Below are 71425 nucleotides of genomic sequence, written 5' to 3'. Positions count from 1 at the left end.
CTCTTAATTTTTCAAGAAGGTTTTTTTTAAAAGCCTAGCTTGGGCTACTTCTTATTTCATTATTTCTCTCTTATTTTCTCGTTAATTCCTCTGAAACATCACGCCCAGAATAATCTATATTCTGCTCGACGTCAGTTGGTATCAGAGTTCATTAAGATCCAATAGAGGGTCATCGTGGATGTGGTCGTAGTCGCAATAGGCAGGTTCCGAATGAGGAAGCTCATCACCGTAATCATAATATCCAAGATGTAATGATGATTGAGGATTTGCATAAGCAAGTTACGGAATTAACCCAACGTCTGGCATCACGAGATTTTGAAGATCGTGAGATTTCTGATTATAACTCTGAGTCTACTTTTGAGAATTCATATCACCATCGTACTACGTACCGAGAATACCGTAGTCGAGAGGAACGATATGGGGACTTTGGTTTCCAAGTTGATCTTCTTGATTTTTTTGGCACATTACAAGCGGAAGGCTTCATTGATTGGCTCAACAAAGTAGAGAGGATTTTCGAGTACAATGAAGTACCTGATCACGTAAAAGTAAAATTGGTCACTATCAAGTTCAAAGGTCGAGCCTCAGCATGATGGGAGTAGCTTCGACGATCATGAGAGAGATACAGTAAATTTAAAATCATCGATTGGGAAAAATTGAAAAAACTTATAAGAACCCACTTTCTTCCCTTTGGCTATGTGCAAACGTTGTTTCAACAACTTCATACATTGAGACAAGGGGCTAAAACCGTCGATGACTATACAAAGGAATTCTATCAGCTTATTGCTAGGAATAATCTATCTAAAATCTAGGAGCAAACAACAACACAATATTTAGGGGGATTACGACAACCCTTACAAGATTCTTTGAGTCTCCACTCACTCTGGATTGTTTCAGAGGCTTATCAGCGAGCTTTGACTGTTGAAAAATAGTTAAACCATAGACCAACAAATAAAAGCAATCAAAACAATCAAGTTGTTCGCCCTCGGGAGTTGCACCCTTCCCAGCAACCACCACAAGGTAGACCCGACCCCGGGCCGGGTCTAGCCCGGACCCGACCCGGGCCCGTAACCGGGTCAACGGGTCGGTTGCCCGTTGACCCGATTCGTCGGGTCGAACCGGAACCGGCCCGGCAAGTTGCCAGGCCGGTTCCGGTTCATTTGCTGTAAACCGGCGAACCGCTGATTAACCGGCGGGTTGAACCGGCGGTTCAGTTGCAAAAAAAATTTTTTTTTAACGGCTTGAACCGCCGGTTAACCGGCGTTCATAGCCGTTGGAACCGCCGGTTAACCGGTGGTTCGTAGCCGTTGGGAGGGTTTTTTAGGTATTTTTTTTTCAACGGTTAGGATCATTTGACCGTTTTTTGATCAATGTCTATGATTTAGTGTCCGTTACTATCAAAACTCTATAAATAGAGAGCTCATTTCATCATTTTTCACACACATTTTCTCTACTCTTAATCTCATTTTCGTATTCTCTAATCTCTACACGCTTTCATTTCCAATTTTCAATTACAATGGAAGGAGGCCGCGGAGGTGCATCATCTCGAGCTCGGAAGGGAAAGCAAATAATGAATCCGCGGGAGGAGGACCCCAACATTCAATCCACCGATGATGAGATCGAGCATCTTCCGAATCCGACACCCGACACACAAGGAAGTACCGATGCAATTACTTCTAAGGTTCGGGAACTTCCTCCTCTAAAGTCTTCTATTTTCACTAAACATTTTAAGAATGTCACTCTTCCGTCGGGAGAAATGCGTGCAAAATGTAAGCACTGCAATGCTTCCTAAAAATTCCAAGCCGGCGGCGGCTATGGGTCGTTGAAACGACATGTAGAAACAAAGCACCCGATGGAATATGGACTCGACCGTTCTCAAACACAATTATCAAAATTTTCTTCAACTAGCGGTAGTACCGATTCCGGTTTATTTTTATATTCGGATAATAAATTAAGAGAATCATTAGCTAAATTTGTTTCCGTAGAACATCTTTCTTTTAGTTTTGGATCTAAATGTACATTTGAAGATTTTTGTAAAGAATCTCTTAATTCATGTGCTAAACGTGTTCCTACGACTACACTTACTCGTACAATTAAAAAATTAGTAAAACAAGAAAAAAAAAGAATTTAATTGATGAATTTAGTAAATTAGATAATAAAGTTTCTTTATGTTCCGATATTTGGAGTGATCATTGGCAAACACATTCGTATATGGGTGTGACTTGCCATTGGATCGATAACTCTTGGAACCTCCAAAAAAGATTATTAGCTTATAGAGTTTTTGATGAATCACATAATGCTCATAATATCACACAATTATTATGTTTAATTTTAGAAGAATATGCTTTAACTCATAAAATATTTTCAATATCATTAGATAATGCTAGTTCCAATATCGCTTGTATAGATGATCTAAAATTTGTTTGTCAACTTATTATTGGAGGTTTATTTTTTCATATTCGTTGTGTATGTCATGTTTTAAATTTATGTGTTCAAGATGGTTTAAAAATTTTAGAAAGTTATATTAAACTAATTAGAATTGCAATTTCTTATTTATGGTATCATCCATTTATAATGAAACAATGGGGTAGGTTTTGTAAAATTAATGGAATGAGACCTAAAAAATTTCCACGGATGTACCAACACGTTGGAATTCAACATATCAATTATTACAAGATTCATTTCAATATAAAGAATTATTATGTTTATTTTTTGCACAAAACACTAATACTAATATATATTTATTTTCACAACAATGGAATATTTGTAGTAGTATTTGTGAAATTTTAAAAGTATTTAATGATGCAACCGAACAACTTTTCGGTGTTTATTATCCCACTGCTCAATTAGTTTTAGAAAATTTTTCTAATATAGTATTAGTTTTAAATGAACATATTAATAATGAATCTTTATCTCCTTGTATCTTAGCTATGAAAACTAAATGGGAAAAATATTTTTATTTAATTCCTGAAATTTATTTAATTGCATTTGCTTTAGATCCTAGATTTAAATTAGAAGTTTTACAAGAAATGTTAACTTTATATTATGACGTTTTAATTCCAATTAAAGATTCTTCTTCCCCTGATCCAGTTAATATTATATATAATATTAGAATTTATTTATATGATATTTATAATCAATATTATGTAAAATATGGAACACAAATTAATATTTCTGAAATACAACAAACTACTAGTAGTAATTCAAAACTTACAAAAGTACAACTCTTATTAAAAGAACGGATAAAACGTCCACGAGGATCCTCAAGTTTCACACAGGAACTTGAGAATTATTTTATGACTTCTTTTGATTTTAATGAAGCAGATAGCGAAAACTTCGATATCTTAAAGTGGTGGTCACAGAAGGCTCAAAGCTTTTCCGTTCTCTCCGTGATCGCAAAATTTTTTTTATCTTATCCAGTGTCAACTGTTGCTGTGGAGCAGACGTTCAGTGCCGGCGGCAACATATTAGATGAACGACAATCAACTTTGTCTCCCGACTCATTGGAAGCCCAAGCATTATTGGACGATTGGACCAGAGCGGAGAAAAGAATCCAAGTAATGCAACTTTCAGATGACGAAGTTGAAGATTTTGATACTGAATGAACAAATACGACAGGAACAGGAAATAGAAGTGAGTGAAAAATGTAAAAGAACTACGTGGGCTTTGATTCCCCTAAAGGGATACGTAGGCAACTTAAATAAGTGCAAGCCCTTTTTTCCAATAAATTTTAATTTCTAATTTTTAATGTTTAATTTTTAAGTTTTTTAACATAATAATTTTGAACCGTGACAAATCGTGAACCGAACCGTGAACCGGTGGTTCCGAACCGTGAACCGTAACCGTCTTAGGCGGTTAAGGTTAAGGGTCGACCTGCTTGGAACCGTCGAACAGTCGGTTTCGAACCATGGTCAGGTCTACCACAAGGTAATTCTAAGACCTCTATCAAGTGTTTTCGATGTGGTGAACAGGGGCATCGAGCTTTAGATTGTAAAAGATCCCTAAATAAAAAAAACAAAACTCTACTGGTTGAGGAAGACATGGGGGATGAATTCGAACAAATTGATGAGTCGATTTACGACGATGATATCGATGACGAGATTATTTATGGAGATGGTCATGAGATTTTTGTCATACGCAAGAGCCTACTGGTCCCAAGGAAGAATTGGAAGAGGATTGGCTGAGAACTAGCATCTTTCACACAACTTGCACAGTTGCAGACAAAGTTTGCAAGATGATTATTGATAGTGGAAGCTATGAAAATATTGTATCTGAAGAAGCTAAGCAAAAGCTGCAGTTGAAGACGGATCATCATCCAAAACACTACAAGTTGTCATAGCTGAGCAAAGGGAGTGAGGTAATAGTAAATAGAAGTGTCTTTTAAAATTTTCTATTGGCAGCAAATATTACGATCAAGCATGGTGTGATGTTGTGTTAATGGGCGCATGTCATGTGTTGTTGGGATGGCTTGGCAATATGATCGTAGCGTCATCCATGATGAATGGAAGAACACCTATACCCTCAGCATCAAAGGGAGGAACATCGTAGTAGCTCCTCGACGAGAAGGAACCCCTTCAAATTTGGTAACCAATAACTCTACACTACTTTTTATGTCCAAATTTTGAACGAGATGAAGCACGAAGACATAGTTTATTCTTTTCTTCCTTACAAAAAAGATGAAATAGACCTAGACCCGGATCTACCAGCTGAGGTGCAACAACTCCTATCCGACTTTGCTGATTTAATGGCTGAAGACCTTCCTCCGGGACTTCCCCCTATGAGAGACATTCAACCCCCTATGAGAGACATTCAACACTAGATTGACCTCGTTCCGGGGTCAAGCTTACCTAACCGGTAGGCATGCCGTCTTAGCCCTAAGGATGCCGAAGAACTACAACGACAAGTTGTGGAGCTATCGAGATGAGGCTATATTCATGAGAGTATGAGCTCTTGTGCAGTCCTTGCCCTACTCGTTCCAAAGAAAGACGGTTTGTGGTGCATGTGTATTGATAGCAGAATCATCAACAAAATCACGGTGAAATATAGATTTTCGATTCCTCGCTTAGATGACATGTTGAATCAACTTTCCGGTTCAAAGATCTTCTCCAAGATTGATCTTAGGAGTGGATACCACCAGATTCGAATTAAGCACGGAGATGAATGGAAGACTACCTTCAAGACACAACATGGGTTATACGAGTGGATGGTCATGTCTTTCGGACTATCCAATGCACCCAACACATTTATGAGATTCATGCATCAGGTCTTGCGACCTTTTATGGGAAGATTTGTGGTTGTATACTTTGACGACATCCTCATTTATAGCCCAACACGAGCTTTGCACCTTAATCACCTATGCACTGTTTTTGAGAAGCTAAAAGCGGAACACTTGTTCATCAACAACAAGAAGTGTTCTTTCTACACGACCTCAGTTTCGTTTCTTGGATTTATAGTATCTATCGATGGTGTTAGTGTGTATCCATTAAAGATAAATGAAATCTTAGAGTGACCGCAACCAAAAATCATTCACGACGTTCGAAGTTTTCATGGATTAGCCTCTTTTTACCGTAGATTCATTCCGAATTTCAGCTCCTGAATTGCTCCTATCACCGACTATCTCAAGGGGCACGAGTTTAAGTGGACTGAAGCGGCTACGACTAGTTTTCAACTGATGAAGCAAAAGATGACAGAAGCACTCGTTCTAGCACTTCCAGATTTTGACAAACTATTCAAAGTAAACTGTAACACATCTAGCATTTGCATTGGTGTTGTTCTAAGTCAATCAGGATGCCCTATTGCTTTCTTCAACGAGAAACTATCTGGTGCTAAGAAAAAATACTCTACCTATGACTTGAAATTCTACGCTATTGTGCAATCTTTGAAGCATTGGCATTATTATCTTGTGTAGAAGGAATTTATCTTGTTCACTGATCATGAGGCTTTGAAGTACATTAATGGGACACACAAGCTGAGTAGTCGACACACCAAGTGGGTAACTACTTGCAGGAGTTCACCTTCACGCTGAAGCATCAATCTGGGAGTTTCAACCGTGTTGCAGATGCTCTAAGCCGTCATTCTTCCCTGCTTACTACCATGAGCATTAGGGTTACCAGCTTTAGATCTTTTTCAGATATGTATATTGATGATCCTTCTTTTGGCAAGATATTTCAGAAGATAAATAATGGTCTTCTCAATGACTTTATTTTGCACAATGGTTATCCATTTCGTGGACTACGATTATGTATTCCGGACTGTTCCTTAAGGAAGCACATTATTAGTGAATTGCATAACCAAGGACACTTTGGCCGAGATAAGACATTAGCCCTCATCTCTTCTGACTTCTATTGGCCTAAGCTAACCAATGATGTAGCTCATTTCGTGGACCGTTGTTTTGCCTGTCAGCAATCTAAGGGAACTCTTACCAATGCTAGTTTGTATACTCCCTTACCAATTCTCAAAGCCCCTTGGTGCGAGGTTAGCATGAATTTCGTATTGGGTTTACCTCGCACAAAACGGAGTGCAGATTCTATTCTAGTTGTGATGGACCGATTCTCCAAGATGGCTCACTTTGTGGCGTGCAGAAAAACCATGGATGTTGGTCGAATTGCCACCCTCTTCTTCAAAGAGATTGTATATTTACACGATATTCCATAAACTATTACTTCATATCATGATGCTAAATTTCTCAGTCAATTTTGGAAGACTTTATGGAGAAATCTAGGGACGAAACTAAACTTCAACAGCGTCTATCACCCTTAGACGGAGGGTCAGACAGAGATAGTGAATCGGAGCTTAGGAAATCTTCTGAGATGTCTCATAGGAACCAAACTGAAGCAATGGGATCTGGTTTTACCTTAAGTAGAATTCGCATACAATAGATTAAAGAACATGACCACTGGTTTGAGTCCTTTTGAAGTTGTTTATGGACGAAACTCATCTGAGGTACTAGATTTAGTCCCTATTTAGCGTCCAAGACAAGCTAACCCCAAGGCTGAGGAGATGGCCGAGCATCTGCGAGTTATTCATGAGTAGGTTAAGCAGATTATTCAAGAAAGCAACACTGAATACAAGATCAGGGCAGATCAGCATGGACGTCAGGTTCTTTTTTATGTTGGTGATATGGTTTGGGCTATATTAGCTCATGACTATTTCCCTATTGGTGAATACAAAAAGCTCAAAGATCGAAAGATTGGACCTTAAGAGATATTAGAAAATATTAATAACAATGCCTAAGGTTGTGTCTTCATAGTCATTTAAAAACTTCTGATGTTTTTAATATAAAACACTCAAGTCATTATGCTTTGGAGCTGGATACACCCACCCTAAACTAGAGGATGAGTTCTCTTCAACTCCAGGTAATTGATGCAGGAGGAGATCCAAATTGTTTTTTTTAAGTAGTTATTCGTTAATTTTTATTTTTTTAATTATATTTAATTTTGTCCTAAATCTTAAGAACCAAGTTCTGTTAGTTAATTTATCCTAAATCTTAGGAAATAAGTCTAGATGGTTATTTTTTTGTTTAGATTTTTTTGAGAATTTTGAGAGCTTTATAAACCTATGCTTAGATGATGTTGAGGAGAAGTTATTTTGATATTGAATCAACTCTTTTATTCTTCTATTCCCACTCTTGTTTTTTCAAGAAGGTTTTTTTTTTAAACCTATAGCTTGGGCTACTTCTTATTTCATTATATCTCTCTTATTTTCTTGTTATTTCCTCTAAAACATCACGCCCCAGAATAATTTATATTTTGCTCGGCGTCAAAACTTCCGTGCAGCTAGACTGGTTGCCCCTGGTTCGATGTTATTTAATTTAATTAATCAATTTTTTTTGCGTAATCCTAAGGATCGGTCATGGTGGCAAAAGGCGCTTTGGCCTCCGCCAGTCCATTTTTAAGCTAACACGGAAGAGGTAAATCATGGGGGGTTGCTAGCCTTGGGTAATTGAAAAGCGCATGGAAAGGGCAGGCACCTGACTACTAGTGTAAATTTAACCCATATACCTCATGGTGGCAACACCACCATACACTAGCCAACTATCCATCTCGATGGGACAAAGGATCAATCATAACATCAACAATGGTAAAGGGATCGAAACCTCATTAATCCTATGACAGTATCTCTTCCTACTTTATATTCTTTCTCTTTCAAATTCCATTGTAAGTAGTTATTTACGGTTGACTATAAGTTGATCTCGTAATTTACTCCCTTTACATAACCCGGGGGCGGTCTGTAAAAGATGTCTGGAATGAGTGTAATCACATTTTGCTATAATTTCTCTTTCAAATTCCATCACTAATAGGGATACAATTAATCGGATTTCATATCTTCCATCTTCATCCCTATTTATTATATTTGTCTTCATCTTCATCCCCACAAGATATTCAATTTTCATCCTTATATTTATGAAAGGATCGAATATTTATATCATACCTAAATTATTACCATCTAAATTGTATTTTTTTAAAAAAAATAAATTATTTCGATAAATATGGATATTTACTAAATTTTTAAGAAAATAATAAAAAAATATTAAAGATAAAAAAAATAACAAACTAAATAGAAATAATCAAAATATTAAAAATAATTCATCCCAATACTATGATCTTATAAAAAAATTTAATCAAGTATTCATCGGATATGGATAGTCAAACCAAAAAATCTTTATATTTGATTATCCGATAAATTTGTATCAAGTTGAGAGGAAATTGTTATCTTTATATTTTGGACATCCTTGATCCACGCAAATTCATCTACATTAGTGGAAATAGTTTTGACACTGGAAAACAACAAGGGAAATTCTAAAGGCATCATCTTCTATTCCAAGTACTCAGCATTAATTTACAACTGATTGTGGTTCTCTTCTATAAGTTTGCTACCTCTCCTTTGCTGATGCAAGTAGATGACGCAACAGGAGCTCCCTTTCTCTTTTCTCTATTTGAGCACTGTTTTTCTTCCCTCCATGAAGCAACTCATCACTGAATTGTAGAGTTTCATCTTTTATTACTTTAAAGAATATAGAAAGCACCAATTTTTTCCATCTTTCTACATTGGAACAAGCCAAAAATTTGTAGATATTCTTCACCTTCGATTAAAGGCATCAATGTTTTTCCTTTTTCTTATCAAGAACAATTAACCCAAATGTGACTGACTTCTGTGAAGGTCATTGAGTAGGCAAAGCCTCCTCCATATGCATGCATCAATATTGGGCCACATACATCCATATCTATCAAATCTAATATATATCTTTCGTTTGCTCACTCAGTATATCGAAGTAAACAAAATTCATAAACCTCATAAAATTCCCAATCAAATGAGTCCAAGTATACTCCTCTATATAGTTCGGATATGTGAAACATTCTCATTTCGATGACCTAGACGCTAAAGATAGGCTTTATTTAGATCACTTAAGTTGTTACCCAACTTCTACTATAGGAGCATACTACAACATCCTCTTTGCTCCTTTGTTTGTGAATTAGCCTTCTTAACTCTATTAGTAGGATCATTCAAAGATTTGGAACACTCTTATGGTCTCGCTATGCATTGGCACTTCAAAAGAATTGAACTTGGAATTCTGTTGACTCGTCTCCCGGTAAATAAATTGTTGGATGCAAATAGATCATCAACATGATCAAAACTTTGCTTTGATGAAAATGTTGGTCTTTACAATGCTCTAAGTTGTTCAGAATTCCTAGCAGCAGTCTTTACAATGCTATTCAGTATCTAAGTAAGTGACATCAAAGTGCACCACTAACAGCCCACAGTTTGGCACAAAGCAATCAAAGACCCTAATTGATCACAGTATATATACCCTACTTTCATTTAATTAGATGAAGACCCTAATTCCTGTGTAAAAGGCTTCCTGTATAAGCAAGAGTGAACTTTGTATCCTATTAATATTATGCTAATTCTGCAGGGAGACTCCTCTTTTTTCAAAAGACAAGAAAGGGAAGGCCATGCTTATCTTTAACTTTAAGGTTGCAGCAGAATCAAATGGCAGTGAAAGACGAGGCTGGAGGAGGATGACGAAGGTGCGTGCAAAACTTTGCCACGTTGCCTTTTGCTTTATCTCCTTTATGTCCACCAAAAGCTTGCATATCACTCGAACGTGGGGGAATCACCCTAAATGGCACAGGAATGATCACTGTTTTTTTTACAGCTTAATCATGTATCATTTGAATACTAAAACTTTTAGTTACACTTCCCTCCCTTCTTAAGAATCAACACCTTTTTCTTTTGAATAAGAGAGATTGAATTATTAAGCCAATCTACTTTTTCTTTTCTTTTTTTTTTTTCTTTCTCTTTCTCTGTTACGCCTTTTTCTCTGTTTCTGATACAAGGCATGGTGGAATCCTCCACCTTTCTTTAGTTCCGTCACTGAAAGAGATGCAGGAGAATCCAAATTCCATGGCCAATCTGAGAGTGAGTGAGCTTGGAACAGAGGAGGTGGGGAGTAGGCAGTGGCCAAGCTGTTGCCAAGTGGTTTATCTTTTATATATATATATATATATATATATATATATATATATATATATATATATATATATATGGCCAATCTGAGAGTGAGTGAGCTTGGAACAGAGGAGGTGGGGAGTAGGCAGTGGCCAAGCTGTTGCCAAGTGGTTTATATATATATATATATATATATATATATATATATATATATATATATATAATAGATGCGTCAGTTCTATTGCAATAAGCAAGTTCACTATCTCGTTGCTCAAGGCGAAACTTTCTTTAGCTCCTTCTAAAGGGTTGCAAAATTTCTTTCACTTGTTAGGAATACTCAAAAATTAATTTTTCTTTCTTCTCGTACAACCGGGGATCTTATTTAGTTAGATAAAAAATGACATCCCAAATTAAAAGAAATATGAGTATCTCTTTGGAAAATGGTATAATGTGTAAAAGTTATCTTACAATATTATCCAAATATATAAAAAAAAATTGATATGACGCTGATAGGGAAAAAAAACCTATACAAAGACTTCACAAAGTTGGCATGACTTTGAATGGTTATGACCATTAATTTGAATGTGGAGCAAGATGACAAAAGTAGAGGATAGTACATTTGCTTGTTGAACATGATTATGATGTATTTGGTGCATCATTATTCATGCAATGATCTACAAATCAAGGTAATATCTTCAATGATGACACATTGACCCAACTAATGAAATTTCATAAGATCTCCTCAAACTTGACCCTAATCGAGATTTTAATCAAACAATAATACATCACCTCTCCCTAACAAACAAAATGAAAGAACAAGGGAGAAGCAAAATTACCAAGAACTTGAGATGTTGAAGCCTTCGAGCTTGATCCAAGCTTTGGAATCTTTTGGGCACTTGATTAGTATGAGAATAAGAATTTTGAGTGTGTTTTTTTTTTCAATGAGTGTTGAGTGCCTAAAAGCTCTCCAAGATATTACAAGTCCAACAGTCGAGTGTTCAACTTCCTCCAATTATTTGGAATTTCACCACAGTAGTCTGCTGGACAACTCCAATCCAAATGTTCAACTCCAATAGTTATTTCTCCAATCAAATGAAATCCTTATCTAGTCGACTATCAAGTCAACTAAACACCTTTCTAGTTGATCGGGTCTTAAATAGAATTCTTTTGTTCACTCGGACTCTGCATCCAATCAACTACCAAAATCTTAGCCAATATATAGCCCCCTTCTTACTTATCGACCATCATATGTGATGTCGAGTTATCAAGGTATTTTCTTAGTGACACATGGCCAACAAAATTAATAATCTAACTAGGGAGGTGTTAGAGTGTATACTGAAAGCCTAAGCTTTTGTAAACATTTATTTTGAATAAAGAATCACATTTGGTCAAATTGTCTACATTTAGTTGTAGTTGTTCAATTAATTTATATTGTAGATAGCATAGTATGTGGTGCCACATACAGAAGATGATGTTATCAATACCTTATAAATTATAAACAGTAGCTCACGACCAAAATGGAAAGGAACAAACCATTGGAAGGTCGTAGTGTAATTAGGAATTAGTTTATCTTGACTATATAATTACACTAGTACACTTAGAGTATATTGAGTAGGACCATTAGAGGTCGTTTCTTTTATACTGACTTTATAAAGGAGCAAAGACCTCAGTTATTATGGAAGTGTGTGCTCTTAATCCTAATATAATAACAAGCACATATATTTGATATTTATTTCTTTAATTTATCAATGGGTGAGATTTAGTTCGATAAATCAATAAGCCCGATAAGTTGGGAAATGATATCACTTATAGTGTGTGTTGTTGATTATAGAAGGAAACTGTGTCCTAGAATCTAGGTTGATAATGTCCCCAAGATGAGCTCATAAGGATTGTCATGTTAAACCCTGCAGGTGGACTCAGTCCGACATGACGATAAGGTTGAGTGGTACTATTCTTGGATTAAGATATTAATTAAATGAGTTGTCAGTAACTCACTTAATTAGTGGACATTCGACATCTTAAACACAGGGAGACTAACACACTCATAATAAGAAGGAGCCCAAAAATGTAATTTGGGATTGGTGCGGTAGTTCAATAATAGTTCTCTAGTGGAATGAATTATTATTGGTAAAATTAAGTTGTGTGTTCGGGGCGAACACGGGATGCTTAATTTTATCGGGAGACCAAAACCAATTGCTCCTCTCGGTCGCTATCGTAACCTCTTATTTATAGAGTACTATACCCACCTATACCTACCTTCGTACCCATGATGTAGGGGCCGGCCAAGCTAGCTTGTGGTTCAAGCTAGGGCCGGCCAAGCCTTGGTTCATGGGTGGCCGACCCCCATTAAATTAAAAAGAATTTTAATTTTAAAATTTTCTTATGTGAAAGATATAATTTATTGGAGAGGTTTAAAATTAAAATATCTCATTTAAAAGGATCTACAAAAGATTAAAGAAAGAGATTAGATCTCTTTCCTTATTTGTAGATTGGAAAGATATTTTATTTTTTCTTCTTTATAAATTATTCACATGTAGAAAAATTAAAATTATAGAAATTCCTTTTTATCTACCATGAAGGGATTGTAAAGAGAAATTTTATTTTTTAAAATTTTTGAAGACAAATAAGGAATTTTTAATTGCTGATTGAAAATTATCTTATTTGCTCTCCACGAGGTGGCCGGCCATATACAATTGATTAGGAAATTTTATTTAATTTTTATTAATTAATTGTTATCAAGGAAAGTTAAGGAAATTTTATTGTAATTAAATTCCCTTATTTACCAAAGCTAAGGAATATAAAAGAGGGGGTTGGGGTGCCTTCATGAGACACACCTCTATTATTCTCTCCCTCTTTTCCTTGGTGTTGTGGCCGGCCATCCTCTCTCCCTCTCTTCCTCTTTGTGGTGGCCAAAACCTTATTTTGCTTGGAGCTCTTGTGGTGGCCGGATACTACTTGGAGAAGAAGAAGAAGAAGGAGAGAAAGCTTGCATCCCTTGGAGCTTAGTTGGTGGAAAAAGTTCTTCATCATTGGATTTTGGTGCTTGGCCGAAACTTGAAGGAAGAAGAAGAAGGTGCTAGGTGGTCCTCATCTTGGAAGATCGTTGCCCACACAACGTCCGAGGTTAGAAGAGGAATACAGTAGAAGATCAAGAGATCTTTCTAAAAGGTATAACTAGTATTTTTCTTTTCCGCATCATACTAGTTGTTTTTGGAAATAATATCAAATACAATAGGCATGCGATTCTAGTATTTTGAATTTATTTTCGATGTTGTGTTCTTTTGTTTTTTCTTTTCCTTGTGATTTGATTGTTCTTTTCGGTTGACCTAAAGTTATTTAAGGAAATTAAATATTAACTTTCCTTAAAAGGCATTGTCTAGTCGGTGGTGGTTGTTCCCATATCCAAGAAGGTCATGTGCCTCGCCATGTCAGTACTGGGAGCCAATTTTGGAAACTAATATTTAATGAAATTAATAACCTAGGTGATTTGGATCGAACGTGTTAAGTTCCGCAGGAGATCCGAGTCTAAACCTAAAAGAACAAATAGATTAAACTTTGGATCAAACGTGTTAAGTTCCGCAGGCGATCCAAGTTTAATTTAAAAGAACACATGGTAGTTAGGAAAAGGTTCAGACCTTTGTACAAAATTTTTGTACAGTGGAACCATTAGGTTTTCCGAGTAGCAACCAACAGGAGGTATACGAGGTCAAGAAAGGATGACTCCCAACTCTCGACTCTAGGTTATCCTTGGATATTGATTAGCGATTGTCGACTTCCGACTCCGGATTATCCTTGGATATCGATTATAGATTCCTGACTCCGGGTTATCCTTGGATATCGATTACTAACTCCTAACTCCAGATTACCCTCGGATATCGATTACCGTCGGATATAGATTACCGACTGTTAACTCTGGACTCATGTTTCAGGTTTCCTTAAATTAAATTAAAACGGTCTCAGTTATCAAGAACTAGAGCAATGAAGCTTTACACTATTCCTCGAAGATAATGAATCATGCAACCATTATCAAGAGAATGATAGAAAACACAACCATTAACTCCAACATAAATTGGTGCAATGGGCATTTATTTCGGAAAAAACATTGCCACAATAGCGAGAAATGAGGGGCGGGGGGAGAACATGCTGGAAAGGTTCGGTCCTATAAAAGGTAGTCAACTCTCATGAGAAAAGGTACGTATGAATATACTTTCAAAACTTTAATTTCCAGTAACCACTCTCTTCTTCATAAAGAACTCACCTGATGTGCCAGGAACTTCCCTGATTGTCATTCTAACTCATTTTCTAGGACTTCTTCGCAAAATGAGAGTCATCTCACTTTCCTAATCAGTAGTAATAGTAGCATATTGTCGGTGAGTAAAATGTCTCTATTTCTCAGGCAGGATCAAATTGGCATCATCTGTGAAAACTCTAAGTTAAGAACTGGATTGAAACATAAGATAGATGACACCGGATGATCCAGCATGGAAGTTAATGAAAGGTCAAATGTTATCATTATGATAACATAAGAATTCAACAAGTTTGTAGCAATTGCCATACAAGTGGTGTTATAGGGGCAACCCCGACCTTCAATATCCCCGGGGATTATCCTCCTGAATGAGCAGTCATCCCAACCCACAAAGGTGGCACCGACATTACAACCGAGGTTGAACCAACCAGTAGAAACCCCCAAAGAGATATGTCCGTCCCTTGTTAGTATTTCTGGTATGAGGGAGGAATCTATGGGGTCTTCAGGGAAAATTCTCCATCAAAGTCCCCCGAAAGAAAAGGTGTATGTAGCTAATAAAACCCCTGATTCTAAAGGCTCCCCTTTTTCATCAAGAGTTCTCAAAGATGAATTACCAAGGTATTTCTGAGCCTCACAAATTAGAGAATATAATGATGCAACAAATCCTAAAGATCACCTCTGCAAATTCAAAAATACTACCTTATTACATTAATGCACAGATGGGGTCAAGTGTCAAGTTTTTATAACGACGCTATCAATCTCGGCGCAGAGATAGTTCAATCGCCTTCCAATATCTTCCATACGATCCTTTGAGGACTTTAAGATAGTGTTCATGAGGTGTTTTGCTACCAGCCAGAGGTATCAAAACACTCCTCATGACCTATTTGCCCTCATGCAAAAGCCCAAGGAATCCTTAAAAGATTATTTATAGAGGTTAAATTGGTGGTTAAGATGCACCCTTAGTTACTTCAGAAGTGAAAGTCAGTGCATTTTCTCAGAGACTGATTGATGGGGATTTCTTTAGATCCCTGGTGAAAAAAACTCCGACTGACTTTGATGGGTTACAAGCTTGGGCTATCAAATATGTTCAAGTAGAAGAGGCACAATCTGTTGAGAGAAAAGAAATGTCGACCCAAATCTCTACACCCACTCTAGCAGATCGGAAGGTGCCTCTTCCTTCTTCGCAAAGTCGAGATTTCATGAATTGCATAGGAGAAAAAGTTGTGTAAATAATAGAAAATAACCCGATCATAGAATCATATCGAGAGCTTATGGCGGAACCTTACTATGATTTTCATATGTTGAATACTCATTCCACTAGAGAATGCCAACAATATGTCTGAGAGCTACGATTGGTTGCCAATCAAAGAAGAGCAAGGTATAATCCACTAGCCAAGAAACTTGCTAGACCTTATTATCGTCATTAGAATGGGGGGCAAAAGATGGATGGGGGTGAAACTCACAACAACGGTCTCATTCTTCTGAGCATCATTTTGACAGTACCCGACCATAGTGACTCTCAGAGGACCAAGATAAAAATAATGACAAGGGCAAAGGTAAGGTCGACCCTCTGGTGATGATTAATATGATTTATGGAGGATCGATAGATGGTGATTCCACACGAGCCAGGGAGGCCCACAGATGTCGATTGGAAAATTATGTGGTCAGCTCGAGTCGGGGTACCAGTCTCGGTCTCATGATCAACTTTGATCCTAATGATCTGGAGAGAGTAAATATCTCTCATGAAGATGCTCTTGTGATTCAGACCCTTATTGCCAATTACATAGTCAAACGGGGATTTATCGACATAGAAAGTTCTGTTAATATTCTTTACAAAGACATCTTTGATCAATTGTAGTTAGACGGAGAAGAGATGCACTCCGTGAACACTTCTTTATTCAGATTTACAAGGCACCAAGTACAGCCTGTGGGGAAGATCGAGTTGTCCCTTTCTCTAGGCAAAGAACTAAGAAGAAAGACTAGATACACACTCTTCCTGGTGGTGACTACCGGGTCATTTTATAATACTATATTAGGAAGACCAACGCTAAATGCTTTCCAAGTTGTGGTCTTCACCTTCCATCAAAAAGTCAAATTTCCAGTGAAAGACCAAGTCGGAGAGGTAAAAGAGAGCCAATTATCAAAAAGTCAAATTTCCAATGGAAGACCAAGTTGGAGAGGTAAAAGAGAGACAGTTGGCGGCAAGGAAATATTATATGAATGTAATCCGCATGGACTCTTGAAAGGCTCGTCACACTCACAACAGCTTTTTTTAGGTTACCAAGAAGTCGTCAGTAACCCAACCCGAGGAGGGTCATTAGGAGATGCAGATTCACTCGACCCAACCTAAGGGGGTCGTCCAAGTGGCCAACGACCTCGCATCATGTCTCAAAGGTGAGTTGATTGCTTGTCTCTGTCGTAATCATGATGTTTTCACATGATCACCTAAAGAGGTGGTAGGGGTCTCTCCTTCGGTGATGGTTCATCGGTTGAACACACTATCAAGAGCTCGGCCTGTGTGGCAAAGGAACTAAAAATTCTCACCTAATCAAAGTCAGGTGATCTAGGCAGAAGTGGATAAATTGCTAGACGTCGAGTACATACAAGAGGTTCAATTTCCAACCTAGCTATCCAATGTGGTGTTTGTCTCCAAACCAAGAGGCAAGTGGCGAGTTTACATTGATTTCGAAGACCTCAACAAAACTTGTCCAAAGGATTTCTATCTACTTCCTTGCATTGATCAATTGGTGGATGTGACGGCTGGCTATGAAATCATTTGCATGTTGGACGCTTATAAGGGGTATCACCAAATCCCCTTAGCTCAGGAAGATAAAGAAAATGTCAGTTTCATCACTCCTAATGGAACATTTTGCTACACTATTATGTCTTTTGATTTGAAGAATGCAAGAGCATCCTACCAACAATTCATGGACCGAGTTTTCAAGCATCAAATCAGGAAGAATGTAGAGGTATATATTGATGATATCCTAATAAAATCTGCACGAACTAATACCCTCATTTTAGATATTGAAGAGATTTGTGTCACCCTCAAGCAATACGGTCTTAAGCTAAATCCTCACAAGTATCTATTTGGAGTTAAAAGTGAAAAAAATTAGGGATAATTATCATTGAACGAGGAATCGAGGCTAATCCGGAGAAAGTCCAGGCCTTATAGAGCATGATACCCCCTTATAATCTTAAAGAAGTGCAGCGGTTGATGAGTCGTATCATGACATTATTTCACTTCATATCCCATGTAGCTGGCTGAAGTCTGCCTTTCTTCAAGGTATTAAAAGCGTCTAAATTTGAATGGGATGATAAATGTGATCAAGCCTTCATAGAGTTAAAAGAATATTTATCCCAATTGCCCCTACTTTCCAAGCCGATACTGGGAGAAATGTTGTGGGTGTATTTGTCGACGTCTGAAGAAGCAGTCGCCATGATTTTGTTAAGACAAGAGGATAAGGTATAATATCTTATCTACTTTTTTAGCCATCTATTAAAGGAGATAGAAAGTAAATATACCAATTCCAATTTAGAGAAGTTAACATGGGGGCTTAACCTAGCTGCTCGAAGGCTGAGATCCTACTTTTTAGTCCATCTGATTACTATCCTCACTAATAGTAATTGTTGGTGCATGGAGCATCAGATGATTAAACCTGTGTTTTGAAAATGGCAAAGGGTTCAAAGTTAAGGTTACTTGTTATCTAACAAGTGTGAATAAGCTAGCAGGAAAGTCCTAATTATTCTTAGGCAAAAGTCCTAGTGGATTCTAGACAGGTGAAAACCCCTATGGGGAGGTAATCCTAAGTTCTAGGGGTGGTAACCCTAGATTATGAAAAGTCCTAGCTACGGTTAAGCAACGAATTCCTGGTCTGGGGGATTGAGCGAAAGTCTTAGCGGGTCTAGGAATTTGGGCGAAATCCTAGAGTCAAGGACTCTAGGTGAAAATCCTGGGGTCGCGAACCAGGTGAAAGTCTGAATTGGTTGTGGAGTTGATGTTCAGCATGAAGTCCTGAAGTCTCAGACGCGAAGCAAAAGTTCAGCCAGTCTGGGGAACCGATCTGGCAAAATGTCATTTCTCCTAAGAGGAGTAGGTGACGACTCATTCCTCGTTGAGAGAACAGTAGGCGTCAGTTTTGTTGGTGCAACCTTAGGTCAAGGTTGACCTGATTGACCTGACTCGAGTTGACCTGACTCGAGTTGTGTTTTGATGTTTGACGATGTTTGACGAGAAGAGAGTTGTATTCTTGATGTTTGACAAGAATAGGTGTTTGGGAGATTGTAGGTGCAACCTTAGGTCAAGGTTGACCTGGTTGACCTGATTCAGGAAAAGTCCAAGCAGGTAGCTTGGCACGCGGAAAGTCCAAGTATGGAGACTTGGCACGGGGAAAGTCCAAACAGGGAGTTTGGCACGGGGAAAAGTCCTGGTGAGTGAATCCAGGCAGTCGGAGAAGTCCTGGTGAGTGAAGCCAGGCAGCCAGGTGAAAATCCTAGTGAGTGAAGCTAGGTGAAGGTGAAAGTCCTGGTGAGTGAAGCCAGGCATTCGAGAAAGTCCTGGTGAGTGAAGCCAAGTAAGGGAAAGTCCTGGTGAGTGAAGCCAGGCAGTTTGGAAGTCCTGGTGAGTGAAGCCAGGCAGATTGGAAATCCTGGTGAGTGAAGCCAGGTGAAAACCCTAGTGAGTGAAGCTAGGTGAAAGTCCTGGTGAGTTAAGCCGGGCAAGGGAAAATCCAGATGGATCAAGGGTGATCGGACATCTGGTGTTGGGAAGTCCAAGTAGATCAAGGGAGTGATCGGATACTTGGCACGAAAAGGAAAGTCCAAGTGGGTCAAAGGGATTGACCGGACACTTGGTGGGGAGTCTTAGCAGGTCAAGGGAGTGACCGGATGCTAAGCATGATGTACCAATAGGTCAAGGTTGACCGGATATTGGTTTGGAAGGTTTGGGACTTGGTTTGGGCAAAAACCAAGCTCTGGATCGGTCTGCAGACCGATCCAGTGATACGTTTGTGTATCTGATCGGTCTGGTGACCGATCAGATAACAAACAGAAGGCGATCATGGTTCTGTGGGCTTACTGATCGGTCTGGGGACCGATCAGCATGGAGCCTGATCGGTCCCCGGGACCGATCAGGGACGCTACCACCTGAGGTGGGATCGGTCCAGGGACCGATCAGATTCCACATAGAGAGTTGGGCAACTCTCTGTGAAGCCTTCTGATCGGTCTGGGGACCTGATCGGTCCCCACGACCGATTAGGCAAGCCCCAGACCGATCAGGGTGAAGCCTGATCGGTCTGGATCTAGCCGTTGTGAGTGACAATGGCTAGGTTCTGCGTCTTCTGTCTTCGTTGCAGGTTCTTCGCAGGTATAAATCTAGGTGAAGGGCTGCTGCTGCGTGCTGTTTTTCCTTAGAACTTCTGTTCTGGTGCTCTAGAGCTTCTGCTCTTACCTGCTATCAGAGCTTTGCTGAGCTCTTTGCTGCTGAAGCTTCGCGTGAGCTTCTCGACTGGATTCTCGTCAGCTGCCGCTGGTGTGAGGTTGCTGCTTCATCACTCCAGTCAACAAGAAAGGCAAGCAAGTGTTTCATATTGTCTTTTGCTTTCTTGTATCTGTTGTACTCCTTTCTTGTTGTTACAAGTATTGTGGCGAGGTTTCTCCACCTACAAGGAGTAGTTATTAGCCGATTCTCCGGGGACTCATCCACCGACGGATTGGTAGGCTTCGTCCACCTTACGGACACGCCGAGGAGTAGGAGTATCATCTCCGAACCTCGTTACATCGACGCGTTGAGGTTTGATCTTCTTGTTTTCGTTTCTTGTGTTTATTTCCGCTGCGCTAACCTAATTCGTAGGAAGAAACGAACGATTTGGGGTCGGCTATTCACACCCCCCCTCTCTAGCCGCGATCATCGATCCTAACAAGTGGTATCAAAGCAAGGTTGCTCTTCGTCGGATTAACACCCGGGGGAGCACAAGCTAGAGAATGGATCGACTCGGAGAAGACATCACGTTTCCACCATTCTACGAGTGCTGCGACTTCGCGTATTGGAAGGTGAGAATGAGGTATTTTCTTATGACTAACCCTGAAAATTGGAGTTGTGTTCAATTAGGTTTCAAGTCTCCGATGGACAAGAAAGGAGAAACCCTAGAGAAGAAGGAGTGGACCAAGGAGCAAATCCACCAATCAACCATCAATGATGAGGTAACGAAAATCATTCCTAATGACATTTTGTGTAGAATAGGTGGTTACAACAACGCCAAGGAGTTGTGGAATAACTTGGCCAAGTTTCATGAGGAGAGCTCCACTTCAAGCCATGAAGAGGAGTCAAGTGAGCCAAGTAGCTCACATCATGGAGGGAGCAAATTAGAAGTTGAGAGTCACTCAACGTCTAAGGAAGAAGAAGAGGAGGTCTCTTCTTCAAGATCGGAGCAAGAAGAAGCATCTACCTCCGAAAGGGATGAGGAAGAGAGCCTTCATCCATCCTCAACCCTAGGTAACTCAAGCATCGTAATTTCAAATAAGTTACATATAATATGCTTTGAGTGTAGGAAATTTGGGCACTACAAGAGTAAGTGTCCAAGGAGGGTTAGGAAGACTCCACCGGCACCAAAGGTCAAGGGAGCCGGAGTCCCGACACGCAAAGGCAAGGGGCACGTGGTATGCTTCCAATGCAAGCGAAGGGGACATTATCGGAGTCAATGTCCAAGGGGGAGGCAACCTCACAAGGACAAGGGATGCACATCGATAGGGGGAGCTAAGGCAAACCCTAAGGTACCTTTTAAGGCACACTATTGCAATTCAAATAAGAAACATGCTAGTAGTTTTATTGCTATTGCAAATAATGATGAGCATGTTAACAATAGAAAACCATATGTGTGCTTAGGTGCTAAACATGTTAGCTTAGATAAGGATAATACTAGAGATGTCAACCCTAGGATTAACTCATCTAAGGCTAAGGAGAACCTAGGTAGAAACCCCAAGACAACTAGACATATGCCTAGGAACACCTCGAGAAAGAATGATAAATTAAAATTTGAGGTTTTAGAGAAAGAAAATCAAGTCTTGAGGTCAAGACTTGACACTCTAGAAAAGGCCCTAAAGAATTTAGAGAAGTCAACTCTAGGGTCTAAGGGTCAAATTTCAAAGCCCAAGGACAAGAAAGGTTTGGGTCACAAACCTAAGTCCTAAATGGTCAAGCCCACCTATCATAATGTTCCATTCGATTATGGAACAAAACCTAGGGCTAGGAAGACCAACACCAAGGTCACAAGGGGAGTCACCCCTAGAGTTGATCTTGATGAGTCCCAAATGGCCAAGGCTTTAAAGCCTAAGAAGGTCATTAGGAGGGTTGCTAGGGAAGTTATCCCTAGTGAATATTTAGTAAACCCAATGAGCTCTAATAGATATTGGGTTCCTAGGAGCATCTTCTCTACCCCATAGATGGGTTAGAGAGTGTCAACTCCGATTAGAAGGGTAGTTAGCCCAACTGTGAGGAAATTGACACTCAAGGAACATTTTCAAGGTTTTGTGAACCTTTGAAAATGAAATGGATTTATCATTTACTCCTTGAAGAGTAAATTGTGCCATATTTGAAAAAAAAAATTATATCGACTTTAATCTTCATTGGCACAAGTTAGGAAAACCTAGAGAAATACCAAGTTGGGGTCTTGGTACTCTCTTAGGAATTTAAGACAATCTAGGCCTTAATTAAAAAGGTGCTATTCTTGAGGAAATATGAAATATGCCAATATTTGAGGATATACTTAATGTTAAGTGGCATAAATTAATCAAGAAAAATAGGAATGTCAACTTAGGTTTGGGCATTTTCTTGAAGCACTTTGAGCAATCTAGGTTTAGATTTTAAGTTAGCTAAGGTGTTAAGGATACTTAGATAGGTAATCTAGGTATTTTATTTGTGCTAACTTACCATGGTTGTTTGTCATATGTCATGCCATGACATCATGTTTAACATATTATCATTCGAAATGTCATGATCATGCTTAGGCTAATTATATGTCATGCTTATTTTAAGTTTTATACTTTATGCCATGACATCATGAAATTGGAACATGCTTCTATTTATGACATCATTTTATGCCATGTCATCATCTCTTGCATTAATAATCAATGAAATTGATTTAAGGATAAAAACACAATTTGATATTGAGATCAAATTGGTGTTTAGAAAATGCATGAGAACTTAGCCTAAGATAACATAAACCCATATCTCACATCAAAATTGACTTGGATGTGTTTGATACACTTTAGATGTGTGTGAGATATTAGGATCATGAGTTAGGATCAAGGTACATAGTTCTTGTACCTAGATGAGCCTAATTCAAGAGATTGAGGATCATAGGGAAAGCTTTTGTACAAGTCATGTACATTTAGCCCTAAGATTATGGTCCTAAATTAAAAGCTTTAAAATCATTTTGAAATTGATTTGAAAAACCTTGATGAAGCCATTTTAGTGATAACATTCATCATTGAGCAAATTGATACAAAGTTGACTTAACTTTGAACTATTTCAAAGTTTTTGAACTTTGTTTCAAGATTTGAAAATGGAAGTTATTTTCATAGAAAACTATTTTTCCTTGATAGTATATGGTATGAGAAATGTATCCTCAAAATTTCACAATTTTTCAAATTTTCTGGAATTTGTTGTGAGTTTCTGAATTTCGGGAGAGAAGAAATCAGAAACCGCCTGATCTGAACTTGGATCGGTCACTGGACCGATCCAGGGAAGGCTGGATCGGTCAGCGTGCTGAATTTGCTGAATTTCGACTGTGGTCTGAAATTTCAGCTGTGGGAGTTGAGTTTCGAGTTTCTAAAGGTTTGAAACTCTCCAAGACATTGTTGGTGCAATGGTCAAGGGGGAGTTGACCTTTAGGGGGAGTCTTAACTAATTGTCAAGGGGGAGTTGACTTTTAGGGGGAGTTTTTACTCCTTAAGACTTTTGAGAATTAGTGATATAGGATTGTCACTAAGTTAAGTGTTAAGTATCAAGGGGGAAATTAAGGGTTTCAATGAAAGGTACGGGACTTTCATTAGGAAGAAACTCTTAACCTTGATTCCCTCTTTTTGATGTGTGTCAAAAAGGGGGAGAGATGTCCAAAGGGGGAGAGTGTAGGTTTTGGAAGAATGTTCAAGAAAGAACATTGGAAAACCTAAGATAGGTTATCGGGTTAACCTAACTTGATTTTGAATTTTGTCAAAACATCAAAAAGGGGGAGATTGTTGGTGCAACCTTAGGTCAAGGTTGACCTGATTGACCTGACTCGAGTTGTGTTTTGATGTTTGACGATGTTTGACGAGAAGAGAGTTGTATTCTTGATGTTTGACAAGAATAGGTGTTTGGGAGATTGTAGGTGCAACCTTAGGTCAAGGTTGACCTGGTTGACCTGATTCGGGAAAAGTCCAAGCAGGTAGCTTGGCACGCGGAAAGTCCAAGTATGGAGACTTGGCACGGGGAAAGTCCAAACAGGGAGTTTGGCACGGGGAAAAGTCCTGGTGAGTGAAGCCAGGCAGTCGGAGAAGTCCTGGTGAGTGAAGCCAGGCAGTCGGAGAAGTCCTGGTGAGTGAAGCCAGGCAGCCAGGTGAAAATCCTAGTGAGTGAAGCTAGGTGAAGGTGAAAGTCCTGGTGAGTGAAGCCAGGCATTCGAGAAAGTCCTGGTGAGTGAAGCCAGGCAAGGGAAAGTCCTGGTGAGTGAAGCCAGGCAGTTTGGAAGTCCTGGTGAGTGAAGCCAGGCAGATTGGAAATCCTGGTGAGTGAAGCCAGGTGAAAACCCTAGTGAGTGAAGCTAGGTGAAAGTCCTGGTGAGTTAAGCCGGGCAAGGGAAAATCCAGATGGATCAAGGGTGATCGGACATCTGGTGTTGGGAAGTCCAAGTAGATCAAGGGAGTGATCGGATACTTGGCACGAAGAGGAAAGTCCAAGTGGGTCAAAGGGATTGACCGGACACTTGGTGGGGAGTCTTAGCAGGTCAAGGGAGTGACCGGATGCTAAGCATGATGTACCAATAGGTCAAGGTTGACCGGATATTGGTTTGGAAGGTTTGGGACTTGGTTTGGGCAAAAACCAAGCTCTGGATCGGTCTGCAGACCGATCCAGTGATACGTTTGTGTATCTGATCGGTCTGGTGACCGATCAGATAACAAACAGAAGGCGATCATGGTTCTGTGGGCTTACTGATCGGTCTGGGGACCGATCAGCATGGAGCCTGATCGGTCCCCGAGACCGATCAGGGACGCTACCACCTGAGGTGGGATCGGTCCGGGGTCCAATCAGATTCCACACAAAGAGTTGGGCAACTCTCTGTGAAGCCTTCTGATCGGTCTGGGGACCGATCAGCACAGGGCCTGATCGATCCCCACGACCGATCAGGCAAGCCCCAGACCGATCAGGGTGAAGCCTGATCGGTCTGGATCTAGCCGTTGTGAGTGACAACGGCTAGGTTCTGCGTCTTTTGTCTTCGTTGCAGGTTCTTCGCAAGTATAAATCTAGGTGAAGGGCTGCTGCTGCGTACAGTTTTTTTTTTCTTAGAACTTATGTTCTGGTGCTCTAGAGCTTCTGCTCTTACCTGCTATCAGAGCTTTGCTGAGCTCTTTGCTGCTGAAGCTTCGCGTGAGCTTCTCGACTGGATTCTCGTCAGCTGCCGCTGGTGTGAGATTGCTGCTTCATCACTCCAGTCAACAAGAAAGGCAAGCAAGTGTTTCATATTGTCTTTTGCTTTCTTGTATCTGTTGTACTCCTTTCTTGTTGTTACAAGTATTGTGGCGAGGTTTCTCCACCCACAAGGAGTAGTTATTAGCCGGTTCTCCGGGGACTCATCCACCGACGGATTGGTAGGCTTCGTCCACCTTACGGACACGCCGAGGAGTAGGAGTATCATCTCCGAACCTCGTTACATCGACGCGTTGAGGTTTGATCTTCTTGTTTTCATTTCTTGTGTTTATTTCCGCTGCGCTAACCTAATTCGTAGGAAGAAACGAACGATTTGGGGTCGGCTATTCACACCCCCCCTCTCTAGCCGCGATCATCGATCCTAACAAGTTTGACTTAAGATTTCCAGAAAATTCGAAAGTCAGAACCGGACATAGGAGGCTGTCGAATACTTTATTATTCATATTTTATTGTGATAACTTTATCTTGTAGGGTATACTTTGTATTTGGACTAATATATCTTGCAGGAAGTGAGATGCACAAAGAAAAGCTCGGATGAATAGTGTCTGAGGCGCCTCCAAGGCTGTTGGAGGCACCTTGGCTGCTTTGGCTAAAGGCCTGCGCGAAAGAGGCTGTAGGATCGAAAAGTACTAGAGGGAGGGTGAATAGCGCTCGTGGCTAATTCGTTCTTTTTAAAAGAATCAATCAAAGATACGCAGCAGAATAGTAAACATCAAACACAAACACTAAGATTTTACTTGGTTCAGAGCCTGTGGCGACTCCTACTCCAAGGCTTGCATGTAAGAGTGTTTTCGATGGGCAATCACTATAGCTTCGGAAATTTACAAATCAAAGTACACTTTAAATGCAATAAATAAAAGTATATCGACAAATAAGAAAAGAGAATTTAAGGCTTCCGGTTATCGGAGTCGAGTTACGACTTTGTCGGATTGTCCTTTGAGCAGTGTGCAATAGAAAGATTGTTAAAATCAAGTGTTGTCTAGCCTCCACTCGAGACTGCCTTAAGTAGCCCATTTAGGGGGCCTCTAACCTCCATAGGAGGCGCCTCCAACCAAGGATCTATCCCTGTTTCCATGGTGCCGAAAAGCTCCGCTGCCTGCGTTGCTTATCCACCCGAAGGCGCCTCCAAGCTCCATGGAGGGCGCGCTCCATCCAGCGTTCAAGACGCCTTCCATCTCCTTGGAAGTTGCCTTCATGCCTTGCTGCACGAGACTTCGACCAAGGCACCCGAGGCACCTCCAAGCTCCATGGAGGGCATCTCGTGAACTATTCATCCAAGGCTTTTACGTCCTTTTCTCTCCCTGCAAGATGCGTTAGTCCAAAATACAAAACATATCCTACAAAATAGAATTAGCACAATAAAATATGAAATAATAAGTTATTTTGACAATCTCCAAACTATTCGGTTCTGAGTTCGAGTTTTCCTCTGGAAATCCTATGTCGAACCGACGCCTACTATTCCCTCATCGGGGAATGCGTCCTCACCTACTCCTGTTAGGAGAGTTTACCTGTTGCTAGACCGGTCCTCCAGACTGACTGGACTTTTGCTCATCGCCCGAGGCTTCCGGTCTTCATGTTGGACATCCTCTCTAGGACTCATCCAGACTTCCACCCGGTCCGCGACCACCAAGATTTCAACCTAGAGTCCCTGACTCTAGGATTTTGCCTGAAGCGCTCGACCCGGCAACACTTTCCACCTAGGGTTACCTCCCCCTAGGACCTAGGGTTACCACCCCCTAGGATTTTCCACCTGCCTAACCGCAGTTAGGACTTTTCATCACCTAGGGTTACCATCCCCTAGGACCTAGGGTTGCCACATCCTAGAATTTTCCATCTGCCTAGAATCCACTAGGACTTTTTCCTAAGAACACTTAGGACTTTTCCTGCAAGCTCAATCAACCTTGTTAGATCATAAGACAATTTAACTTTGGACCCATTGATATAATCAAAACACAAGTTCGATCGTCGGATGCTTCTTGCACCAGCAATCTCCCCCTTTTTGATTATGGCAACACAATTCAAAGTTAAGTAAAATATAACAATAAATAAAGGAATTTAAGCATGAGCATAAATATAATAATTTATAAAAAAAACTCCCTTATGCTCTTCCTTTCATAAAAATTATGTTTAACTCTTAACTCTTAACTTTTCTGCCCCCCCCCTTTGACATATATCAAAAAAGAGAGAAGGTTGTTTGATAAAAGCATTTTTTACTTTGTTTAATTTGAAGCTCCCCTTGAAGGATAGCACTTAACTAAACTTAGCTTTGAAAATAATTTATTTGAAAAACACTTAGCTAAATTAGAAATTCTTTGAAAATATTTAGCATTTTTAACAAAAACTTAGATAAACTTAAGCTTTGAAAATTACTTAGATGGAAAAAAAACTTAGCTAATCTTAAGTTTTGAAACTGTCATAGCTTTTTTAAAAAAAAAAAATTGCTAAATTTTAGCTTTGAAAATAATTGTTTGAACAAATACTTAGCTAAACTCTTTCAAAAAACTTTGTCAAGTACTTAGCTTTCAAAAGAAGTTGATAAAAACTTAGCTTTAATACTTAGCTTAAAAAAGCTTAGTTAAACGTACTCAGCTTAAAAAGGATTTTGATTAAAGTTTAGTTTAAAAAATTTGATAAAAACTGAGTTAAGTACTTAGCTTTAAAAAAAAGTTAATAAAAACTTAGTTAAGTACTTAGCTTAAAAAATTTTTGATAAAAATATTTTAGCTTTAAAAATATTTTGATAAACACTTAGCTTTAATACTTAGCTTTATATAGGTTGAAAAAAAAACTTAGTTAAAAGTACTCAACTTAAAAAAAAATTTTGATAAAAGCTTAGTTTAAAAGATTTGATAAAAACTGAATTAAGTGCTTAGCTTTAAAAAAGATTTTCAAAAAAGTTTAGCTTTTAAAAAGATTTTGATAAAAACTTTAGCTTTAAAAATATTTTGATAAAACCTAAGATTTAAAAATATTTTGATAAAAACTTAACTTTAAAAATATTTTGATATAAACTTAGCTTTAAAAATATTTTCTTGTAAAAATACTTAGTTAAGTAAAAGAATTCTTTTAAAAATACTTTATCCAAAACTTAGTTTCTATCTTTTCAAAAATGATTTATTTTTTTTCAAAAATAGTTTGAACTTCCTCTTTCAGAAAAGTTTATCTTTGAAAAATAATATTTTAACAAAATAAAAATTATTTTCTTAACCTTCCTTTCACTCCCTCTTAATTAATGTCAAAAACAAATGAATACTTTTTAGGGTATCCTAGAGTCCAAGTATGTAAAACATAAAAGTTATTATTTATTTTTATAATTTTCTATCTCACTTATTCTAAATTATTAAGCATATTCAGCTTATGAGTGCGTGTGAGATGGAGTTAAGTTAAGTTGGTCTTATCTTTGAAAAATATTTATGATATAGAGGTATATTTCAAAAATAATTTAAGTTAAATTTAGATTTTAAAGATACTGAATTTGAGATTTTAAAATATAAGTTTGAATTTGAAAGCATTTATGTTTGAGTAATTAAATTTTAAATCTTTTTGAAGAATATTAAAAATAATTATGATTAAGATTTTGAAAATTAAATCACTTAAAAATATCCTTATCAACCTTACCCCTGCTAAGAAGTTGAGCATATACCTTATCATCTATATCCTTTTCATGACCCAAACTTTTCTGATTATGACATAGTTGAGGTCGAGACCTTCCCGGCTGCGCTATCAACCTCACTCCTGTAAAGGGGTCGAGCATATACTGTATCACTCGCGTCTTTTTCAGAGCGTAAACTCCCCCAACTTAGACATGGTCAGGGTCGAAATCTTCACAAATGCAGTATCAACCTCATTCTTGCTAAGGGGTCAAATATATATCGTATCGTCCGTCTCCTTTTTAGAATTCAAACTCCCCCAACTTAGACACAGCTAGGGTCAAGACCTTCTTGGTTGTGGTATCAACCTCACTCCTGAAAAGGGGTCGAGCATATACCTTATCACTTGTGTCCTTTTCAAGGCTCAAACTCCCCTGACTTGAATATAATTGGGGTTGAGATCTTCCTAGCTGTAATATCAACATCACTCCTAGAAAGGGATTGAGCATATATCATATCACCAGTGTTATTTTCAGGCCTCAAACTGTAGGGATATGTTTGATGCAGTGTGTGCTAAAAATACATTTTGTAAACATGCACCGTGAAGACTTAACGATAAATAAACTCATTTATTACATTATACACACCATACACATGCAAGATACAATCGCACTGACAAGATTATAAAACAAAATGAAATCAAATAACAATTATTCTAGGTATACCTTATGGATGACCTGTAACGAGAAGGGCATCACCTTTTTCGATGTTATCGAACCTCGCCTCTTCGTATTCGATCACGGCGAAATCTTCAAGATAACTCTAAGAGAATAAGTTTTATCTTCAGAAGATACTAACCACGAGCAAAGAAAAAGGATCAAGATGAGGAAGAAGAAGAAAAAGGAAGATCTTCTTCCTTTGGGTTGCTCACGGTAATAAGAGGAGACCCTATTGTTGTGGTCGGCAGCAAGAGAGAGGGAGAGAGAGAGAAAGGTAGTGGGTTTAAGTTTTTAAAATCTAATCAAACCAATAATGAATTGTCTATTAATTCTCTCTTAACCATATCAATATATAGTCTCCTTTAATGAGTTAGATTAGAAATCTCAAATCCAACCTATTATGCCTTAACTAAAAATTAGTCCATTGACCCCTTGGTTTAGTTTAAAACTAAATTAAGTTGGTTTATGGCTAAACCAAATTAGTTCATGACTAAACTAAATAGGGTTCAACTCTTTCATAAGAGATGTGACTCATCCGCGCTTTCATTCCGACAAATATTTTCATATTTGTCTTATGTATGGTCTAACTAAACATTTATCTCTTAATCTGAAAATCCTATTCTCTAATTTATTTTACATCTTTTAGAAACTCAGTGCGTGTAATCCATAGGTTTCTGGTTTATCTTAGTCATCCATAATTAACTACTTAATTAGGGAACGATCATGAGTAACACTTAGTAGTACATCATGATCTCCAATTAATCAAAAATCACAATTGATCTTAGTACTAATTTTGTTCCCTTCAACAACTACAGTGAGTGGTGTCTTGTTCCTTTCACTCATCTTATACTCACTTGATTCAGGACATGGTCCATGTGTCTGCTCCACTAGGCTGACTACGTCACACCTAGCCCAAGTAATACTTCCTCATTCTGTTGATTAAAATTACTTGTATATGTATACAAGAGTCACATACTCTTAACATGTGATATTTTGGCCAAAGACTTTAAATAATAATCCTAACGAGTGGTTATAGGCTATACATTTTCTCGCAAGGAGCAGTGAATCCTCTGTGGGCTATCCAAATACTTTCGGACACTTCGACTTATACCCAATTATTTCTGGCACACACCTCCAAGAGATGTTTGGTTAAGATATCAAAGTATAAGTCTCCATGACCAAGATAACTTGTATACTTCAAATCGAAGGAAACTTACACTCAAGCTGTAACAACTCGGCCCTTTGGCCTCTTGGGTGGCCCTTGCAGCGACCCTTATGTCGTCGGCCCATTTGGCGACCTCTAATGTCGTCGACCGATGACCCTTGGCCGTGCCGTTACTCACTAGGACTTTCCACCCATGGCAGTGGATTTTTGCCTCCCCCAGGATTCGAACTCTAGACCTCCAGGCTTAAATACTAGAGTTTATGAATCTTGGTAGCCAAGTGAGAGGCGCTCACTTGGCTACCAAGATTCATAAACTCTAGTATTTAAGCCTGGAGGTCTAGAGTTCGAATCCTGGGGGAGACAAAAATCCACTGGCCAGGGGTGGAAAGTCCTAGTGAGTAATGGCACGGCCAAGGGTCGTCGGTCGATGATATTAGAGGTCGCCAAATGGGCCGACGGCATAAGGGGCCGCTAGTGGGCCGCCGCAAGGGCCGCCCAAGAGGCCAAAGGGCCAGGTCATTACAATAAAAAGGTGCTCACTTGGCTACCAGGATTCATAAACTCTAGTACTTAAGCCTGGAGGTCTAGAGTTCGAATCCTGAGGAAGGCAAAAATCCACTGGCCAGGGGTGGAAAGTCCTAGTGAGTAACGGCACGGCCAAGGGTCATCGGTCGACGACATTAGAGGTCGCCAAATGGACCGAAGATATAAAGGGCCGCCACAAGGGCCGCTCACTTGGCTACCAGGATTCATAAACTCTAGTACCTAAGCCTGGAGGTCTAGAGTTCGAATCCTGGGGAAGGCAAAAATCCACTGCCAGGGCTGGAAAGTCCTAGTGAATAACGGCACGACCAAAGGGTCGTCGGTCGACGATATTAGAGGTCGCTAAATGGGCCGACGACATAAGGGTCGCCAGTGGGCCGTCGTAAGGGCCGCCCAAGAGGGCAAAGGGTCGAGTCGTTACACAAGCTGTAGTAAGAACTTCACAATCATATCGATATATGTAAAAAATCATATAAAATCTTACAGCAAGTCACTCCAATGAACTAGTTATCATAACTAGCATCCATGTTTGACTTTCGACATCCCAATGTTTGTAGCTAGTGAGAAACAACTGCTTGGCCAAACCAAGAAGTATAGCCCATGCTAGTCTTACAGAAATGATGTTCGAATACACCAATTTGATGACTAGGGAAATTCCAATACGTTCATAATTACACATGTAGAGATAATTACAAGTTGTGATCTAATCATAAATTCTCTCATGTTATGAATTATATTACGTGCATTTAGTAAATGAGTTTAAAATTATTTAAACATATAATATGCACTCAAATAGTGAATTTATATTTATTAAATAAATAGTAAAATCATATGGCGATTGCCTTAGGACATCCCACAAAATCTAACACAAACTTCCTTGACTTGGATGCATTCAAGGTTAAGATCCTTCTAGCTGCGATATCAACTTCACCTCTACTAAAAGGTCGAGCATATATTGTATAACCTGTGTCCTCAAGACCCGGACTCTACTGATAAGCCTAACTATATCATAGTATCAATTTGTTTGGTCGTTAGGGAGTTATTCATATTGTGTTGTCAGGTCTTATCTGAGGTGTAGTTCTTCTTGAGGTGGGCAGTCAGAGGCTCCCTCAGGAGAGGCGGGAAAATTCTCACCTAAGCGGTGGATGTTAGTATTAGCCCTAGTACCAATTATGAGATAATTGTAAAGGGCTCATTTTTGTATCATATTTTATTATTAATAAAATGGTAAAGTTGGCTATTATATTTATTTCAATTCAGTGTCGATTGAATAAGTATAATAATATCCTTGGGTAGTAGGTTCTTATCTACAACATATCAATTGGTTGAATTAATAGTGAAACATTGTAGATATACATAGAACACTACTCTTAACTATTCATAGTCAAGCATTAATATACAAGGACAATATTAATGCATTGAGACTAGTATGTAGGTCAACGGATGACTTAATCTCACAAGTTATGAATATGAGATATCAGGTTGACACATGGGTATATATTAGAGAATATATACTGAATGACCCGTCATGAGAATGTTTCATGGATCATTATATGAGTGTCATAAACATTCTCATGTGACTATTGGTATGAATAGTCCTTAGACCTGAAGTCACTACGGTTCCTTACATAAGGAGTTGTGTACTTTGGTATTGGTAAACGTCATATGTAACAAGGTAGACAATAAAGTCGATCATTGGGTATGCAATGAATTATGCGAAGGGATGTGAGTGATATAGATGGGATCTATCCCTTCCATATGACGGAAGTGATATCTGTGGGTCCCTTAATTAGTAGGACACAAGAAAGTATAGTCATGCTCAAATAAGTCAATATGAGGTATTGAGCTTATTTGATTGAGTGTGTCTACTTAGAGATCAAGAAATATAAAGGTTGATAAGAGGATAACACGGTCTATGCCTCATTGATCAATCTAGATATCAAGGATAGAGGGATCAAGTCATACAAGATAATAGCCACAGACAGGTTAGGTCGGATCTCGACTTTCTCATCACTTGGGTAGCAATGATGTCTTGCTATATGTTACTCATTGCTTATGTATCTAAATGTTAATTTAGGTGCATTGCCAACGTTACGAAAACCTATTGGGTCACACATAAAGAACAAGTAGATTTGGAGATGGATTTATATGATGAATCATTGGATTAAGTCTAATCCGAATTGGACTTATTGAGTTAGACTCAATTGGATCTAATTATTAGATTGAGTCCAATTCAAACTAGACTCAATGAGTCAATTCAAATTAATGAAATGTGATTCATTGAATTTGAAATTGCATGAGATTAATTGAGTAAGACTCGATTGAATTAGACTTGAGTTAGACTTAAGTGAATTAGACTTAAGTTAGACTCAAGTGAGGATTAATGGAGATATTCATTGGATTTCAAAATTCAATGAATCATTTCATTCAATTTTTGAAATTGAATTTAAAATGAGGAGTTTCAAGTGTGGTCCTTAATGGAGTATAAATACTCATTAAGGCTCATTAATTGAATTAATGCTCATTAAGTATTTTCATTGGATGAAAATACTTAAGCATTTTTCTCTTCATTTTTTGGATAGATCTTTATTCTCTCCTTCCTCTTCTCTCTTCTTGGCCGAAACACCTACTCTAGGTTGCTAGCACAACCTTAAGTGTTTTCCTTCTCCTACTTATGAGTTTGTGAGACAAACGAAGGCAAGGCTTGTTCGTGTGGATACCATAGAGGCGCGAACGTGTGATCGTGCTGTGAACCAAGCTGTTTGGAGTCTGTGTGCATGCATCAAAGGTATAACCTTTTTCATGCTCTTGTAGAAAACTTAGTATATTTTTCTTTTCCCTTCGCATGGATCTCCTAGAGAAATTAGATGGTTTCTGCTATGTATAAGTGTGTTTAGTATTCTAGTTCCTTATAATGGAAGGCGCCTTCAACCGCTTGAAGGCGCCCTCTATAACTGATGGAAGGCGCCTTCCATAAAGCTTGAAGGCATCTTCAACTATTTTTTTTTCAGTGAACAGAATCGAGTTTTGTTCACAATTTCGACAGTGACAAGGTGCCTTCCAGCGTTGATTTCTCAACCTTTTCGTCCCCAAAATCTTAAAGATGCCTCCTAGGTATACCCTACCTCAATATGTATCTTCAATACTTAGTTTTTATGCATTTTTCTTGTCCATTTATGCATATATGTGTATCAAATTAGGAAAAGACGACATGTTGCCCCTAGCATTAGTAATGCTCCATCTGCTGATGCTAGATTTCCCACCGAGTGGCTTAGGCTAGATTTCATTAAGCATACATATGTTCCATTGAAATTAGGTACTTGAATAGGATTTTTTTTACCCAGTTTGCACCCCTATTACACAGGTCATTGAGCATTACCAGTTAGAAAAACTGGTTTACTACAGTCATGCAGTAAATCTCAATTTATGTGCTCAGTTCTATAATAACTTAGAATGGATAGATAACCTGACCTACTCCACCAGAGTTGGTGGAAAGGATTTTCACTTTTCCCCTACTTTATTATATACTAGTCTAGGACTCAAGACATCTACATGTCCATTTTTGTGTTACTCTAGAAGAGATCTGCCATTTGACGAGCTCTACTCCCATATTACATTAGATACTATCTATATATTTTTTTTTTTGAGGAGAGAGTACCTACAGTGACTGACTTTAAGTCACTCTCCCTCAGGGTCCAGGATTATATTCTGTATTGAGTCCTGACTACATGCATTTTGTCGATCACATCTCGCGACGTTGCGATGATGCGACCTTCCCACTCCTTTTTGTATGCCCTCTGTTAGCATCTAAATATCGACATTGCATTACATATGTTTCATAATGTCATACATGTATCCGGCCTTATGACTAGGTTTGAGGTCCACATGCCCTATTATCGTATTTTGACATATATATTTTTGACCTTAGAGATAGATATGAGCCAGGAGAGGACTACTTCCCTTAGTGCATATGACGAGTTTGGTCAGAGTCAGCTAGCATTAGCGCATTTAGACATCACCACTCAGGGGACCCTAGTTTGGAGAGGTGTGCCTCTGCCAGTCGTACCAGTCGAGGCCGACGAGGAGTTTCCACCTTTTATTCCAGCTGAGGGAGAGGAGTGGCCAGAGTTTATGGCTAAGGAGATTTTTCGGTATGCTCCAACTTCGGACTAGCCTTCGACCTTGACTCAGCCCTCGACTTCTCTATCCGTCGAGGATTAACTCGCTCAACTTGAGGAGTCCTCCACTCAGCTTCGGCAGTCAGTCTCAGATGGATTCAGCACACTCCGGGGGAAGATGACTACTGGATTTACTTCGCTCTGAGATGACATTACCACCAAATTTGAGCAGATCCTTCAGGTTCTGTGCGCTCCTGGGCAACCCTTACCACCACCTACTGATGATAATCAGACTTGATCATGTCACATACATTATTGTGCATTGTATATGACTTGACTCACTATTTTCAGTTAGTTGTTCTTCAGTCTGATTGTTAAAATTAGGAATGTGTTTCATACACTAGGATCAATATTTTCAATATTATTTTCAACATTTCTAAATTCTAGGACAAAATTCTTTATTTATTTTTCTCAAAATTCCCTTATTTTTAGAATGTTCAAAATCAATTTTAGCCTTAGCCTAAATCGAACTCATAGAAAGCATGCTCCTATAGATTTAGGACTGAAGCATCTCACCAATGCATTAGGGTTACCTTGTTTGTGTATTCCAAACTTAGAAAGGAGTGAGATGCATAGGCAGCTTGCATGAACTTAAAATGCTTATACGTGCATCAACATAAGTCTGGGCGTTAAATACCAAATATATAATAATCAGGTTAAGTAATCCAGGTTAGTCAAACACTAACTGGATACAAAGACCTAACTTGACTAACCAAGTGAACACTGCTATCTTCTAATAGTTAGTTAGTAACTAACGGTTAGACAGTTAAGGATAATTTATAACTGATTAGATTATTTTAAAGTAATATCAGATTCAAGGGGAGGAAAAATAAGTCAGCAAAATTTTGAAAACATTCTATTAAAAAAATATATTTTAAAAATTATTACATGTCTTGAAAAATTATTTTGAAAACTCTCTCAGATAATTTTTAATGTTGCAACATTTAGTATTTTAACTTTTATCTTGGAGAACTTTAACCTTAAAATTTTTAAATTTTTTTTTGGGAGAATTCAGCATTTTCAAATTTTTTTAGAAAACTTTAAAGTTTCTAAAGTTAGTAGATTTTAAAAGTATTTTCAACCTTATTTCTCTTATGAAAATACTAATATCCAGTGTTTTAAAATTTATTCTACAAAATATCTTTAAAATCTTTTGCTTTACAAGATGTCTTGAAATACTTTGAAAAAGTTTTTGAAAAGGTTCTTTCCAAAATTTATTTTTACAATTTTTAATAAGTTATTTTCTTTATCAATTAAAAAAAACAATAAGTAATTTCAAAACTATCCTTGAACATATATGCTGTCAAATATTCTTTTAAAAAAAATTTTGGTCATATATTTTTTTCCCTCCCTCAAAGTAGTCTTGAGACATATTGTCAAAAACAAATGTTTTCTTACTTTTCCTAGCAACTTTTTTTTTTCTATCTATTCATATTTTTTGATGAATGCCAAAGGGGAGAGTTCAAGAGCTAAGTTGAAACTGAAACAAATCAAAATCCGAATAACTTACATTTTTTCCCTAACTTAACCTAAGTTGTCATTGCATCAAAAAGGGAGAGATTGTTGGTGTGGTTCACACTAACAGTCTAACTCAGGTTTTGATGAATGACAAGTAAGTTAAGTTAGGTTCCGTCATGATCTAACCACTTGATTGAGTGTGCAGAAAATCCAGCTGAGTCGACGGGCTGACCGGATAACTGGTACGAAATCCAACTAGGTCGATGGGCTGACCGGATAGCTGGTACAAAATCCAGCTAGGTCAACGGGCCGATCGGATAACTAGTATGAAATCCAGCTAGGTCGACGGGTCAACCGGATAGTTGGTATGAAATCCAGCTAGGTCGATGGGCCAACCGGATAGTTGGTGTGAAGTCCAGCTAGGTCCACGGGCCGACCGAATAGCTGGCACGAAGTCCAGACAGGTCGACGTGCTGACCGGATGTATGGTAAACTAGTAAGTTAAGGTAAGTCACTGGAGGAGAGTAACCAAGTGAGGATGCGTCCCGGTTGAAGGGACGGTAGGCGTCGGTCCAGTTTAGGTCCATTTAGGATCTTTAAGCTGAGACCTTGACTAGTTCATGACCCTGGAAGGGCAGGAACTAATTACTACTCTGCATTATTATTAAATTGCCCTAATACTTGTTTTACAAGGTATTTTTGGACTAACATTATTTTGTAGGGCAAAAGAAAAAAAGAAGAAAATTGCCTTCAGATGAACAGTGTCTGAAGGCGCCTTTAAGCAATGAAGGCACTTTCGTACTATTCATAAAAGGCGCCTTCCATAGCCATGGAAGGCGCCTTCCATAGGATAAAATTTTGGCATCGCAACGGATAAGTCCCAGACTATTCAGGATTAAACTTGCCTCATTGGAGGCGCCTTCCATGGCTATGGAAAGCGCCTTCCATGGCTATGGAAGACGCCTTCCATGTTATATTTAAAGGTTGCTCGCCCAACGCTTCTTCAACAACTCCTATACGAGCTACCGCGCATCCGATTGAACTTTCAACTCTCCAGGCTTCTGCTACGACTCTGCTGCAAAGCTGCTGCACCAAACGATTGTTCCGAGAACTTTTGATCACGACCGGCAGAACAACATCGACACGAGCGCTCCCACTTTGATCTCCAAAGTGTTAGTAAATTTTTTTTGTGTGTAATTAAATACTGTAAAAGGATAAGTGCAAGGTGTTGCACTTGTTCTAACTTTCTCTATACTTCGAATCCCTCTTCCAGAGGTACCAGAAGAGGTTTATAGTGAATTACCCATCGATAGGTCCACGGGACCTAGGTCTTGGAATAGCAGTCATCGAAGGCTCCGAACCAAGTAAACCGATTGTGTTCCTCTCGTGCATACTTTTCATGTTTTTCTTTTCCGTTGTATTCACACTCTGATTTTAAAATGAAGAAAAGAGAATTTTTGAAAACCATGTAATTCACCCCCCCTTCTCACGTGCGTAATCGATCCAACAATGATCTCATTAAAGATTGAGAGGTGTGTTAATAATTAAAGCGAATATCTCATTAAAGATGAGCTAAAAATTTTCTTATCCACGTATACAACAGACTGAATTGAGACATGGTCACATAATGCTGCAGTCCAGTTAATCGGACTCGCACCTCTTTCGACTAAACTTAAAGGGGGTTAGTGATGCCAGGGTATTTCCTCAGTGCCATGTAACCAAGAAAGTCAATAATCTAGCAGGGTGGTATGCGGGGTCAACAAGGTAGGACTCCTGACTCCCAACTTCGGGTTACTCCTGGATATTGATTACTAATTGTCGACTCCCAACTATAGATTACCTCCGGATATCGATTAATGACTCCCAACTTTGGGTTACCCCCAGATACCAATTACTAACTGCAGACTCTGGGTTATCCCTGGATATCGATTATTGACTGTTGACTCCCGACTCTGGGTTACCCCCTGATATCTATTACCGACTGTTGACTCTCGATTCATGTTTCAAGCTTCCTTAAACTAAACTAAAATGATCTTAGCTATCAAGAATTAGAGCAACGAAGCATTACACTATTCCTGAAAGATAATGAATCATGTAACCGTTATCGCGAGAATGGTAAAAAACACAGCCATTAACTCCAACATAAATGGATGCAATGGGCATTTATTTCATAATATGTTGTCACGATAGCGAGAAATAAGGGGGAAGAGGAAAAACGTGCTAGAAAGATCCGATCCTCTAAAAGGTAGCCAACTCTCATGAGTAAAAATACACATGAATATACTTTCAAAATCCTAATTTCCAGTAACCACTCTTTTTTTATAAAGAACTAACTTGAACATTAAAGTGGCTTCGTCGAGACTTCCCTGGTCTTCATTCTAACTTGTTTTATGAGACTTCTTCTTCTTCAAAGAATAAGAGTCACGTTGCTTTCCTAATCAACAGTAATAGTAGCGCATTGCTGACGAGTCAGATGTCTTCGTTCTCAGACAGGATCAATAAGCTTCCACAAGGTCCACAACTTGAGTCGGTCGACAAACAATGAAAGAAAATGATAAACCCAATTAGCCTCATTGACTATCCCTGGGGGTGTTCAACCCGATCCCACGAAAGTTTTCCACCAGCCACCAAGGTAAATTAGGAAACGCGTACGGCGGCCAGTCCAGAAGCTCAACATTCTTTGGTTGCGCTCCTCATTTGGAGAAAAAATTCCTACAAATACGTCATAATTAGAGATCAAACCGCGGGTGCCTAAGTCACAACCTGGATACCCTACCGCGACATCATAGCCCCGGGGACAAATGATAAACCTAGTTAGCCTTGGGGGTGACCAGCTCGACCTCATAAAATTTTTCCACCAACCACCAAGATAAATCGAGAAGCTCTCGCGACAAGCGGCCAAGAAGCCCAGTATCCTTTGGTTGCGTGTCCTATTTGGAGGAAAAATTCTTACAAATTCACCATAACTGAGGATCGAATTGCAAATATCTAGATAATAATTTGAATATCATGGCGCTGCACCATAACCCCGGATTCAATCGACAAACAAGACTTAGTTATCTGTCACAATCAAAGCACTAGGTATTTCACTCGCTACCTACACAATCACACATCAATACATTTTACATGTCAAGAATAAACCCAAGATTACATCCACATGTAACTAATATAAAGTTCACATGTCATTGATATTAGGTTACCCGCTCTTAAGTCATTCGAAGACTTGCCCAATCCGAACTATCCAACTCTAAGTCCAACAAGTTCCTCCCGAGCTCTAAATCCATCACCCAATCCAAGTTACTTGTCCTCAAGGTATCCAAGCTCCTCCAAAAACTTCAACTCCGATTTTCAAATCCAATATAACATGATTAACTTACACACTTGATGTAAGTGCATCAAATACATACCTAATTTTAGCCATATTATCAAGCTATTAAAACAATATAGTATACAAGCATTTAATCAATTATTTTGCACCGAAAGTGTTATAGAATAAATGTGAGGTGAGAATGACACTTCTATCTACAAAGAATTAGAAAACATTTATAATATTCACTTAGAGGAATCACAAGTGATTGAAGTGAAGATATTCCTTTTCATGGCCAACAATGATCTCCTTGCGAACTAGACCACAATTAAGAATCAAGCTTGAAAAATATCATTGAATGAACTTTGTTAAGAGTAGACATTAAAGGAAGTCGAAAGTGAGGAAAGGATAAAATGCTTGAATATTAAGAGGCGCTTCACCAGAGCCGAGTCTTACCGCTGGAGCCAAGAATTTCATATGCAGAGCGATCAAAAGAAGAATATGCTTATTTCGGAACTGATTTCACGATGTTTAGAACTGATTTCAAGATGTTTAGATAAAAAATTTAGTCATCAAAAACATATATATATATATATATATATATATATATATATATATATATATATATAAACAAGTTCCACATTTGTAGTAGAACAAAAGCAGCCACCAAAGGATCCATTTGCCAAACCAGCAATAATTGAGCACAATTCCCTCCAACACTCCCAAAGAATCCAATCCTCCTTTATCCAAAGGCCAAGCAGCCAGAAAAAATAAACATAAACAAGGACACCACCCTTTCTCTTTACTCCTTTCGGCTTTTCCACCTCCCTATCTCTCTCCTCCTCCCAACGCAGTGACCATGGAATGAGTGGAGTCACACCCCTGGGCTCTCACCAGACACTGACACCCAAATCAGCTCCCTGATTTCGAATTACTCTGTCTTCCCCAGGCCATGCATGGTCTCTTTACACCCATGTCATGCTCCATGATGAGTCATAATGGCCCCTCCCTCCGTTCAACATTCTCATTGTTCTCATCATCTCTCCCTCGGTCATGATGGATGGCATGGCACATCGACACCTGACCCTGTGGCCTCATCATGCTATTCCTTCCATGGCTCCATGATGCCCATCCGCCTCTCACTCACATATAACACACCACCTCCTGTTGCAGTGTGCTCCCTCTGCCGCTCCCTTCCTATGATGGCTTCGAGCTGCTGCCTCTTCTTATTGTTGCTTTCCTTGTTGTTCTCCGCTTCCTTCTCCTTCGAGCCACTTAACATGGAAGGTATTCCCTGGTTTTAGTCTTTTAGTCTATCGTAGTCGTTTGTGCCTCTTTTCCACTGATTTGCTTGGGTTTGTCGTCGTCCTTTTCAGTGGAGGCTTTGATTGATATTAGAAGCGATTTGCACGACCCTCATGGGGTTTTGAGCAACTGGGATGAAGACTCTGTGGATCCCTGTAGCTGGGCGATGATCACTTGTTCTTCAGACAACCATGTTATTGGCCTGTGAGTCTGCTTCTTCCCCCTCTCTTCCCATCCCATTCAGCAGAAGCTAAATTTAGCAATTCTTTCGTGTTTAATTTTCTTCTGTAGGGGAGCGCCGAGCCAGAATCTTTCAGGAGTACTCTCTGGGCGAATAGGGAACCTCACCAATCTCCAGCAAGTGTGAGCGATGTTTACAAAGCTTCGTCTAGGGTGCAGGACTTTGTGCTGCGCTAGCTCCTCAACTCTGTTCTACTATGTTTTTTTTGGCAGACTGTTGCAGAACAACAACATCTCCGGCGAGCTGCCGGCGGAGTTAGGCCTACTCCCGAAGCTGCAGTCTTTGGACCTATCTAACAACCATTTCTCCGGCGTCGTCCCAGACTCATTGGGCCACCTCGCCAGCCTTCGATATCTGTGAGACATTCAACACGTCTTAATCCTTAACATGCCATCAAAAGAATATAAGGAGATCTCCACAAGAATCCAAATCAAGCATGCTTCTGCGCGTCTTTTAATGCGCTCGACTTGTTGCCGTTAAATTTCTAATCTCTCTCCTCGATCCTCTCCGCAGGAGGCTAAACAACAACACCCTGTCCGGGTCCTTACCCGCGTCGCTGTCCAAAATCACGCAGCTTTCCTTCTTGTGAGCAACAACAATGGCGTTCGCTGCTGCAAACTTCTACTTCTTTTTTGCGAAACATAAGACTTATCAAAGTTTATCTCGTTTCCAGGGACTTATCGTACAACAATCTCACCGGATCTGTTCCCGAGTTCCCATTCCAGATCAGGACTTTCAAGTTAAACGTCGGCTGAAATTGAGATGTTCTCTATTGCATCTGCTTGTTCTAAATTGTTCCTTCATCTCTCGTTTCCTCAGCGTCGTCGGGAATCCATTAAAATGTGGCAGCAGGATGGATGAGTGCTCGCGGACTACCGTTCCCAGCTCCCTTCCCTTCCTCTTGGAATCATCGACTCAGAGTACTTCATTTGATCCATTCATTTTACCTCATCGCGAAGAAAGTTTACGTTTTGAGCTACAATTTGCTTTCCATGTCGTTTCAGAGAGATCCAAAGCGAAGAAATTGGGCATCGCAATGGGCGTCAGTCTCGGAGGCTCGTTGCTCTTGCTCCTCGTTGCCCTGCTGCTCTTCCTTTGCCGCCGAAAGCGGCAGAAGAAACAATGGGTCCTCGGTCTCAGTGGTGAGTGTCATCCTGCATCACAAGAGAGATATGGACATAGTAGTGCAAGTGTTACGGTAACGGAGATGACGATTGAGTTTTGTCTCATGCAAACAGAGCGGGAGGAGGAAGGGGCGGCGGCGGCAGGGGCAGGGGCAGGGCTGGGGAACCTGCGGCGCTTCACACTTAGGGAGCTTCGGACGGCGACGGAGAACTTCAGCGGCCGTAACGTGCTAGGCAAGGGTGGGTTCGGACACGTTTACAAAGGGAGGCTGTCCGACGGCACTTTGGTGGCGGTGAAGCGTCTGCGGGCCGACGCCGTCGGCTCCGGTTCCGGCGAGGCTCAATTCCGCACGGAGGTCGAGATGATCAGCCTCGCCATCCACCGCAACCTCCTCCGGCTCCTTGGCTACTGCGCTGCAGGCGGTGAACGCCTGCTCGTGTACCCCTTCATGCCCAACGGCAGCGTCGCTGCCCGCCTCCGAGGTACGCTCCTCCCTCCCATGCATTGCCTATCCTACTCCTGTCAGCCCTCTGCAAGATTAATCCAACGGTTCTAGCATAATCTTGAAATATCCTGTGCAAAGTGATTTGGAGCGGATCCGAGACTGGGGTGTAACAACCGCGTCTTTATTTTGTCACGTAGTAGTCAGTTTCGGGTACCAGACCACAGAGTGCAGTTAATACAGTTCGCGTAAGGCTCATCTCAGCCGTACGTTCTGCGATTCCCGGCCTCATCGTCGTCATCACGGCACGCCGTTCGTCTGGCCCACAATTGACCAATCCCACCCACATCTGTCTCCCATCTCCATCTCTCCAGAATGAACGGTCATGTTTGGCTTTAACATTCGCGTTTTTTCTGGTTCAGGTAAGCCGGCGTTGGAGTGGAACACGCGGAAGCGAATCGCCCTGGGCGCCGCCCGGGGGCTCCTCTACCTCCACGAGCAGTGCGACCCCAAGATCATCCACCGCGACGTCAAGGCCGCCAACATCCTCCTCGACGACTGCTGCGAGGCCGTCGTCGGCGACTTCGGCCTCGCCAAGCTCCTCGACCACGACGACTCCCACGTCACCACCGCCGTTCGCGGCACCGTCGGCCACATCGCCCCCGAGTACCTCTCCACCGGCCAGTCTTCGGATAAGACCGACGTCTTCGGCTTCGGCACCCTCCTTCTCGAGCTCATCTCCGGCCGTCGCGTCCTCGAGTTCGGCAAGGGGCCCAGCCAGAACCAAAAGGGCGCCATGCTCGACTGGGTACGTTAATCGCCCCCCATCTCCCTACTGTTTGAGTAAATGCCACATCGAGCCTCCGAAGTGTTTGTGAAAATGCCGCCTCGGGGTTGCACGCAGGTGAGGAAGGTGTACCAAGAGAAGAAGTTGGATCTGCTGCTAGACCGCGATCTGGGGACCGACTACGACAGGATCGAGCTGGCGGAGATGGTGCAGGTGGCGCTTCTCTGCACGCAATTCCTCCCCGCCCACCGGCCGAAGATGTCGGAGGTGGTGCGGATGCTCGAAGGCGACGGCCTGGCCGACAAATGGGAGGCCTCCATCCGGCCGCAAATACGAATCCCGAAAAACGACGGCAGTCATGCCGACGCCAACGAGTTCTTCAACATCAATTGCGGCAACGAGGAAAACAACAGCGACGACGACGCTGCCTCCGCCGCCATGGTCGACGAGATGGAGCTTTCCGGTCCTCGGTAGAACCGTAAATAAATTTAGGGCTACTTTACTTCATTTAGGATTTATTCCACTAACACATGAGTTTAAATTGACTTGTTAGATGAATATTATTTATCAAAAAAAAAAAAGGAAAATGGAGAATATATATATATATATATATATATACAATACTGATATTATACGCGCCCTCTTTTGCGCTCCTGTGCGCGTCAAAGCCAGGTGGATATATTTTTTTTTCCACCTCTCATATTTTTTTAACCACGTCATTTTATTTTTTCCTTTCCTTTTCTAAAACCTAACTTTTCCTCGCCCTCGTCTCTGTGTTCCCCGCGACGTCGTTTCCTCGCCTCGCCTCTGTGTTCCCCGCGACGCCGTGCTCTGCGATCCTCTCTCGCGACGCACCTAACTTTTCCTCTCCTCGCTCGCCTCGCCTCGCCTCTGTGTCGCCTGCTTTGAAGAAGCAGCTCATCATCTCCACTGCACTCATGGCTATTGGCATTGCCATTGTTACTTGGGTGGCCCTCCCATCATCTTTCACTATTTTCAACTTTGGTGAGCAAAAACAGGTTAAGAACTGGTAAGCTTTTTATTCCATTTGTCAATCAGTTCTCAGATGCTTTTTATGTTTCTCAATATACTAATTATTGGAGATGAACAGGCAGTTGTTTTTCTGTGTGGCAATTGGGTTATGGACTGGCTTGGTGATTGGATTTGTCACTGAATACTACACAAGCAACGCCTATAGGTAAAAATAAATGTTCCCATTCCTCTATTCAAGTATCAACATTATTGAACATTCTACCAAAAAGACATCCTTCAAAATTGATACTTACCAAAACATGATCTGTAGGTTTTTTTTTTTTTTACCATATGGTGTTGCACGTCTATTTTTTAATCTCCAATCTACTCTTGCATGCACTTTTTGGTATACGCCAATACCAAGGGTGCTTTTGTAGGTTAAATGCTCGGCATTGTTTACAGTTCACACATAATGCCTTGTACTTATTCTCATTTACAGTTCACACATAATGCCTTGTACTTTTTGGTATACGCCAATACCAAGAGATGAATACTAGTAAAACATGCGACAATGGGGGTCAAAAGAGGAAATCCATGGATAGATCTCATAATATTATTGATCCTTCTTCAATAAGAACAAAGGGATGTGGGAAGAGACTAAAATCATCAAAGGAGAAGTCAACTTCAAAGTCCCGGTTATGTCGTGGATGTGGGCATCGAGGTGTGTCACATGACAAACGCAATTGTCCAAGTTTACAGCAAGGGTATGTGTAGATTAATTCTATATTTGTATGGTAATTTTATTTGCTAATCAATTATTTTTATTAAATTTGTAAATATAACGATGTGTTGATTGTCAGATCAACTATAGATAATCATCATAACAGCGATGACGACACATATGAAGAAGAATTGGCATCAATAGCGGGTACTATCAAAGTTTTTTTTTATAAAATTATAGTAGTTGATTGATTGAGATATTGAAAGTAATAATTGTCTTTATTGTTGTAGGTTCAAACAATATGCACTAGGATAAAACTTTTGTAGATTCAATAACAAGTATGAGACTGACGATGGTATTCTTCTTCAATGCTTTGCTTGCTATCTTCTCATTAGAGCATAGGGTTCCTACCGTTTAACAAAATTAGTTTTAAAATACTAATATTCAAAATTTATATATATATACATTGGCTTCCAATTAACTTTAAACAACAGTAGTTTTCTGCATTTTTGTATGCATATTTTTTTTTTTGTAAATGGTAAATGCATTGTTCCACTAGAAATGTATATATTTTTTTTCAAATGGATAAATGCATTATTTTATTACTGAAAACATGTGTTTTTTTTAGCTATTACACTTATGTTAGCTTGATTTATGCTTATGAATGCTCTCATTAAAATTTGAGTGAACATTTTGTCCCTCAGGTCCTGATAATCTAGATAACTTGAGGAAGTTTGCAAAGCAATTCTAGAGACGATCACTTGAAGCTGCAGCATCTAAAGGTGGAGAAAATGATGATATCCCAGATCTAATGCTTGGAGAGACATTTGAGTCGGCTGCATAATCTTGACAATGAATTTTTTATATATATTTCATATCATTTTTGGAAGCTTTAATTAAATGTTGCAATGATGGGCAATTTTTTTTATCTGTTAGTGTTAATCTTTATCGCTTACTTTGAATTTTGATTGTAAATTGTAAATTCATTTATTCCCATATGCATAAGACAGTTACAATACATGAATACTGTATTTACATCTCTTTGGTTACTTGAGAAAAGCATCATATACAACAGATATACATAAATTTTAAACAAAGATGCATTTCAATATCAACATCCACTACATTTTCAACCTACAATGTCATCATTCTTATTCCTTGGTAGCCAGCCTGTTTGCTCATTGAAACCAAGTCTTGAATGCCAAGATCAAGTGTGGACAGTCATCGATGTTGTGAGTGGAAAAGCTTAAGCTCTGCTTCAGCAAATCTTGAGAATCTGATAATGGAATGGTAGATATTATTCTCAGTCCTCTCCCGAATTCTGTGACTCATTCCAGCCATCTCGACATTACCTCCAGCACTTTCACTGATGGGTCCATAAGCATCAATTGCTAGGCCAGTAGCAATAGTGCTCAACATGCCTAATGCAGCAACAGCCATAGCATACATGGCAGCAAGACTGAAGCCGATTGCGAAAATGGGAATGATGATAGATTTGTATCCGAGAGCAAGCCGAAAGATAACATTGGTGGCAGCTCCAGTTCGACATGAATCAGCAACATCTTGAACCGGACTGTAAATGAGAATAAGTACAAGGCATTATGTGTGAACTGTAAACAATGCCGAGCATTTAACCTACAAAAGCACCCTTGGTATTGGCGTATACCAAAAAGTGCATGCAAGAGTAGATTGGAGATTAAAAAATAGACGTGCAACACCATATGGTAAAAAAAAAAAAAACCTACAGATCATGTTTTGGTAAGTATCAATTTTGAAGGATGTCTTTTTGGTAGAATGTTCAATAATGTTGATACTTGAATAGAGGAATGGGAACATTTATTTTTACCTATAGGCGTTGCTTGTGTAGTATTCAGTGACAAATCCAATCACCAAGCCAGTCCATAACCCAATTGCCACACAGAAAAACAACTGCCTGTTCATCTCCAATAATTAGTATATTGAGAAACATAAAAAGCATCTGAGAACTGATTGACAAATGGAATAAAAAGCTTACCAGTTCTTAACCTGTTTTTGCTCACCAAAGTTGAAAATAGTGAAAGATGATGGGAGGGCCACCCAAGTAACAATGGCAATGCCAATAGCCATGAGTGCAGTGGAGATGATGAGCTGCTTCTTCAAAGCAGGCGACACAGAGGCGAGGCGAGGCGAGCGAGGAGAGGAAAAGTTAGGTGCGTCGCGAGAGAGGATCGCAGAGCACGGCGTCGCGGGGAACACAGAGGCGAGGCGGTATTGATATTATACGCGCCCTCTTTTGCGCTCTGTGCGCGTCAAAGCCGGTGGATATATTTTTTCCACCTCTCATATTTTTTAACCACGCCATTTTATTTTTCCTTTCCTTTCTAAAACCTAACTTTTCCTCGCCCTCGTCTCGTGTTCCCCGCGACGCCGTTTCCTCGCCTCGCCTCTGTGTTCCCCGCGACGCCGTGCTCTGCGATCCTCTCTCGCGACGCACCTAACTTTTCCTCTCCTCGCTCGCCTCGCCTCGCCTCTGTGTTCCTCGGCGTTTCTCGCCGCGACGCCGTGCTCTACGTTTCGCGTTGCCGCGAGGCTGTGCTCTACGATCCTCGCTCGCAACGCCGTCCCTACCGCCATCTATCGTTGCCGCCGTCGTCGTTTGTCGAGAGCCGCCGACGCCGACCTGTCGCCACGACGCCATCCCTACCACCGTCCCTCTCTGTGAGAACCCTCCCTATTTTTGCTATTTGCATTTTAAATTTCCTTCCTGAATCATCCCCTAATCACTCTGTTGAAACAATCCAACCAGCTAGCATCGGCTTTTGCATTGTGATGTTGCTTGTACTCAGTTAACCATCATTCTCCTGCGGCATTAGGTTTCTAAATCTCTTCTCTGTTGCTGCCTTGAGCAATGCGATTATAGGTCTAGCAATAATTGATAACTATGATTATGCATTTTTTCTGTATTTAGTTGCTTTTTGAGCTACTATCAATTTCATTGTCACTCTTTCCATCTTGTGGTACTTTGATAGGTTACCTTTTGTCCAATTTTGAACATATTGCTACCCAATTATTTTCTATTTCTCTTTTCTTGTACTTAAATTGTATTTGGCTGTTAATTGGACTCATGACTACTATTTCCATCCGTTTACCTTTGACAATACATGCTCTGGATTTATTGGTCTGGGAAATAGAAGTGTACAATCTAGTTTTTGCCGGTTACCGTCTAATTTTTGTTTCTGTTTGGCTTCTTCTGAAAAAGAATCCAATGGTTAGCTTCAGAGTTTTCTTCTTGGGTGGCTTTTACATACTGCCAACTAAATCTAATTACTTTCATGTGGAAAATAAAGGGGCTTATGATATTTTTTTAAATATACAAATCAGTATTCTTATCACTCACCGTTATGGACACCATTATGCTACTATGACATTTAGATCAAAGGAATTCTCATCTTAGTGAATTCATTCTCTAATATAGCAAGTATAAATACTAGTGTCCCTAGTATATAAAGCAAAGAATTGTATTCATTACAGTATCCTTGATTTATTGCTTATTTGCAAAGATATAATGCATCCATTCTACTTCCCATTGTCCATGGTTATCATTATAGTTGTAAAACTTTTGCCATTGTTAACCTATTTGATTTGTTTCTATGCTGGACACTAGATCTTCATAATTATAATTTTTCTCTCTTCTATTTGTTTCTTTGATGCTGAATGTAAATATTTTTCATTGCCGATGACCACCACATGAGAACACTGTGATGTTAGATTACTAACTAATTTTTAACTATTCTACCAAACAATACACTTGTTATATGGTACTTATCAAACCTTCAAAATCCAGCAACATCTATCTTCTTATGTCTATTTGATTTAGAATGTTTTTGTGACTATATGGTGATATGCAGAACTTCACTTCATCTAAATCTGAAATTCCTCAACAATGGAAGAACATAATCAGCTATACATTCCCCAAGTTGCAGATGATCGAAAGCCAAAATATGGGATGGAATTCTCATCAATAGAGGAGGCATTTTCGTTCTATAATCAATATGCACGAGAATCTGGATTTAGTGCAAGGATAAATAATAGCAAGAAAAATAAGATGACAAATGAAGTTGTCTGGAAAACATTTGTATGCTTTAAAGAAGGATATACAAATGATCAACGAAATAAACAAACAAAAGGTGATCTACGGACGAGGGAAAGAGCACGTGGCGAAATTAGAACTGGTTGTAAGTCAAAGATTTCACTTGTCAAGAAACAAACTGGACCTAATTGGGTTGTCACTAACTTTATGGAAGGTCATAATCATCCACTTTCGACTCCTTCAAAGGTGCATTTGCTACGCTCACATCGTAATGTTTCGACAACAAAGAAAGCATTGACTCAACAGTTTTCAGAGGCCAATGTGCCAACTTGCCAACAAATGCGATTATTAGAGATAGAGTATGGAGGACCTGAGCTGGTAGGTTGCACAGAAAGAGATATTAGAAACTTTGAGAAACAGTTAAGGGATGAACAGAAGGGTATCGATGCTGAAACACTAATCGAGTTATTTGCATATGAGAAAGAGAAGAATTCAGCTTTTTTCTTTGATTACGAGACTGATTCAGATAACAGATTTAGTAGGTGTTTTTGGGCGGATCATGTATCAAGGACGGCATACAATGTATTTGGTGATGTAGTTGTATTTGATACAACATATAACACTAACAAATATGGGTTAATTTTTGCACCATTTGTAGGAGTTAATCATCATCATCAGACAATTATTTTTGGTTGTGGCTTTATAAGTGATGAGAAAACCGAGTCTTTTGTTTGGTTGTTTAACAAATTCATGGAAGCTATGCCTAAAGGTGTACCAAATGTGATCATCACTGATCAGGATCCTGCTATAACGAAAGCAATTGCCCAAGTTTTCCCTCAGACAGTGCATCGATATTGTTTGTGGCACATACTGAACAAATTTCCAGATAAATTAGACCCTTTGACTTTTCGTGAATACTACCAAAGCATAAAGAATGTCATTGGAAATTCTACCACACCTGATGAATTTGAGAATTCATGGGAAGAAGTTATCAAGTGTGCTAACTTGGAGAAAAATGATTGGTTGTCTTCGATGTATGAATTGCGACACAAGTGGGTGCCAGCATATTTTAGTCATATATTTTGTGCTGGAATGTCAAGTAGTCAAAGATCTGAAGGCTCACATGCATTTTTCAAGAGGTATATTTCAAATAAGAATTCATTGATGGATTTTATAATCCGTTTCAATAGGGCACTGAGACACCAAAGACACAATGAGTTAGTTGCTGACCATATTGATATGAATGAGCTTCCCAGGATTAAGACAAACTGGCCAATGGAAACTCAAATGGTTAAGTTGTACACAAAAAAGAAATGGGTAGAGTTTCAAAATGAAATAAGTGAGATCCATGGTTATTATGTGCAACAAGCATCTACGGGAGTTGACTCAGTGATTTATCATGTGATAAAATTTCAAAGTAATTCTTCCTCCAAACCAAGGGTGCTTACGCATGACAAACAGAAGGACAACATATTCTGTAGCTGTAGGAAATTTGAGTTCGATGGCATTCCATGCAGGCATATGTTAGCCTTTTTTCGTATCAACCAAGTGTTTCATTTGCCAGATAAATATATACTCAAACGATGGACACGAGATGCAAAGGTTGGAGCAATACATGCTTTGGGTAAGCAAAATTTCATTGATGATCCACAAAGGGTTTTGATGTCAAGACACTCAAGGTTATCTATTAAAGCTTCAGTATTAATTGATGATGCATCTTTGACTGATGAGGGGGCAAACTTCTTGGATGAACAATTTGATTATATCTACAGCAAAATTCAAGAGATGAATACTAGTAAAACATGCGACAATGGGGGTCAAAAGAGGAAATCCATGGATAGATCTCATAATATTATTGATCCTTCTTCAATAAGAACAAAGGGATGTGGGAAGAGACTAAAATCATCAAAGGAGAAGTCAACTTCAAAGTCCCGGTTATGTCGTGGATGTGGGCATCGAGGTGTGTCACATGACAAACGCAATTGTCCAAGTTTACAGCAAGGGTATGTGTAGATTAATTCTATATTTGTATGGTAATTTTATTTGCTAATCAATTATTTTTATTAAATTTGTAAATATAACGATGTGTTGATTGTCAGATCAACTATAGATAATCATCATAACAGCGATGACGACACATATGAAGAAGAATTGGCATCAATAGCGGGTACTATCAAAGTTTTTTTTTATAAAATTATAGTAGTTGATTGATTGAGATATTGAAAGTAATAATTGTCTTTATTGTTGTAGGTTCAAACAATATGCACTAGGATAAAACTTTTGTAGATTCAATAACAAGTATGAGACTGACGATGGTATTCTTCTTCAATGCTTTGCTTGCTATCTTCTCATTAGAGCATAGGGTTCCTACCGTTTAACAAAATTAGTTTTAAAATACTAATATTCAAAATTTATATATATATACATTGGCTTCCAATTAACTTTAAACAACAGTAGTTTTCTGCATTTTTGTATGCATATTTTTTTTTTTGTAAATGGTAAATGCATTGTTCCACTAGAAATGTATATATTTTTTTCAAATGGATAAATGCATTATTTTATTACTGAAAACATGTGTTTTTTTTAGCTATTACACTTATGTTAGCTTGATTTATGCTTATGAATGCTCTCATTAAAATTTGAGTGAACATTTTGTCCCTCAGGTCCTGATAATCTAGATAACTTGAGGAAGTTTGCAAAGCAATTCTAGAGACGATCACTTGAAGCTGCAGCATCTAAAGGTGGAGAAAATGATGATATCCCAGATCTAATGCTTGGAGAGACATTTGAGTCGGCTGCATAATCTTGACAATGAATTTTTTATATATATTTCATATCATTTTTGGAAGCTTTAATTAAATGTTGCAATGATGGGCAATTTTTTTTATCTGTTAGTGTTAATCTTTATCGCTTACTTTGAATTTTGATTGTAAATTGTAAATTCATTTATTCCCATATGCATAAGACAGTTACAATACATGAATACTGTATTTACATCTCTTTGGTTACTTGAGAAAAGCATCATATACAACAGATATACATAAATTTTAAACAAAGATGCATTTCAATATCAACATCCACTACATTTTCAACCTACAATGTCATCATTCTTATTCCTTGGTAGCCAGCCTGTTTGCTCATTGAAACCAAGTCTTGAATGCCAAGATCAAGTGTGGACAGTCATCGATGTTGTGAGTGGAAAAGCTTAAGCTCTGCTTCAGCAAATCTTGAGAATCTGATAATGGAATGGTAGATATTATTCTCAGTCCTCTCCCGAATTCTGTGACTCATTCCAGCCATCTCGACATTACCTCCAGCACTTTCACTGATGGGTCCATAAGCATCAATTGCTAGGCCAGTAGCAATAGTGCTCAACATGCCTAATGCAGCAACAGCCATAGCATACATGGCAGCAAGACTGAAGCCGATTGCGAAAATGGGAATGATGATAGATTTGTATCCGAGAGCAAGCCGAAAGATAACATTGGTGGCAGCTCCAGTTCGACATGAATCAGCAACATCTTGAACCGGACTGTAAATGAGAATAAGTACAAGGCATTATGTGTGAACTGTAAACAATGCCGAGCATTTAACCTACAAAAGCACCCTTGGTATTGGCGTATACCAAAAAGTGCATGCAAGAGTAGATTGGAGATTAAAAAATAGACGTGCAACACCATATGGTAAAAAAAAAAAAAACCTACAGATCATGTTTTGGTAAGTATCAATTTTGAAGGATGTCTTTTTGGTAGAATGTTCAATAATGTTGATACTTGAATAGAGGAATGGGAACATTTATTTTTACCTATAGGCGTTGCTTGTGTAGTATTCAGTGACAAATCCAATCACCAAGCCAGTCCATAACCCAATTGCCACACAGAAAAACAACTGCCTGTTCATCTCCAATAATTAGTATATTGAGAAACATAAAAAGCATCTGAGAACTGATTGACAAATGGAATAAAAAGCTTACCAGTTCTTAACCTGTTTTTGCTCACCAAAGTTGAAAATAGTGAAAGATGATGGGAGGGCCACCCAAGTAACAATGGCAATGCCAATAGCCATGAGTGCAGTGGAGATGATGAGCCGCTTCTTCAAAGCAGGCGACACAGAGCAGAGCACGGCGTCGCGGGGAACACAGAGGCGAGGCGAGGAAACGACGTCGCGGGGAACAGAGACGAGGGCGAGGAAAAGTTAGGTTTTAGAAAAGGAAAGGAAAAATAAAATGACGTGGTTAAAAAAATATGAGAGGTGGAAAAAAAAATATATTTTTTTTCCACCTCTCATATTTTTTAACCACGTCATTTTATTTTTTCCTTTCCTTTCTAAAACCTAACTTTTCCTCGCCTCGCCTCTGTGTTCCCCGCGACGCCGTTTCCTCGCCTCGCCTCTGTGTTCCCCGCGACGCCGTGCTCTGCGATCCTCCTCGCGACGCACCTAACTTTTCCTCGCTCGCCTCGCCTCTGTGTTCCTCGGCGTTCTCGCCGCGACGCCGTGCTCTCGTTTCGCGTTGCCGCGAGGCTGTGCTCTACGATCCTCGCTCGCAACGCCGTCCCTACCGCCATCTATCGTTGCCGCCGTCGTCGTTTGTCGAGAGCCGCCGACGCCGACCTGTCGCCACGACGCCATCCCTACCACCGTCCCTCTCTGTGAGAACCCTCCCTATTTTTGCTATTTGCATTTTAAATTTCCTTCCTGAATCATCCCCTAATCACTCTGTTGAAACAATCCAACCAGCTAGCATCGGCTTTTGCATTGTGATGTTGCTTGTACTCAGTTAACCATCATTCTCCTGCGGCATTAGGTTTCTAAATCTCTTCTCTGTTGCTGCCTTGAGCAATGCGATTATAGGTCTAGCAATAATTGATAACTATGATTATGCATTTTTTCTGTATTTAGTTGCTTTTTGAGCTACTATCAATTTCATTGTCACTCTTTCCATCTTGTGGTACTTTGATAGGTTACCTTTTGTCCAATTTTGAACATATTGCTACCCAATTATTTTCTATTTCTCTTTTCTTGTACTTAAATTGTATTTGGCTGTTAATTGGACTCATGACTACTATTTCCATCCGTTTACCTTTGACAATACATGCTCTGGATTTATTGGTCTGGGAAATAGAAGTGTACAATCTAGTTTTTGCCGGTTACCGTCTAATTTTTGTTTCTGTTTGGCTTCTTCTGAAAAAGAATCCAATGGTTAGCTTCAGAGTTTTCTTCTTGGGTGGCTTTTACATACTGCCAACTAAATCTAATTACTTTCATGTGGAAAATAAAGGGGCTTATGATATTTTTTTAAATATACAAATCAGTATTCTTATCACTCACCGTTATGGACACCATTATGCTACTATGACATTTAGATCAAAGGAATTCTCATCTTAGTGAATTCATTCTCTAATATAGCAAGTATAAATACTAGTGTCCCTAGTATATAAAGCAAAGAATTGTATTCATTACAGTATCCTTGATTTATTGCTTATTTGCAAAGATATAATGCATCCATTCTACTTCCCATTGTCCATGGTTATCATTATAGTTGTAAAACTTTTGCCATTGTTAACCTATTTGATTTGTTTCTATGCTGGACACTAGATCTTCATAATTATAATTTTTCTCTCTTCTATTTGTTTCTTTGATGCTGAATGTAAATATTTTTCATTGCCGATGACCACCACATGAGAACACTGTGATGTTAGATTACTAACTAATTTTTAACTATTCTACCAAACAATACACTTGTTATATGGTACTTATCAAACCTTCAAAATCCAGCAACATCTATCTTCTTATGTCTATTTGATTTAGAATGTTTTTGTGACTATATGGTGATATGCAGAACTTCACTTCATCTAAATCTGAAATTCCTCAACAATGGAAGAACATAATCAGCTATACATTCCCCAAGTTGCAGATGATCGAAAGCCAAAATATGGGATGGAATTCTCATCAATAGAGGAGGCATTTTCGTTCTATAATCAATATGCACGAGAATCTGGATTTAGTGCAAGGATAAATAATAGCAAGAAAAATAAGATGACAAATGAAGTTGTCTGGAAAACATTTGTATGCTTTAAAGAAGGATATACAAATGATCAACGAAATAAACAAACAAAAGGTGATCTACGGACGAGGGAAAGAGCACGTGGCGAAATTAGAACTGGTTGTAAGTCAAAGATTTCACTTGTCAAGAAACAAACTGGACCTAATTGGGTTGTCACTAACTTTATGGAAGGTCATAATCATCCACTTTCGACTCCTTCAAAGGTGCATTTGCTACGCTCACATCGTAATGTTTCGACAGCAAAGAAAGCATTGACTCAACAGTTTTCAGAGGCCAATGTGCCAACTTGCCAACAAATGCGATTATTAGAGATAGAGTATGGAGGGCCTGAGCTGGTAGGTTGCACAGAAAGAGATATTAGAAACTTTGAGAAACAGTTAAGGGATGAACAAAAGGGTATCGATGCTGAAACACTAATCGAGTTATTTGCATATGAGAAAGAGAAGAATTCAGCTTTTTTCTTTGATTACGAGACTGATTCGGATAATGATTTAGTAGGTGTTTTTGGGCGGATCATGTATCAAGGACGGCATACAATGTATTTGGTGATGTAGTTGTATTTGATACAACATATAACACTAACAAATATGGGTTAATTTTTGCACCATTTGTAGGAGTTAATCATCATCATCAGACAATTATTTTTGGTTGTGGCTTTATAAGTGATGAGAAAACTGAGTCTTTTGTTTGGCTGTTTAACAAATTCATGGAAGCTATGCCTAAAGGTGTACCAAATGTGATCATCACTGATCAGGATCCTGCTATAACGAAAGCAATTGCCCAAGTTTTCCCTCAGACAGTGCATCGATATTGTTTGTGGCACATACTGAACAAATTTCCAGATAAATTAGACCCTTTGACTTTTCGTGAATACTACCAAAGCATAAAGAATGTCATTGGAAATTCTACCACACCTGATGAATTTGAGAATTCATGGGAAGAAGTTATCAAGTGTGCTAACTTGGAGAAAAATGATTGGTTGTCTTCGATGTATGAATTGCGACACAAGTGGGTGCCAGCATATTTTAGTCATATATTTTGTGCTGGAATGTCAAGTAGTCAAAGATCTGAAGGCTCACATGCATTTTTCAAGAGGTATATTTCAAATAAGAATTCATTGATGGATTTTATAATCCGTTTCAATAGGGCACTGAGACACCAAAGACACAATGAGTTAGTTGCTGACCATATTGATATGAATGAGCTTCCCAGGATTAAGACAAACTGGCCAATGGAAACTCAAATGGTTAAGTTGTACACAAAAAAGAAATGGGTAGAGTTTCAAAATGAAATAAGTGAGATCCATGGTTATTATGTGCAACAAGCATCTACGGGAGTTGACTCAGTGATTTATCATGTGATAAAATTTCAAAGTAATTCTTCCTCCAAACCAAGGGTGCTTACGCATGACAAACAGAAGGACAACATATTCTGTAGCTGTAGGAAATTTGAGTTCGATGGCATTCCATGCAGGCATATGTTAGCCTTTTTTCGTATCAACCAAGTGTTTCATTTGCCAGATAAATATATACTCAAACGATGGACACGAGATGCAAAGGTTGGAGCAATACATGCTTTGGGTAAGCAAAATTTCATTGATGATCCACAAAGGGTTTTGATGTCAAGACACTCAAGGTTATCTATTAAAGCTTCAGTATTAATTGATGATGCATCTTTGACTGATGAGGGGGCAAACTTCTTGGATGAACAATTTGATTATATCTACAGCAAAATTCAAGAGATGAATACTAGTAAAACATGCGACAATGGGGGTCAAAAGAGGAAATCCATGGATAGATCTCATAATATTATTGATCCTTCTTCAATAAGAACAAAGGGATGTGGGAAGAGACTAAAATCATCAAAGGAGAAGTCAACTTCAAAGTCCCGGTTATGTCGTGGATGTGGGCATCGAGGTGTGTCACATGACAAACGCAATTGTCCAAGTTTACAGCAAGGGTATGTGTAGATTAATTCTATATTTGTATGGTAATTTTATTTGCTAATCAATTATTTTTATTAAATTTGTAAATATAACGATGTGTTGATTGTCAGATCAACTATAGATAATCATCATAACAGCGATGACGACACATATGAAGAAGAATTGGCATCAATAGCGGGTACTATCAAAGTTTTTTTTTATAAAATTATAGTAGTTGATTGATTGAGATATTGAAAGTAATAATTGTCTTTATTGTTGTAGGTTCAAACAATATGCACTAGGATAAAACTTTTGTAGATTCAATAACAAGTATGAGACTGACGATGGTATTCTTCTTCAATGCTTTGCTTGCTATCTTCTCATTAGAGCATAGGGTTCCTACCGTTTAACAAAATTAGTTTTAAAATACTAATATTCAAAATTTATATATATATACATTGGCTTCCAATTAACTTTAAACAACAGTAGTTTTCTGCATTTTTGTATGCATATTTTTTTTTTTGTAAATGGTAAATGCATTGTTCCACTAGAAATGTATATATTTTTTTCAAATGGATAAATGCATTATTTTATTACTGAAAACATGTGTTTTTTTTAGCTATTACACTTATGTTAGCTTGATTTATGCTTATGAATGCTCTCATTAAAATTTGAGTGAACATTTTGTCCCTCAGGTCCTGATAATCTAGATAACTTGAGGAAGTTTGCAAAGCAATTCTAGAGACGATCACTTGAAGCTGCAGCATCTAAAGGTGGAGAAAATGATGATATCCCAGATCTAATGCTTGGAGAGACATTTGAGTCGGCTGCATAATCTTGACAATGAATTTTTTATATATATTTCATATCATTTTTGGAAGCTTTAATTAAATGTTGCAATGATGGGCAATTTTTTTTATCTGTTAGTGTTAATCTTTATCGCTTACTTTGAATTTTGATTGTAAATTGTAAATTCATTTATTCCCATATGCATAAGACAGTTACAATACATGAATACTGTATTTACATCTCTTTGGTTACTTGAGAAAAGCATCATATACAACAGATATACATAAATTTTAAACAAAGATGCATTTCAATATCAACATCCACTACATTTTCAACCTACAATGTCATCATTCTTATTCCTTGGTAGCCAGCCTGTTTGCTCATTGAAACCAAGTCTTGAATGCCAAGATCAAGTGTGGACAGTCATCGATGTTGTGAGTGGAAAAGCTTAAGCTCTGCTTCAGCAAATCTTGAGAATCTGATAATGGAATGGTAGATATTATTCTCAGTCCTCTCCCGAATTCTGTGACTCATTCCAGCCATCTCGACATTACCTCCAGCACTTTCACTGATGGGTCCATAAGCATCAATTGCTAGGCCAGTAGCAATAGTGCTCAACATGCCTAATGCAGCAACAGCCATAGCATACATGGCAGCAAGACTGAAGCCGATTGCGAAAATGGGAATGATGATAGATTTGTATCCGAGAGCAAGCCGAAAGATAACATTGGTGGCAGCTCCAGTTCGACATGAATCAGCAACATCTTGAACCGGACTGTAAATGAGAATAAGTACAAGGCATTATGTGTGAACTGTAAACAATGCCGAGCATTTAACCTACAAAAGCACCCTTGGTATTGGCGTATACCAAAAAGTGCATGCAAGAGTAGATTGGAGATTAAAAAATAGACGTGCAACACCATATGGTAAAAAAAAAAAAAACCTACAGATCATGTTTTGGTAAGTATCAATTTTGAAGGATGTCTTTTTGGTAGAATGTTCAATAATGTTGATACTTGAATAGAGGAATGGGAACATTTATTTTTACCTATAGGCGTTGCTTGTGTAGTATTCAGTGACAAATCCAATCACCAAGCCAGTCCATAACCCAATTGCCACACAGAAAAACAACTGCCTGTTCATCTCCAATAATTAGTATATTGAGAAACATAAAAAGCATCTGAGAACTGATTGACAAATGGAATAAAAAGCTTACCAGTTCTTAACCTGTTTTTGCTCACCAAAGTTGAAAATAGTGAAAGATGATGGGAGGGCCACCCAAGTAACAATGGCAATGCCAATAGCCATGAGTGCAGTGGAGATGATGAGCTGCTTCTTCAAAGCAGGCGACACAGAGGCGAGGCGAGGCGAGCGAGGAGAGGAAAAGTTAGGTGCGTCGCGAGAGAGGATCGCAGAGCACGGCGTCGCGGGGAACACAGAGGCGAGGCGAGGAAACGACGTCGCGGGGAACACAGAGACGAGGGCGAGGAAAAGTTAGGTTTTAGAAAAGGAAAGGAAAAAATAAAATGACGTGGTTAAAAAAATATGAGAGGTGGAAAAAAAAATATATCCACCTGGCTTTGACGCGCACAGGAGCGCAAAAGAGGGCGCGTATAATATCAGTATTGTATATATATATATATATATATATATATATATATTTTATTCTGGCTGCAATTCCTCTCCCTTTTCCATGAATAAACTCTCTATTTTCTTTAGCTGTTTTAAACAATCACATTCTATTACTTTGTTAAAATGTGATGTTAAGGCCTATAATTATAGTAAAGGTGATAACCTTTCAGGACTAAATTATGATAAGGTAAATCATGGAGAGTTTCATCAAGCATAGTTACATTTTATATTGATCAAATGATCTGATAAATTTTACATATGTTGAGAATCCACCCTATTTAAGGCCTATTCATATCAATGATAATCTCTATCTATGAATTTGGCAAATTTCAAATATATTTTTCATTACTTTTACCATCTTGGATTGTATTGCATCTTCAAGGTTGTTCACCTTTCATTGTCCAACCTAGAACTATGGGTGTTATTACTCAAATGGATCCCTATCATCTAATTCTCTTCCGGCCGCAAATCTGTTAAGTGATAACTTGTCTTGAATAATGAAACTTCGATTATAGTGATAGATTTAAGGCATTTGACCTACCATTTCAATTGTAGATGAGATCCTCTGTCTCGAAAATATCGTGTCCCCATGTCCCAGCGCCGATCGGACGACCTAAATCACATCTTAAGGATGCAATGTACATTATGAAAATATCATAGCCGTCCGATCGATACTGGGACACGGGGACACGGTATTTTCGGGACAGAGAATCTCATCTATTTCAATTGGCAAACCATCCTGACTGACAAAGCACAAGGGATAAAAATATGATCCTCATTCGGAAGAGAGTTATTGATTCTCACACTTAGAAATGAAAATTATATTAGCTGAGAAACTTATCCATTACCTATAGATCCGACTCCGAGTTGGATCTGAACTGGACCTAGTCTATAACTACATGATTAACAGTTGGGATCGGTCCTAAATTTTAAAGGTCCGGTGTAAAAAAAAATAGTTTTTTTATTCTTATAAAAAATAATAAAAATAATATTATAAAAATAATTTCATTAACCAAACTAATTTATGTTTAGAGATTTCAGAGTTTAAAGCGATACAAATAAAAAAAAACCATTGAAGGAGGAAGAAAACGTTCCTGCATATTTTCCTTTTTCTTTCTTTTTTTACCCATTAAAAAAAAACTTTAATAGTTTAAAATTTATAATGAGATCTTTTTATTTTTTTTTAACACGGTGTCAGTAGTATTTACTTTAAAATATATAAATGTTTTTTAAAAAAATGTGGTCTTATCTTTTTAATTTAATTTAATTTTTTTCGATAAACTTATTTTATTGGTATTTATTTAAAAAATAAAATAAAAATTATTTTAAAAAGTCTGTCGAAGATGGGCCCTGTGCGCTAGTCTCTCATCTTGATTATTCTAAGGCCGGGTCTAGGTTGGGGCCCGGTGAATCATTGATTCATTAAAAACTATATATATTTTATTTACATTTTTTAATCATAATTTTTTATTTAATAATATTTATAATATTTTAATAAATGATTATAATAGTGTCGTTGAATATTAATTAAATTAATAATTGAAGTTAATTTTTTAAAGATATTTGTCTTGAATTTTGTCATGTGGACTATTTTCCATTTCTATTAAAACTAATTTTATAAATTATTTACTTTGAATTCCTTGACGTAAAACTATTCTAACTTTCTATTAAAATTAAATTTACAACTTATTTGTCTTCAATGTTTTCTAAGCGGTTCTACCTTTAACTCAATAAATTTATTAATCTCATTTAAATTCTCTTAATTAATCATTAGTCTTATTTTATCATTTTATTAATTCAATATTGAGTTTATAAAACTTATTTGATTTATATGATATATCCACTAATAAATTTATCAAGAAATATAATTTATTTAATAACACTATAAAAATAATCAGATTTACCGATGGAATTACCGACGGAATAAAATTTTCATTAGTAATTACCAACAAAATAAAATTTTTGTTGGTAAACTTATTAATTTGGGGGAAAATGACGAGATTCCTAACGGAATTCAACTTCCGTCGGAAATCAATTTTGGGATTCTCGACGGAATCTAATTTCCGTCGGGAATCCCGAAAATAAAATTAGGGCACAAATCCTTCTCCTTTCATGCACTCATCTTTCTCCTCTCCGACGATCCTAACTCAATCTCTCCTCTCCGGTGATCTTCAAGTAAGTTCTCTCTTCCCCAAGTCTTTTTATCTCCTTCCCGACCTCCGTCGATCGCTAGCATGCGGCTGGCAGCTTTGCCGGCCGCTAGCCGCATGCTTGCGGTTGTGCTAGTCTCTAGCAAGCGGTTGTGCTGGCCGCCAGCAAGCGACTGACGGCTATGCCGGCCCCTAGCAAGCGGTCGACAACAGCTACTAGCAGTATGGTCGACTGTCAACTTACAGTTGACTTCTTGGCCGACCACTAGCTAGCAACTGGTAGCATGGCTGGCCACAAGCTCAGCAGACCACTAAATCCCGATTACGAGCTCTCCCTGCCACAAGCTTATAGCTACAAGTTTGATTCACCGCATACTCTTTTGTTATATTTGTTTGTGATTAATTTTGACTAATTTTTTTTCATAATATATTGAAGTATAATTTAATAAACAATACACATTTATGATTTTACATGATTGAATTTAAATGTAGGTTAAGTTATTATTTTGATATATAACATAATATAGTCATTTGGTGATTTTAGTGTTCGTATATTTTTATTTATATTAGTTTTAGAGCTCATTATCTTTAGTTGGAATCTGAAAGATAACATAGTTTGTAATTTATCCGATTTAAAATCTAGGTTTCTTGTGATTTAGGTTGATAGATATGGGAAAACAATCTAGGTCTTTAATCATGAATTACACATCCCGACCCTTGTCATAATCTCATATCTGGACTTCAATCTGCCGGGAATCGAACATCCCAACTTATTAGAATCACACATTCGATTTTCAACCAATCAAAAATCGAACATCCTAATTGGGTTAGTCAACCCTGCACACTTGGTAACAATGTTAGATCACAACACGTTTAACTTTAATCTATTTTTCATTTATCAAAACTCAGGTTTGATCATTAGTGCCGATTGCACCAACAATCTCCCCCTTTTTGATGCAATGACAACCTTAGTTAAAGTTAGAAAAATAATGCAAAAGGAATAGCAATAAAAATTAAACAAGTTCTGTTCTATTCTCTTGAGCATTTTTAAGGTTAAGGTTTTCAAGTTTTTAATTTCCTTACTTAACCCTTACCAAGTTTCCTTACTTTTTCTTATTTAACTCTTACTCTCCCCTTTAGCATTCATCAAAAATATGTAAGTATACTAAGGAATTGAAACACACAAGTGAGTATAAATGTTACAAAATAGGCATAAAACCTTACAGATTTATTGTAGGAAGGAGGTCAGAGTTAAAATAATTTCCACTAAACTTTGAAAAAAAAAATTAAAATTTATAATAGGTTTTGAAATAAGTAACAGTTCTGAAGAATTCAAAAGATTTTCAAAAAATAATTTAATCAAGAATTTAGAAAGATTTACAAAGTATGTTAAACATGAACTTAGAAATATTTTAAGTCAGGAGTTTTTAATTTAGAAATATTTTCAAAATACTTTAAGCCACTTAGAAATATTTTCAAAAATTTTAAATCAGAGAAATATTTTCAAAAACTTCAAACAAGAATATTCTAAGTTATTTTTAAAAAAATAAGTAAATATTTCTAAAATAATTTTCAAAAATAGAATTTTAGGATGTGTCAAAAAAAATAATTTTAAAATTATTCTCCAAATATCCTTACCTTGAACCTGATATTATTTAAGAAAAATATTCATTTAGAAATTATTCTTAAATGTCTAACCGTTTGTTACTAATTGACTATCAAAAGATAGTAGTGTTCACTTGGTCAGTCAAGTTAAATAAATATATCCAGTTAGTGTTTGACTAAGATGAATTACTTAACCTGATCATTGTAATTTTGATATTTTTCACCCAGACTTATGTTGATATATTAATATAAGTATCTTAAGTCCAAACAATTTACGTATACATCTTACGTTGTTCTAAGTTCATGCATAGACAATCAAGGTAGGCCTATTATGCTTGTGAGATGCTCGATTCCTAGATCTATAGAAACATGCTTTCTATGGATTTGACCAAGACTAACGCTAAAATTAATTTTAAAATTCTAAAGAAATAGAAATTTTTTAGAAAATATAAGTAAAAAAATTCCCTAAAATTTACAAACCATTTGAAAAATTATTTTGAAAATAGCAGTCATAGTCTATCATGCACATTCTCAGTCGTTTTCGTAGATTACTTAATTCAGATTCTAGTAATGGTTCAGTGAAAATATCAACTAAATTTGATTTGGACTCAATATAGTTGAGTTCAATGTCTCCTTTAGCGACGTGATCTCTAATAAAATGATGTTTAATTTGAATATGTCTAGTTCTTGAATGATGCACTAGATTTTTTGTTAAGTTGATTGAACTAATACTATCAATATGGATTTTTATATTTTTATATTCTAGGTTAAAATCGTCTAATGTGTGTGTCATCCATAATAGTTGTGCTACACAATCACTCATTGCTATGTACTCTACTTCAATAGTAGATAAAGCAATACAATGTTATTTTCTACTAAACCAACTGACAAATGATGGTCTAAGTAATTAGCATCCACCACTTGTACTTTTACGATCTAGTTTAGAGTTGGCATAAACTGAATCAGAGTAACCTATTAGTTCAAAACTAGGTGTTCTAGGGTACCAAATTTCTACATTTGGTGTGCCTTTCAAATATCTAAAAAAAATTTACATTAGTTAGGTGGGATTCTTTAGCACATGTTTGGTATCTAGCACACATGCTAATTGCAAATAAAATATCAGGTCGACTTGTAGTTAAATATAAAAGGTTGCCTATGTCACTCCTATAATATTTTAGATCTACAGATTTTCTATTTGGATTACTATCTAAGTTTGTGTTAGTTGTCATTGGTGTTTTTATTTCTTTGGTATTTTCCATTCAAAATTTTGTAAGCAATTCTTTTATGTATTTTTGTTGGTAGACATAATTTTCTTCATTAATTTGTTTAATTTATAATCCTAAGAAGTAGGTTAGTTTATGTACTAGGCTCATTTCAAATTCTAGCTCCATTAAGGTTATAAATTCTTGCAAAAATTCTGAGTTGGTTGATCCAAAAATTATGTCATTTACATATACTTGGGCTATGAAGATGTGTTGTTTGAGTGATTTTACAAATAAAGTTGGATCAATTTGACCTTGGTTGAATCTTTTGGAAATTAGATATGAGGTTAACCATTCATACCAGACTCTAGGTGCTTATTTAAGACCATACAAGGCTTTCTTTAGTTTGAACATATAGTCAGGATGATCTAGACTCTCAAATCCAGGTGGTTGATTTACATACACTTCTTCTTTAATTAGCCCGTTTAAGAAGGTGGACTTAACATCCATTTGATAAAGTTTAAATTTTTTATGGGTTGCATAGCTCAGTAGCATTCTAATAGACTCAAGTCTGGCTACTGGAGCATATGTATCATCGTAGTCAAATCCCTCTACTTGACTCAATTCTTTAGCAACTAGTCTAGCTTTATTTCTCATAATTTCTCCATTTTCACTTAGTTTATTTCTAAATATCTACTTTGTTTCTATTACCTTTTTATTATCAGGTAGTGATGCTAAGTCCTAGACTTCATTTCTTTCAAATTAGACCAATTATTCCTACATGGCTATAATCCAGTATAGGTCAAGTAGAGATTCTTCTGTTGTTTTGGGTTTAATTTTAGATATTAAGGATATTTGACTTAGGTTTCTAAAGGATAATCTAGTCTAAACTCATACGTCTGGGTCACCTATAATTTGTTCAACTAGGTGGTCTAAGCTAACTCTTATTATTCTAAGCTCAGCTTGTGTTTGTTCATTCTCTTGTGATTGATTTTATTCATCTTTGTATTCATCTGTTGGTTTTTCACGTACTCCCCCTAGGTCAATGTCAGCTCTAACAAAATCAATTGGTTGGTTTTGAGGTTGAGTTAACTAAGAGTCTTTAGTGTTTGTATTTTCATCAAATTTTATATTGGTTATTTCCTCAATTCTTAATGTACTTTTATTGTAAACTCTATATCCTCTACTGGTTAGGGAGTACCCTATAAAGATTTCATTTTCTACTTTTGAGGTAATTTTTTCTAAGTACTCTCTTGTATTTAATATGTAAACAGGGCATCCAAATACCTTAAAGTATTTAATATTTGGTAATTTATTGTAGTAAATTTTAAATGAGGTTTTATTATGTTTCTTATTTATTGTTGTTTTATTTTGTACATAGTAGGTTATACTAACAGTTTCTCCCTAGAAATATTTTAGTAATTGGTATTCATTAAACATTGTTCTAGTGGCTTCTTGAAGAGTTCTATTTTTTTTCTTTCTATTATTCCTTTTTGTTGAGGTGTGTTGGGGCACGAGAATTCTTGGTGGTATCCATTTTCTAAGTAGAATTTTATAAACTTAAGATTTTTAAACTCCCCATCGTTGTCACTCCTAATTCTCATGATTTTTAAATATTTTTTATTTTCAATTTGTTTACAAAGATTGCTAAATGTTTCAAATATTTCATCTTTATTTTTTAAAAATTTTACCCAAGTGAATCTTGAGTGATCATTAATTATTACTAGACAGTATAAATTTATATTAATGGACTTAATCCCATATGAGTCAAATAGATCTACATGTAGTAATTCAAGGATTGAATTAGTTTGAGTTAGATTAGTTTAACTTAGTATGTTTTCCTTATTGGCAAGCATTACAGATTATTGAGTTTAAGTTGGGTAGTTTTGGCAGTCCTCTAACTAAGCTATTTAGTTTAGAGAGGTTTCTAAAGTTAGTGTGGGGGCATTCTCCTATGTCACAGCCAGGTTTTCTCTTTCTATGTCAATTGACACATACGTGAGAAGATGACTAGGTTAATTATATAAATATTATTATTCCTAAGTCCTTTCAATTTTATTGTGGAGTCTTTTATGTACTTAATTACACATTCAGCGAATGTATTTATATTCTGAAACACACAATTGACTAACACTGAGTAGATTGAATTTAAATTTTTTAATAAATAGTACTTTATGAATAACAAAGTTAGATTCTAGTTCAATGTTACCTATTCCAATTACCTTAGGTTTGTCATTATTTCCAAAGGCAACTGTTCCTAGTCTTTTGAATGTCAGATTTGTAAATATTATTTAATCCCCGATCATGTGTCGGGAGTAACCACTATCCAATATCCATTTAGATTCATATAAAGAGTAGGAAGAAAGAAGGGGAATTTAGTTTAAGTGTAACCTTAGTTTGATTTTAGTTGTAATTTAATTTGAATTTAATTTAATTTTAATTTAATTTAATTTGATTTGAGTTAAATTTAATTTAATTTGAGTTTAATTTTAAATTTAGTTTGAATTTACTTTGAGTTTAATTTGCATTTAATTTGAATTCAATTTGAGTTTAATTTGAATTTAATTTGAGTTTAATTTGAATCCTTAGTCATCTTACCCAATCTATATTTTCAATCAAGGAATCCTATAATTTTATGAGATGAGTTAAGTTTGTTGGTGCAGGAAGCACCAGACGATCAAACCTGAGTTTTGATTATGTCAAAGGGTCCAAAGTTAAGTTGTTTTGTGATCTAACAAGGTTGATTGATCTTGCAGGAAAGTCCTAAGTTGTCTTAGGTAAAAGTCCTAGTGGATTCTAGGCAGATGGAAACCCCTAGGGGGAGGTAACCCTAAGTCCTATGGGGTGGTAACCCTAGGTGATGGAAAGTCCTAGCTACGGTTAGGCAGGTGGAAAACCCTAGGGGGTGGTAACCCTAGGTCCTAGGAGGTTGTAACCCTAGGTTATGGAAAACCTTAGGAGGAGGTAACCCTAGGTCCTAGAGGTTGATAACCCTAGGTTATGGAAAACCCTAGGGGGGAGTAACCCTAGGTCTTAGGGAGTGGTAGCCCTAGGCGAAAAGTCTAGACGGGTCGTGGAGCGGGCATCCAGTAGAAACTCCAATCGGTCTGGAGAACCGGCCTAACAACAGGTAATCTCTCCTAAAAGGAGTAGGTGAGGACGCATTCCCCGTTGAGGGAACAATGGACGTTGGTTCGACCTAGGATTTTTGGAGGAAATTCGAAATCAGAACCGGACAGCCTGAATGCTGTCAAGTTAATGATTTATATATTATTTTCTATTTTGTCTAACTCTGTTTTACAGGAAACTAACATTTTTGCAGGGTCGGACTTAGCCTTGATCGGTCGATCAAACCAGGGATCGGTCGACCGACCCTCCAAAGTAAATAGATAGATTTCCAGCCAGATGAACGGGTTCAACCGAATGATCGGTCAACCGAACCTGAGGTTTAGTCGACCAAACAGTCGATATACCGTGACTGAAATCAAACCGGATTGATCGAATCAGACCAGATAAGCCAACGAGGATAGTAGGATCGGTCGACCAAACAAGGACTCATCCGAAGCTGAATCTGGACGAGAAGATAGATCGATTCAAGCAGGATCGGTCGATCGAACCAGGGGATCAGTCGACCGAACCAGGGGATCTGTTGACCGATCAGCGACGAGTCAAACCTGATTATGAGATCAGTGGATCTGGATCAAGCCTAGATTGGTCATTTAAGGAGGGCTCGACCAGTTGCTTCTATAACAAAATTTCTGAGATCAAGAACGAACAACTGTTGCTCTCTTCAACGCTGCTTCGACAACCGACGAAAGACTTCTAATTCTATTGTTGTCGGTAACTTTATTATATTGTACTTCAAGTTTTGTAATCTTTATTCGAATCTATAGTGATTGCCCAATGAAAGTGATCAACGATCGCGGGCCTTGGAGTAGGAGTCGTCACAAGTTCCAAACCAAGTAAAAGAAAACTGGGTTAGCATTGCTCTTGTTCTCCTTCGTTATTCCGCTGCGTATTCTATTTATTTTCCAAAACGAGTGAAAAAGTCAATGAGTGTTATCCCCCCTCCCCCCTCTAGCACGTCATCGATCCTACAAAGTTGAATTTCATATTTGGGTTTAACTTGTGTTAGATTCAAGTTTAGCTTTGGGTTCAATAAATAGATATTCTTTGGATAAACTTCTAAGCTGTGGTGAGTCACCTGGACATCATTAGAGTAATCATGCCTTAAAATTTTTTCAAATAATCTTATCTATTGAACTTAATAAAAAAACTTTAGTCTAACCGGTTAGGATTAGTAAAGGGTAGCTTCAGTTAGTTCCACTAAGTTAAATGTACCAAGTCGAAGTCATATCTTCCTAGACATGCATAAACAGAGCTTCCTTAACCTACTATCATCCAAAACATCACCAGTACCATTTATCTGTTGGATCGAGATGCGCTAGAGGGGGGTGAATAGCGCTTGTGGCTTTCACTTTTCGTATTTGAAACGATCGAGTAAATGCAGCGAAAATTTAAATAAAACACACACAGAGAAGACGCCAAGTATTTTTAATTGGTTCGGAGCCTAGGGTGACTCCTACTCCAAGGCTCACGCTCGTTGAGCGTTTACTTTGAATTTGAAATTCGCAGCTCTGGGTCGTCGGGGTCGTGTTATAGCTCAGCTGGAACGTCTCGTTAGCAGCAAACAGTTGTACGATCGCTTGGAACTTGATTTATTCAGCTGCTGGTCGAGACCTCCTAATAAAGGCCATTGAGGGCGCCTTCAACACCCTTGAGGGCGCCTCCATCAGTGGTAAATTCGCATCGAGGATGAGCTTTGACTCCTTCGCAACCTATCCTCTTGAAGACACCTCCATCTCCCTTGAGGGTGCCTCCAATGCCGTCCGAGGCGCCTCAACACTCCTTGAGGGCGCCTCCAACTTCGCTGCGCACACTCCTTCTGCCTTGCACCTGAGGCGCCTCCAAGCTCCATGGAGGGCGTCTCGGGTACTATTCATCCGAGGCAAAGTTTACTCCATTGTCCCTGCAAGATATGATAGTCCCAAAAATACCCTACAACACAAAGTTAGCACATAATAATGAATATAAAAAGATGTTTGACAGTCACCGGACTGTTCGGTTCTGACTTTAAATTTTTGTTCGGAACCCTTAGGTCGAACCGACGCCTACTGTTCTCTCAGCAGGGAACGCGTCCTCACCTACTCCACTCAAGAGAGTATACCTGTTGCCAGTTCAGTTCTCCAAACCGACTGGACTTTTGCTCAGCACCCGAGTTTTCAGGTCTTTCCGTTGGACGTCCACTCCATGACCCGCTCAGACTCTCACCTGGTTCACGACACCAGGACTTTTCACCTAAAGTCCCCGACTCTAGGACTTTTTCCCGAAGACCTCGACTTGCCAAGTCTTTCCGCCTAGGGTTACCACCCTCTAAGACCTAGGGTTACCACCCCTTAGGGTTTTCCTGCCTGTCTAACCGTAACTAGGACTTTTGCCTAAGATACCTTAGGACTTTTCCTGCAAGCTCATTCAACACATTAGATAACAAATAACCTTAACTTTGAATCCTTTGTCATTATCAAAACTTGGGTTCGATCGTCGGATGCTTCCCGCACCAACATTATCAAGTTAAACTTTTGTCCTAATTAATCTAGTCCTAATTACCTAGTCAGGTAAATTATTATTTTTAGAGGTGCCAATTAACTTGGAGCCTCCCCCTGAATTATTGGACTTTGGATTTAGGTTTTAGGTTTGTGTCGATTTGCTTTATAGTTATAGTAGACTTGGTTATAATTTGTGTTTACATTGATTTTGTTCTTGTTTAGTTTAGGTTTAATTGATTTTAGGTTTGAATTTATTTTTAGAGATTTTGTTTTTGATGTTGAGAGTGTTTTTTTTTATTTTTTTGGATTTATATAGTGAATTTTATCTTTTGGTACATAATATTGGTTGAGTCCTATTTGCATGGTTAGGCACGCTTTCATAACCTAAGCTTTACTTAATTTCAAATTTTAAGTTATCGTTAAAAATGATTTGTATTTTATGTTGGATTTGTATC

At 38.3% G+C, this 71425-nt stretch overlaps 5 protein-coding genes and 1 long non-coding RNA gene across 6 annotated transcripts; 3 read left to right on the top strand and 3 right to left on the bottom strand.

The window, feature by feature from the left end:
• Positions 1–41189: 41189 nt before the first annotated feature.
• LOC121976041 (probable LRR receptor-like serine/threonine-protein kinase At2g23950) lies at positions 41190–44832 on the top strand. Its single transcript, XM_042528029.1, has 11 exons — positions 41190–41623; positions 41713–41845; positions 41933–42004; positions 42095–42238; positions 42396–42467; positions 42556–42621; positions 42702–42802; positions 42887–43024; positions 43121–43489; positions 43872–44257; positions 44354–44832. Exons 1-11 carry the CDS (start codon positions 41335–41337, stop codon positions 44708–44710), a joined length of 2127 nt encoding a protein of 708 aa, XP_042383963.1. The 5' UTR covers positions 41190–41334; the 3' UTR covers positions 44711–44832.
• A 2303-nt stretch (positions 44833–47135) lies between these two features.
• LOC121978532 (pyrophosphate-energized vacuolar membrane proton pump-like) lies at positions 47136–48606 on the bottom strand. Its single transcript, XM_042530866.1, has 4 exons — positions 48408–48606; positions 47944–48181; positions 47776–47862; positions 47136–47502 (listed from the first exon to the last, which is right to left on the bottom strand). The coding sequence occupies exons 1-4, from the start codon at positions 48604–48606 to the stop codon at positions 47151–47153; spliced, it is 876 nt and encodes a 291-aa protein (XP_042386800.1). The 3' UTR covers positions 47136–47150.
• Positions 48607–51783: 3177 nt separating this feature from the next.
• LOC121976042 lies at positions 51784–52977 on the top strand. Its single transcript, XR_006110499.1, has 4 exons — positions 51784–52001; positions 52098–52165; positions 52249–52313; positions 52662–52977. It is a non-coding gene; the product is annotated as an uncharacterized LOC121976042 (long non-coding RNA).
• Positions 52978–53163: 186 nt separating this feature from the next.
• Positions 53164–54627, bottom strand: LOC121978531 (pyrophosphate-energized vacuolar membrane proton pump-like). Its single transcript, XM_042530865.1, has 4 exons — positions 54441–54627; positions 53972–54152; positions 53804–53890; positions 53164–53530 (listed from the first exon to the last, which is right to left on the bottom strand). The coding sequence occupies exons 1-4, from the start codon at positions 54625–54627 to the stop codon at positions 53179–53181; spliced, it is 807 nt and encodes a 268-aa protein (XP_042386799.1). The 3' UTR covers positions 53164–53178.
• A 3176-nt stretch (positions 54628–57803) lies between these two features.
• LOC121977836 lies at positions 57804–58997 on the top strand. Its single transcript, XM_042530259.1, has 3 exons — positions 57804–58021; positions 58118–58185; positions 58682–58997. Exons 1-3 carry the CDS (start codon positions 57804–57806, stop codon positions 58726–58728), a joined length of 333 nt encoding a protein of 110 aa, XP_042386193.1. The 3' UTR covers positions 58729–58997.
• A 186-nt stretch (positions 58998–59183) lies between these two features.
• On the bottom strand, positions 59184–60269 carry LOC121978530 (pyrophosphate-energized vacuolar membrane proton pump-like; the record flags this gene model as incomplete). Its single annotated transcript, XM_042530864.1, has 3 exons — positions 59184–59550; positions 59824–59910; positions 59992–60269. Coding segments are annotated over 3 exons (717 nt in total), but the record flags the coding sequence as incomplete, so codon positions are not given.
• Between the last annotated feature and the right edge of the window lie 11156 nt (positions 60270–71425).

This window comes from Zingiber officinale, chromosome 4B (assembly GCF_018446385.1).
Source record: "Zingiber officinale cultivar Zhangliang chromosome 4B, Zo_v1.1, whole genome shotgun sequence".
In the NCBI taxonomy this organism is placed as follows: Eukaryota; Viridiplantae; Streptophyta; class Magnoliopsida; order Zingiberales; family Zingiberaceae; genus Zingiber; species Zingiber officinale.
Note: the sequence above shows the minus strand (reverse complement) of the source record. Positions and strands in the feature narration are given on the sequence as shown.

What these genes read in the sequence shown, in the direction of transcription:
- LOC121977836 (XM_042530259.1), top strand. Translation starts at nt 57,804, where the DNA reads ATGAATACTAGTAAAACATGCGACAATGGGGGTCAAAAGAGGAAATCC. An exon ending in TGTCCAAGTTTACAGCAAGG is followed by an intron (nt 58,022 to 58,117) that starts GTATGTGTAGAT and finishes GTTGATTGTCAG; the next exon opens with ATCAACTATAGATAATCATC. An exon ending in AGAATTGGCATCAATAGCGG is followed by an intron (nt 58,186 to 58,681) that starts GTACTATCAAAG and finishes TTTGTCCCTCAG; the next exon opens with GTCCTGATAATCTAGATAAC.
- LOC121978531 (XM_042530865.1), bottom strand. Translation starts at nt 54,627, where the DNA reads ATGGCGTCGTGGCGACAGGTCGGCGTCGGCGGCTCTCGACAAACGACG. An exon ending in GGCGAGGCGAGCGAGGAAAA is followed by an intron (nt 54,153 to 54,440) that starts GTTAGGTGCGTC and finishes GCGACGTCGTTT; the next exon opens with CCTCGCCTCGCCTCTGTGTT. An exon ending in CAAAAACAGGTTAAGAACTG is followed by an intron (nt 53,891 to 53,971) that starts GTAAGCTTTTTA and finishes GGAGATGAACAG; the next exon opens with GCAGTTGTTTTTCTGTGTGG.
- LOC121976041 (XM_042528029.1), top strand. Translation starts at nt 41,335, where the DNA reads ATGGCCCCTCCCTCCGTTCAACATTCTCATTGTTCTCATCATCTCTCC. An exon ending in CGAGCCACTTAACATGGAAG is followed by an intron (nt 41,624 to 41,712) that starts GTATTCCCTGGT and finishes CGTCCTTTTCAG; the next exon opens with TGGAGGCTTTGATTGATATT. An exon ending in AGGGCGCCATGCTCGACTGG is followed by an intron (nt 44,258 to 44,353) that starts GTACGTTAATCG and finishes GGTTGCACGCAG; the next exon opens with GTGAGGAAGGTGTACCAAGA.
- LOC121978532 (XM_042530866.1), bottom strand. Translation starts at nt 48,606, where the DNA reads ATGGCGTCGTGGCGACAGGTCGGCGTCGGCGGCTCTCGACAAACGACG. An exon ending in CAAAAACAGGTTAAGAACTG is followed by an intron (nt 47,863 to 47,943) that starts GTAAGCTTTTTA and finishes GGAGATGAACAG; the next exon opens with GCAGTTGTTTTTCTGTGTGG. An exon ending in TACACAAGCAACGCCTATAG is followed by an intron (nt 47,503 to 47,775) that starts GTAAAAATAAAT and finishes TCTCATTTACAG; the next exon opens with TCCGGTTCAAGATGTTGCTG.